Genomic DNA, 71461 nt, shown 5'->3' with positions numbered 1-71461 from the left:
TATATAGGAGTATTGTCTGGTTTTATGCGATTTGAAGAGGATCAACATGGGATTTGGGTCCCATGTGCAAATCATTTTAAAGCACTTGACAGAGATCTACTGTAAGACAATTCAATCCCCGCATACCATAGAGTTTGGATAATCTTCAACGTTTGATTGAAGGGTTTTATCCAGGAAATTAAATTAGTGTTTAATCATTTTAATCGATTGGTTTGTTAATGTTCAAGGATGCTATAGCTAGCAAATTGCATGTTGCTTGCCTTTTCATTTAGCCCAGGAGAGCAAATTAACATTGTTTAATGTCAATTATGCAAATGATTACCGTAACAAATATGCAAATCCGCTGGTTTCTGCGCAACTTGCAGTTGATTGGTTTGGTGTTGAAAGGTTTGGCAACTCGGAGCCTGCAAGTTGGAGGTCCATATAGACAGGAGGCGAGGGTACTCAAGGCTGCAACAACCAAATTTGGAGGACCCAATAGCTGCGGAGGTCCGATTTGCATGGCATGTCTTGACCTTTTCACTTAACCCAAGAGTTCATCCTTGTAAACACGTGAAATTATATAATGTATCTGAAAAGCATTTTGGTCATGGTTCATGAGATGAACTAATGCATGGTATGGGTCCCTTGGGTCATCTCTGTACATTGTTTTGATGTCGTTTTCTTGTCTTTGTTTCTTTCTTTTTTAAGTAAAAGACTGGTTTTCATTTAATCTTTAAATTAACAATAATAATAAAAATCAATCCTCGTTACTTAAAATCACTTGAACTTTTACATTCTGATACATTATAGACTAATGATATTTTAGTAATTAAACTATGCAAATATATGTTCTTAAAAATATATTAAAATAATTTTTTTTATTTTTTAATATTTATTTTTATATCAGTATATCAAAACAATTCAAAAACATACAAAAATAATAATTTAAAACTAAAAAATTTTAAAAATTTTCAAACATACAATTAAACAACAATACCAAACAATCCCTAACTCCTAAGTTATTCTCTATTTTTTTTCCCCAAACATCACATGTAAAAACAATGTATTGTTTAACAACACCATAGAAAAAAAAAACCTCTTTTTCTATACACTCCCTTTGTTCCAAAGATATAATCTTATTTATCTTTTCACATAGATTAAGAAAATGCAATTAATATCATGTCATATTATTTTATTTTCAAGTTATTTTCAAATGTTATCCTTAGTTGTTTTATAATGAAATCCATCAAAATTAATAGAATTAGCCTAGTAGTGAGGAATTTATTTATTACAACCGTTTTGAGACATATGTGGACAATATCTTCATGATGCAGGGAGTATAAATTAAATCTCAAGTTTTTTTTCATAAGATTTATATATTTATTTGTTTTTCTAAAGCTTTTAGAATTTATCTTGACACTGGTACTATCATGTAGAATATATTAGTGATTTTACTTACTGTATATAAATTAGTATTTGGCTAAAAAATCAAATTAATTTTACAAGTATTATTCTCATACACATATTCACATAACAAAGCTAATAAAATTTTGATAAACTTTAGAGATTCATATACTTTTCGAAAGCTTGGAGGATTTGTCTTGATTTTGGTGCTCCCATTTAAGATATATAAATAAAAAAAATTTAAGAGAGTATTAACTACTATAATAGGTAGATGAAAATTAAAAAAACAAAAAGTATAAGCAATTTAGAATTTTATAGAATAAAATCACCATACAAAAACTCTAATTTAAATTTTATTATTGAACAACGAGTTTACACACAAAATATATTTTCTTATTTCATCCAATTCTTTACTAAAATACAAGTTAGAGAACCTTATTTATACTATTTCTAGCTAGATCTATCTTGAAGCAAAAAAATAATTATTATTATTGATTTATTCTAGGGATTCCTAAACTAAATAAAAAGAATAAAAAGAATAATTATAAAAAAGCCTCATGTAGTTTATTAATTTTTTTGTAATTTTATTTTTTATTCTTTCAAAAATTATATTTTACATCCTAAAGTTTATAAGTTCATGACATTTTATATTTTTATTCTGACACAAAAAAAATTAAAGTAAAATGTCATATTATTTACATGATTATCAATTATCATTATATTTTAATTAATAATTAAAAGCATTTTTATTAAGTATTATATTTTTCCATTAAATTAAAAAATAATAATAACCCTCCCCCACCACCCTCACCTTTTTCTCCTTTCTCTTGAATTGCTGGAGATTTTATATGACTTCTCCCAGAATTTTCTTGCACATGGTTTAATTACGGGGAACAACCATTGAATAAACACCACCACAGCCGTACCCACTGGAAAATTACATTTATTCTCAATTTCTAAATCCCATCCTCATCCTTAAATTTCCAAATAATTTCTTTAAGAGCTAGAAGTTACAAATGATAACTTACACCTGAACGGGTTAATAGGTCTTCTTACATCTTTGTTGCCTAGTATAATAAATAAATTATTCTAAAAAAAAAAACTCTTCGAGCAAAGAGCTTTTTAGGTTTTTTGAATTTTTTATACTATAATGACTTTAATGTCCTTCAAAATTAAAATAAAAGGAATATTTTCATCATTTTTTTATGATATTTTTTTGTTATTCATGTGTAGGAACACGCGGTAGCAAGTGGATATCGCTCGTGCCTTCTAAGTGGCGTGTGTGGCGCCGTAAAATTTCTAAACGACACCTTTCGAAGCAGCGTTTGATATGTTGCATTGCCCCTATCACGGTGGTGGGGTTCATGGCACTAAAAGATTAGCGGTTGAGCTCCACCCACGTGTTTTTTTTCCCTCTCTTTCTTGTCTTCCCTCCTAGAAAAACATAATGCCCATTGCAAAAAAAAAAAAAAGTCTGGTTATTTGTTTATTGAATCAAATTAGATCCTTATTTTTTTGATTGCAATTATTTGGTATTGAATCTTTTATTGGATTATTTTTTTTTTCAATTTCATCTCTTAACATTTGATTTTTATATCAAATTTGGTTCTTCTTTTTTTTATTGTTTTTTTTTATCCTTTTCTTAATTGAAATTATTTTTCAATTTCATTCCTTATGATTTGATTTGATTTGACTTGACTTTTGGGTCAAGTTTGGTCCTCATTCTTTTGAAGTCTATATTTTTTATCCCTTTTTTAAAAAACAATTATCCCTAATTATTTTGGTTGGTTGAGAATTTGACATTATTTTTTTTTAGGTTTGCCTTTTATGCTGTAATTTGGCCTCGTGATCGGTGTTATAAGTTTTGAAGATTAGACCAGGTTGGCTTCACTTCAGTAGTTTTTATGTCCTTTTAAAAAATTTAATTTCATCTCTCATCATTGGGTTCATTGGAAATTGGTATTCATTAATTTTTTTTAGTTTTTTTTTTTATAGAGTTATCCAAATATTATGTCCTAGGTCATGGATTCAGTAAGTTCATCAAAGTTGACGCGAGCTTTTATTTCATTATTTTTTATTTTGTTTTTTTAATTTTTAATTTTTCCTTTCAATATTATATTAGTTTTAGAATTGAGCCTTGTGATTTTATTCAATCTGTTTTTTACAGGGTTATCCAAGTCTTACGACTAGGTTATAGATTTGGTTTGATTTTTGCTCAAGCCGGATGATAAAAAATTATCATGTTCAGTTCCTTCAGAAGATATATTTTTAAGAATTCATCTATGTGCTAACTTAGACAGACTCGAGTCAATTTTTTTTTTGATTTTTTTAAATTGTTTTCTTTTCAATTTCACCATTTTTCATTTTATTTGCTACGAGTCAAGATTTTTTTTTTTTCAATGCAATTATCTCATTCTCATTTAATTTTTAATTTTTTAACAAATAATATCATTGAGATATTTTAATAGTATTGTAAAGATATATTTCTATAATATTGACAAGTGTTATCTTTTTTATTAAATCGTTTTTTTTGTTTTTTTTGTTATTGATATCTTATTTTCTAATTATATTATAAAATTAAATGACCTTATTGGACCAATTCAAGTCAATGACTAGAATCTTTTTTTTTTCTTTTTTTTTAGAATGTTTATATTATCTTGGTATCTTTTTTACATTGAAAAAAAAAAGATGGTCTGGGACGTGCGTGAGCCATCTATCTAGTCACCAACTTTTATACTTCCCTTGATAATGGTCCTTTTATGTTTGATTTTTGTTCTCCTTTTTGATCCAACAGCTGGGGGTTCCAGAACAAGAACAAGAAAGTTCACATAGCAATCTGAAAGATATATTTTCCTCCAATAATTCATCTAATTTTGTTTTGTACATTTATTGTTTAGACACATAGAGACCACTTGAGGGGAGGGTGGCACAGGTGCCAATTTAGACATTTTTAATGTATGTTTATATGTTTTTGCCTTGTGGACTGCCATGTTTTCTATATATGATGAGAGGAAGAAAAGTATTTTGCAATTTGAAATAAATCTCTCCCCCTCTCAACCCCTCTCATTCTACATATGGTTAGGTATTAAGGTTTAGGCTTTTGGAGTTCGCCAAAGTAAGAAAATTTGAGTATTTGAAGATAACTTTACAAGCTATGGGACATATGAATGATCTTTTAACCCGGAGGCGCGCATCGTGATATGTTTTCAGAATTTACTGTACCTTACTTTGAAACGTAATGCTCAAGGCATTGAGTGTTCTATTTCCTTGTTTTCTTTTTGGTGATTTTGTTACTAGAATACAGATAGGAGAAAGTTGCAGAAGTTGTCAAGAGCAGCATCAACGCCAGGTAGAATAGTCATATTGACTGTCCTTGACAAGTCATGGGCAAGGCCTGGTTCTGTTCTTGATCTCTTCCTAGAGAGTTTTCAAATCGGAGAGGGGACTGAACACCTCTTGAACCACTTGGTTATTGTTGGCTTAGGTTTCCAAGCTTTTCATTACTGCCAGTTCGTTCATCCCCATTGCTTCCATCATAAAGCCACTGGGCTCAGATCATATGCTAACTTCCTATGCAATTGAGACAACTCAGGAATCCGTTTCCAATTTTGGTTGCTGAGTCTGAAATAACAATCGGATGTGATTCAAAATCAAGCAACCAAAGCAGCATTAACAAATACTCACGTGGGGGATTCTTTTTCATAAAATCAGACTTCGCATCCCTCGAGTTCCTCAAAGTGTGGAATCTGGGTAGGTTACTTTATCCCAGCATGGCAACTGCATCCGTGTGCCAGCGAATAATGGACGAGGGGTTTGTTGAAATGGTTGGATTGCGCACTACGCATATAGAACCGAGTTATTGCGGTGGATTATGTGAGCCAGGCAAAGATATGAGCGAGATATATGCCTTACATGCTACCTGCTGTTAGTGATCTGGACAGCAAGGTTCATGGCCTGAACCTTGTTCTTGATAACCTTGTTCGTGAAGAGTCAAGAAATGTTCAATGCTCTGTTGGTGAAGGACAATAGCTCGGCCTCGCAGATTTCTTCAGGAAGAGCTCAAATGAAGTGCTCGACAAGTTAGAATTTATTTCTCATCCAATCAACAAAAGTGTTTGATTAAAAAAAAATCAACTTTAGTGTTGACCATATATCTGATTACACAGGTATGTTCTTACTAAAGTGCGAACTTCTCGACTGAATGAAATGCATGAATAATAAACGTCTGTTTACCTATATCATAATTAAAATATTATGTCATCTGAGAAATAATTCAAGTCACACAAGATTAAGGGTCCTTCAATTGATTCAACGGTGGAATATCATTACATTGGATACAAAAAGCAACAAAAAGGAAACGTATGGAGTCAAACAAATAACATGATTTACTTGAGAAACCTTAATTGGAAAAATAGCCTCTTACATTCACATCTTGAAGAAATTATACAGTCAGAAGGCAGGGTGAATGCTTCAAAAAGAAGCGTCTCCTTCAGGCATTTCCCAGTTATCGTCATCATCATCATTCTTCTTGCTTGGAGATGCTTCTGGCTTGTTTTGGAATGGGCCTCTCATCTGGGGGCGCCTGTCATGGAGGTGAGACAATTTTAGCAGTAAATACCAATTGTCATGAAAGATCCAACAAAAAACATTGTTCATTCCTGCCATTCAACTAGGCGCTGATGCAAACAACACAGTTTCCAGTAAAAGGGACTAGACAACTCACAAAAATTGCAATACAACAAACAAACGACATGATAGAGAATCTATAATATGAAGGATGAAACTAAACATCACCTCCTTGAGATTCAACTACCAAACCTATCTCTAGTTCATCAGATATAGAAGCTTGTGGTGTTATGCGCTTCAATAGCAAAATAGTTATAAAAGGAATTCAGACAATAAATAGATCACTGAGAAAAACTGAAGTGCCCCTGTGTGTAAAATAAGCAGTTGTGTTTTGTCACGGAGGATAAGCAGTGAGCACAGAAAATGGCACCACAACACACAAAATGATGAAAATCTGAATTCCCATTCATTTAGAAGATGAAAAGGAACTTATAAAGTAATCCAATATAATTGCAGTGGGAAAAGAATAAAAAAAATCAAGCACAAGGAGGTGACACACTGAGAAACCCCATTGAAATCAGAGCGTGAAGCTAGATTGCTTAGAAACAAAATAAGCCCATCAGCAGTGATTAAACTTTATATTGCTTAGGTCAAGTAAAACTCTACCCCTCAAATTTGGGCTGGCCAACCAAAACAACACGAAACAAAGCATTCAAAGTTCTGCATTTCTTTCCTCAGCTTCACCTAGCACTCATAAATATTTATCTTAATTAAGATGAATTCACATGAATACCAATGCATCATAAGAAACACAGTAACTCTCGAAACTCCCATCTCTATGTTTTGAATTCCTCAATCTGTCATCATCCAAACTCTAAAGACTGGACAATTTACTCTTCACCGAACCTTATGAACTACAAAATTATGTTAATTAAAAAAAAATCTCATCCAACCCTAAATCCACTCGCCAATCAACTAAACAAACATAAAAAAGAAAAATTCACACTACAATGAGACCCATGAACAACTAATCCTCTCAAGTTAAATAAATCCTTCCATCAAAATCCCTCCTTTTCAATTTTTCTCATCAACCAAACAAAAGAAGCAATAAAAACAAAAGAATCAAATTAGTAAAGAACAACAACAAAACAGACCTTCTTCGATTACGCTTATGAGCTTCACGGACCTTACGTTTCTTCTCTTCTTGTTTGTTCTCATGAAACCTCCTTCTCTTACACTCTTGAATAACACCAGCTCTCATGACTTCTCTCCTGAACCTATTCAGCAACCTCTCTTCAGGCTCATTATCTTCCACAACGACCTGCACATTATATGCTGATTTAAAGAAAAGGGTATTTGAATAAGCAAGTGAAGGGCACACAACTGATGACAATTCAGTCGATAAAGAACCACAGTGACCACCATCATTCTCTTGGGAAAACAATAAAGACTTGTACTTTTGAGCTTGCGGCGTGGAAAAGGAGAGTTGGGGTGGTGGCACCGGGGTTTTGGGAGGTGGGTTTGAAGGTGAGAAGAAGGAGAGGAAGTTTGGGAGAGATAAAGAGGTAGCCATGGATAAAAGGACAGTGAATGACTGAGGGAGTCCTTTGGTTATGGTGTGGTTGAGTTTTGTTGGTTCTCTTTCTGGTTTGGGTGGCTCTCTTTTGGATCAGGGTGTCGGGCTGACAAGTTTGAATAGCCTTTAGTGGTAAATTGGGCCATGATTCCAAGCATTATCCTTCAAAGTATGAGCCCAACTAACAGAATTGTCGATAGGCCTGATCAACAGTATTGGTATGGTGGGCTTAACTTTGCACTGTTTTACTAAATTGGGCCATGGAATTGCTTTGAAGTTTCCAATCATAGATGTACTGTGGTGAGGAAAACTAGCTGCTTTAATTACAATAGCTTAGCCCCCGTGATAATTCATGATGAAATTTCTTTAGTCAAATGATTAAACAGTAGCAGCCCCATTAATGTGCGTGCTCGAATTCAAGTGCCAGCAGCAATGCAAGACTGAAGTTTGATGTCTCATTGCGGTTGAAAAAGAAAGAAATACTGTCTGCGTTTGTTTTTACATTTTAAAAATATATTTTTAAGAAGAACTTAATCATGGCAACACTGCATTGCATCAAATGGTTTTCTCTCTTTCAGGCAGCTGTAGCTGTGCTGTCATCAATAAGCCATGTCTGTCACATCATTTGTTGTGAAAATGGAAATGTCATGTTCCTCGCTGGCCGAAATCAGGAGCCCTAATTTTAGTTTTACACGGTTCCAGAGTTTCACAAAATTGAATGGACTTTTTCTAAATCATCTGCCAAATGTGTCTGTCAAATATTATCTTGTTTTGGGCACTTGGTCATCGGAATCTTTGTATATGATTAGGATAGGACGGTTGACCCCTTTGAAGATGAATTTTCCACCATAGATGTCGACACTTGGCTCTGCTGTATACATATGCATGTATGTCTACTGCCGCATGCACCGCCACCATCATGCCATTGGGACACTTTTCTCTTAATAAATCTTATTAATTCCCGATTAGAGGACATTAAAACACGTTCACTTGCACACAGATAAGTCATAAAGTCTTTCCATGGAACTCTCCCCCGTCCACATTAACCTCTAAACCGTCTAAAACGAAGATAGAAGGTGATGACTTAGCTTTTTTATTAAGATTTTTATAAATAAAAATAATATTAAATAAAATGGATTTCATTAATATGTTAGATTTAAAATATTTGACTTGATAGTGAACTAATTTTAAAATAATATGGATCTAATAAATATATTAGATACAAAAAACATAGTTATTATCAAGTTCCAATGTTATATATACAATTATGAACGATTTTTTACAATAAAAAAATTAAAAATATGATAAATCGGTATACATATATATTAATGTATACAAAATCTCTTTAGCGACTTATCATGTTTATTATCTTATTGATATATAAGAGATATTTATCTCATATTAATATCGTTGAAAATAAAATACTTTTCATATTCAAATTAATTAATGCATTCACCCATAAGATTTTTTTTAAAAAAAACTCTAGAACATGATATTAAGAATGTATTTATTTATCAACCAAATTACTAAAAGTCCATTATAAAAAAATATCACTATCGATCGTTGCTTTAAGTTAGATTTGATTCCACGTTAGTTGGTGAAAATGAAATAAACTTTACTAAATAAGCTGGTTAACATCTACAATCATTATATTGGCTTTGAGCAATTTTTTTTATTTAATTCAGCAGGTAGGCGATTTGGTAACTGTCAGTTGTTCATCTAGCTAGTTACTAGCTATTTCAGTAGTAAAAACGAGTATAGCAGCAGTCAAGCATAATATACATCGTAAATTAGGCCATAAGACGGTAGGAATCGGTAAACAAGAACAAAAATATAGGTCCAGTTCTATGTCGATCGATCATGCATATTGAATATTCTATTTTCATTAAGAAATTGAACAATTTGTTCAGTTAATAAATAAAAGTGGGAATACGCGAAAACAACACCTCTTATATATAGTTTTAATCTATAAAATCCAAATTAATTATATAACTTAATTAGCTGTGTATAACCTAGCAATCAGGCAACGTTAGATGGGTTCGGATAGGTTCATTTTGAGTTGTAATAACTTTTACTAAATACCTGCTCAAATCCGAGTCCATGAGCAGTCGTGTCAACAATGATAGAGGTGTGAAGGAAAGCGTCTTGTGCTTAATTTTTACTGTCCAAACAGTTTACCTAGATGCTTGATTTGACGAGAGCTCATAGCCCTGAAATGGCTTGCATCAACGAATGGCATATGCTCTAAGCACAGCAACAGCTAAATGAATATGTTCCACGTCTGAAATGACATTTGCTCAACTATTTGATGTTGATGGTTGCCTTCTCTCTCGTTATTAGCCTAGCTAGCTAGTGACTTGTCAGTACAGTAGTTGGGAAAAACAAACGAAGGTGGGCATCTGTGAAATGGTCGCATTACAAAGAAACATTCAAGAAGGTACTTAAGTATGTGCGAGGCTTGAGGGCCATTGCATTAGCATTAGGAATGATCGATCGTTAATCTATTATAGGCTTAAACCCCTTTTAAAAGCAAGGCACTTGTCCTCTTATACCCCATTTTTGAAGCATCACATGGCTCGTGAGCATCCCAAAAAGTGACTTGTTTAGGTAAACGAGTCCTTTTTAAGGATTGTTTATCTCCATGAAAAAGGATTTATACAAGTGCTGCTTCAATCTCTTGCCATCTAAAACAAGATTAGTGGGTTTCATTCTTTCTTTCTTTCTTTATGTTCTAGGGTTTTTTTTTGAATGCCTTGGCCCTTTTCCAAACCTGTGTCCTTGAGGCTGATTAGGCCTTTGTCCTCTAGCCAATCCCACCCTCAGCTCAAGAGATTACATGCACCTGTGTTGGCAAAAATGCTAAACCTATGCAATGACAGTGAAGCCTTGATCAGCTTTTGATTATAAATATATAAAGAGCAAAGGTAAATCCACCACACTAATCAGTGGAGAGCCAACACATAAACTTTCCTTAAAATATGCTTAATGTTAATAAAAGAAAGCCTCATCCAATGGACATCCACTTTCTATGCAATTGGCTGCATTAAACTAATGAATCCCACATTGTTAATTATCTCTATTATAATCTTGATTAGAACAATCTGAATAGGACAGACGTGATGCCTTATAACTAGTCCATTGTTTATTAATTTGCAAGTGTTACCATAGCAAGCTCATGCTTCTAGACCAGCTGCCACTTGTTGTGCTTTGCTTTCTTCAAAAGTTTCCCCTATATCATATCTGCATATGCTTATTAAACAACCTCTCTCTTTTTTCCCTGAAAAAGTTGATTATGGACAGCTCATGGGATGTCTCACGGACCAGATTAATTACCTTATGTTAAAAGCTTGTTCACTGAATTAATTTCCAAGGCAGATTTCAAGTTCTCGGTTCCTTTTTTGTTTCTTCTCTCCACCTTGTTTATTCAAGAATCCCATCAAACGTGATTGTCCACGCTTTATGCTTAGATTCTTGTGAGATAGCAATGCCTCAGGAGGCCTCCAGTGACCCCCTTGGCCACTTCATGAGACCGCTGCATGTAAGCTTCTGATCAAATCAGGGGGCCTCCTTCCATATTTTAGAGTTTAAAGTATTTTTGCAAGCGGGTCTAGTTAATTTCATGGGATAAAACTATCAAATCTAACAACAAATTAACAGATCTAATGGCTAAGGATCATCAGTTGTGATATTAACTAGATCATCCTCGTTAAAACTCACTTGTTATATTAATTCTTATTGACTCTAAAGAGGAGGCTGGTGTGGTGGCTGAGGGCGCTTGCTTTATTCTTTGACTTTATAGATTCAAACCCTATTGCCACTATCCAGGACCATGTATTATAAATGATTTATTTATTTCAATGAATTAAATCAATGCGAGAGGCATGTTCTTATGATCATCCAATAATAAATTTAGTTTCAATCAACTGGTCGAAGAATATCTTCACCATACAGCCGAAAAGAAAGAAAGAAAGATGAACACTTAATTAGACTTCAAATTGAATAGGTAAGCTCCAGGATTCTTAAAGCATCTAATTGTTTGACAAAAATATATATTTTTTTTTTTGGAAGAAAGAATATTAGTTTTGCCGCAAAGAAAAAACGGTAATGATCTCTTTTTATATTATGTTTTTTGGATATAAATAATCTTATGGTCTCTCTTTTTATTCTTTTATTAAATTAATTCAGTTATTCAACCTAAATCTCCCATTAATTTTTAGAAGGGTTTTATTTTTTGTAAATACACTAAATCGATGGGGAAAATATATCCATAAAATCATCTTAAAATGTTTTTTTTAAGGAAAAAAAAAAGAGCATAATTAACTTACATCGAGCGTGCATAATTGAATAAGTGATAATTGCTGTCAGGTTTCTGGGTTGCTCGTTGTCTGGTTGTTCAAAGAGGGAAAGGATAAATGAAAGAAGAAAATTCCAAATTCGTAAAGGCAAACGACAAAAGAGTCAGCTTTGCCAATTCTCTCAAATTCCAAATTGTTCACTCAGAAACTTTGATTAATTAAGGATGAACCCTCTGAAGTCCTCGTGGATTAACTCCTCCCAAGCTTCTTTTTTTCTTTTTTCTTTTTTCTTCTATTTTTAGTGCTAAGTGCTGCTAACAAGAAACATCTAAGCCAGTTCATGAAGGAAAAATCCTGGCCACAACACGCAGGAGGACTTTTATTATTATTATTATTATTATTATTTTTCTTACAAGAAAAGGACAAATTTGTCGCAATTATCAATTGAATCCTCCATCTATGATGCATTACCCACCAGTCTAGAAGTGGTGCATTATCTTAAGAAGATAAGTCCTTTTCACTTTTTTTTAAAAGTAAGAATTTTAAGATGAGAGTTAATTGGACAATGTTCAATGGATGTGGGACTCAATTGGAATTTGTTTTTTGTGGCTTTCAATTTAGTCGCAAATACAAAATTATATTTGTCTTATAAACGATCTAAAAATGAATTAAATCACTAAATTTCGTGCTGGAAACAAATTAATTATAGCTATCCACATTATTTTAGATAAATGTAAACTTGACCCTGATTTTTCTTCTTTTTTTTCTTTTTTCTTTGAATAAATGGGGTCAATTTTGAAAGTAATCGGGAATTATTATCATTATGTTTTTTGCTTAAGAATTCTCTTAATTATTAAATCAATGATTTTAATAGCTATGATGATTATAATAAATGTTCTTAATTTCCACTGAAGAGCCATGCCCTTTTTTTCTTATTTCTTTTTCTCTGAGAAACAAGAGCCTATTTTAAACTCCTTTTCTTTTCTCTTGTGTTTTGATTTGGGAAGGTGATATTCAAACAAGAGATCTCACTATTTATTTATTTATTTTAATTAAGGGCTACAAGCTCAATAATCCTCTTTCCTAATTGCTTTAATTACACGATATATATTAATTAAGAGGGAATTCTGCTGAATAATTTTGATGTAAAATTTCTACAGAACTCAAGGCATGATCAAACGTCACTGACACGTAATTTCTGCGAGAGTTTGAACTAATTACCTTAGCGTTACAGCTAAAAATCCAAACAAAAAAGGTAGGCAGTAATTGGCCTAATCGGATTATATATATTAGTCGGTACCAATCAACATTTATAAAAGTACTTGTGTCTTGATAGCCATGATTGAGCTGCTTGGATTCTTTGCTTTTCTTTTCTTTCTTCTTTTGGGTTTTCAACGAGAGGTTAAAGCTCAACTAGCTTTCGGGTATGATGGGAAGATATATATAGTTTTTTTTTTCTTTCAAATATATTTTATTTATTTATTTAGAGTTTGAATATGAAGTGTCTTGATAAAATTAAACTCAAATTCTAATTGGTAAAAGAATTATCATTTTATTTATAGCATAAAACATAAAAATAATAAAAAGTTGGACACTAAATATAATTTGTTTTCATATTTTCTTCATTGTTACTCACTTTCTATCATATATGTACCAAGAGACACCCAACACATATATACACGTTTAATATATTGAATTGACAATATATAATTAAATAAAAAAACTAATAACTTAAATAGATAAAAATAAAAATATAACAATATCTGAATAAAAAATTAGCTAAAAAAATACTCTTCACGAGGCTCATCCCAACTTCATCGATTACAATACAAAACATAACTTGTTTTGGAAAAAATTCAAGTTTATCTAGAATAAAACCCTATTTTCAGCTTGTTTTTTTTAATTTTTTTTCATTCAAATGATCTCGTTTTTTTTAATAAATATTTGACCATTCTTTTTTTTTTTATGTTTCCTTTATATGCGTGGCATTACACATGAGAACATTAAGAATGGTTCACTCAGCCCGTTTATTTTCATGTTTTAAAAGTGTTTTAAAAAAAATATAATTTTTTTTTTAAATTAATATTTTTTGGTGTTTTCAGATTATTTTAATGTACTGATGTCAAAAATAATTTTAAAAAAAATAAAAAATATATTATTTTAATACATTTTTAAATAAAAAAATATTTTAAAAAATAACCACAACCACACGTATCTCTTTAATTATGATTACCAGTCTTCTCGAAACACTGACAAATAAGTAATTTGATTAACTAAAACTAAGTGCAAGTGCTACATGAAAAAGTTTTTAATTTCTAGCATCGTTTCCACTACAAAATCAAAGGATTTGTTTAGGTCAAAATTATACAACAACGTGATTCGAATTGCTTCCGCAAAGCTCATCTTACAAGATCTGATAAAAGAAGAGGTTCAAATTAGTCGACACAACCTTTTCTTTTAGAAACAATAGTTTTGTTCCTCTCTGCATCCCAAAATACGGTCTAAATTAGTGTAATCGTGTAGGGTGCTCTTACCATAATATTTTTTTAATTAAAAATATATTAAAATAAGTTTTTTATAATTTTTTTATATTAGAACATCAAAACTATTAATAATACCTAAAAATATCAGTTTGAAAACTAAAAATGTGAAAAACATTTCATCGTGTATTAATTTAATGCATTTTCATATAAAAATAATTTAAAAAACACTTTAAAAAAGGAATTGAAGTGCATAAATGAATTCACTCTGCGACAAAAAAGACTAGAAAAAAATAAATGTGAATTCACACCCTATATTGCTTACAAAAAGACAAGTTAATTCTCTGAAAGAAAATTACAGAAATTAAGGTAAGCTGCATAAACGAATTTAGTTTACCGACAAAAAAACTACAAAAAGAAAATATGAATTCATACCCTATATTGCTTACAAAAAGACAAGCTAATTCTCATTAGATGAAAATTACATCAATGAAGGTGATTTCAAAATTCTTAATTTAATTTTTTGTAAATATATAAAAATATTTACCTATATCAATAACATAGAAAAATTAAAAATTAGAATCCAAATTAGTAACTACTCACCATCATAGTTATCAAATTTGTTCTAGCTCTATGGATAAATTTTGTGATCCCTTGATTTGAAGTTGAAGTTTAAATTGGATTAGATTTGCTTTTGACTTGTTTAAGATTTTATTTGGGAGTGTGGTTGTGGTTGTTTTTTAAAGTACTTTTCGTGCTGAAATGCATCAAAATGATGTTTTTTTTATTTTTTAAAAATTATTTTTGAGATCAGCACATCAAAACGATCCGAAACATGAAAAAAAAATTGAATTTTTGTGGAACACAATTTGCATCGCGTTCCTAAACAGTACCTTAAAATTGATTCAATCACATGTTATTTAATTTACTTGATTAAATTTGGATAAAATGTAACAACTTCAAATATACCTTTTATTATTTTGATTCAAAGTGATTTTTATTTTTATTTTTTAAAATGAATTATTTTAAAATAGATTTACGTTTAATCATCCAATCCCTAACCAAAACTTAGATGGGATGTGATAATTATGCCCATGACACCGGACTCAACGAAACAGCATAAAATCGTTTTCAAAAGCCTTGATTTCTTCCACGCTAGCTATAAGCTCACCCATCAAAATGGACTTTTGACACTTTCCTAATCAAACAAAAAACATCTCATTATGGTTCTCCTCAACATATCGTTTTTTTCTTGCTTTACACAACACAAGAAAGAGATGAGAAAAACCATGTTTTACCGAATCTTTCAAGTGTTCTTGGCCTTAAAACCAATTATATATATATATTAAATTCATTTAATAACCAAAAATCAAAATTTCAAGGACTAGGATTAAGGGATTAAGACATGTTCATCGTTTTGACCCACATGTGCTTCAAACCATTGGATGGAATTTCAAACATGCAAGGAAGTTGATTGATCAAACCATGAAAGGATATACTTTCTTAACATAATCAATTGATCAAACCATGAAAGAATATACTTTCTTAACATAATCAATTGTTTACGAGATCATTCATATACTAGACCAAGCTTTTCTTAATTCTTTTTCCTCGCGTGTAAAATATTATTTTTAGAATAATTAAAATGTTTATTTTTTTTGTTTTTATAAATATTGTGAGCCTACACTTGGTGAATGTTTATAATCAACACTTATTTCATAACTTGTTTAAGAATAATTAATCCATGAATTTTCGGTTTTGGATTTAAACTCTATGAATCATTTTTCAAATTATTGATAGTTGGAAAACAAATTCTTAAATGAATTTTTAAAAATTTAAACGATTGGAGAAATAAATTTACTTTGAATCTATCAAATCAAATAAAAAAAGAAAAACAATATTGCATAATGAATCCTCTATTCTTGAAAAGGAAATTATAAATTACCATACAAAAAGAAAAAGAAAAAGAAAAAGGATAGATAGTTAATGCTTTGTTGTGTTGTTGGAGGTGATGATGGCAGTAACAGCCAAGAACAACTGAAAATGAATAATTAAATTAATTGTATTATGATCCCACAAACAATAACTCAAGCTAAATTAATTAAGCATTTTTTATAGAAAAAAAGAAAAGAAAAGAAATCCTCTCTAACAAATGGGTTGTCTTCAAATTGAACTCTTTCACCATCATCCATACACTTATTATAAACCTCTCTCTATCTCCTCCTTGTGCTCTTCCTCTCTCTTCCCTTCTTGATTTTTAAATATTTTCTCTCATCTTTTTTCTCTTAATTCTAACCCTTAAAACCCTCGTTTCTTTGATGATTTCTTTTCTCTATCTCTCTTTATAACCGTCCCTTCATTTACTTCACTTCCTTTGACTTGACTTGACTGGGAATTACCTTAACTGGTACGCCTCCCTCTCTCTGTTTGTGTGTATATATGTTTTGTCTGAAGAACATTTCTTGGTACTTTTTTGGCCTTGCTTTGTTGGGTGTGTATCCATTTTGTGTTCTTTTGACTTTTGGATTACTTACCAATCTAATCCATGTCACTGTACTTTCTCCTTCCTTTTGGCTAATTTGGTTAAAGCTCTCATCTTGTTAAATTGTTTTTTTGTTGTTGGGGTTGATTCACTCTGTTGTTTTGATCAACTGGTGATACAGAAGTGTTCTTTGATTTCGAACTTCAATATATCGTTTGAGGTTGGTGGATATGTACACTGTTTCTTGCTTGGATTTGAATCATGTTCTTATTAATTCATTAATGGAATCTTGATCAAGTTTGATTCATGGCATAGAGCTGCTAAGTTTTCATCTGGGTTTGCTTTGTCTATGTAGTTGGTTTTCTCGTTAACCCATTTTTGGAATCTAAATCCAAGCCATGTTTCGGGGTTCATATCCTCTTTAATCTCTTGGGTCCGGAGATTTTCTTTTTGTTAGTTTTGATTAGTTTCGTGTCTCCCAAATGGTTAATTGATTTAATTTATCATCTGGGTAGAAACTGCTGCTTCTAGATCTTTAACGTATATCTAATCATTTCCTATAGTATGAAAATATTTGTTGGTGGGTTCTGACTCTCAGGGGATTAGTTTTTTAGCAAGGTGTATCCATATTCACTCATCTGTTTAGCTGTTGAAAACAAAATTGTTTGCTTTATGTTTTTCAAATATTATGAATTCTGCATATTGGTATTTTGATTGTTGATGATAATCTGGCATTTTTTTATTTGTTCTGTTCTTTCGATGACAGAGAATTTCAGGCTTTGAAAAGGTCTTTGATCCATGTCCAAAGGAAAAGAGTTGGGGAGTGAAGATGGAAGAGGGGATGTGAGCAGAAATGATCCTGATCCTAGTAAGAAAAGGATGCTGGCAGAGGACTCTGGCAATAGCTCTTGGATTGCTTCTAATAGCCCCCCGATGAAAAAGATTGGTGTTTGTGAAATTAGTAGAGGAGGATCGGGGTGTTATAATTTCTTTTGCAGCAATGGTAGAGTTGGTGATTCGTCAAATGTAAAACCTCAGGATACAGATTACTCCTATGCTCCCCAACTAAGTGATGAGTTAGAGAATCTGATTTTGGCAAGAGTTCCAAGATCAGAGTACTGGAAGTTTCCAAACGTGAACAAGCGGATACTCTCTCTTGTAAAGAGTGGTGAGCTCTTTAAGATTAGGAGGGAAATTGGTGTTAGAGAATCATCTGTTTTTATTTTTGCAACCGGGGACAAAAGTTGGTGGGCATTTGATAGACAATTCTGTTCTCGCAGGAAACTTCCAGATCTACCAGCAGACTGTTGTTTCTCTTTTGGAGATAAGGAATCCCTTTGTGCAGGGACCCATCTGATTATTTCAGGCAGGGAGATAGAGGGGGTTGTTGTTTGGAGATATGAATTGGAAACAAACAGCTGGAATAAGGGTCCTTCCATGATCAATCCTAGGTGTTTGTTTGCGTCTGCATCCTGTGGTGCCTTTGCTTTTGTAGCTGGTGGAGTGACCGGCACTGGTGTTGATGTTCTAAATTCTGCAGAGAAATATAATCCAGATACTAAATCATGGGAAGACCTTCCAAGGATGCGGCAAAGAAGAAAGCTTTGCTCTGGTTGTTTCATGGATAACAAATTTTATGTGATTGGAGGACGGAACGAGGAGGGAAATGTTCTGACTTGTGCTGAAGCCTATGATGAGGATAAAAAGGCATGGGACCTGATCCCAGACATGTTGGAGGATACACCAATCGCTACTTTCCAATCTCCACCCCTCATTGCTGTTGTGAACAATGAGCTTTACGCCCTTGAGCCTTCATCAAACCAGTTGAAGGTATACTTGAAAAGGAGCAGAACATGGAAGAAATTAGGAGCAGTGCCGGTAAGAGCAGATTCTAACAAAGGATGGGGTGTAGCCTTCAAGTCTCTGGGCAATGAACTACTTGTAATAGGTGCATCTACATCCACAGTTTCTTATTCCGGGGATGGCATGGCTATATACACCTGCAGACCTGATTCTGAAGCTGAAGAATTGCAATGGAGGCCTCTTGAGTGTGGCAAAAACAGGCTGAGTAACTTTATATTGAACTGCTCTGTTATGGTAGCTTGAATTTTGACACTCCTAGGCAGTAACTCTATAGAGTTGTTATATGAGTATCGAATAATAGCTACATTTGAAATTAGGATTTGGCACACTAGATGCTTCAATATATATTTTCAATACATCCTCAGGTATTTCGTTAGGTATCTCTCCAGATTGTGTGGTGGATGTGGGTATTTAAGAAACCTAGCTGAATTATAGCGGTCGAGTGTCTTGTATGTACTTTTATTCTCAATGACTTCGGATCTTGGCATGTTGAACTGTGTTCTGGCATTGATGTTATCTTCTGATAACACAGCTTGTCATTTTGTTTGATGTCATATTCAGATCAAGGAACATATGGCAATAATTATGACCTTGATACCAACGAGTCTAGGTTAGATTTGTTGGAACTCTTGAAAGATCGGTACAGCAAAGGAGCATTGCCTGTTACTGAATTGGGATATTTGATACTCTTAACTCTGTTTGTCAAAACATTTTTATTATTCCTTTTTCCTGTTCCATCTACTTGCTTTTTATTACCATCATGAAGTGCAGTTTATCACGTTCCAATAGGGTATTGTCACCAAAATTGTCCAGAAAAGAAGAAAAGAAGTGGGGAGCGTATAAAGCAATGCCACGCCCAAATAAGCTGAGTTGTCGCCCAAGCAAATCCCATGGAGAATTGTCATATTCCACTGCCGTCACTGATTCTTAATTTGGAGCACTCTGCTGGTTCGACTCCACAGTTAATTCGTGAAAATGAATTTTCCACTAACCACGAGAATGTAGCCTGGATAGCTTTGAAGGTTCTTGCAAAGTTGCTGCAGGAATGCAAAGTGAACATAAATTCTTCAAAATCAGCAATAAAGATTGCTTCGTAGTTGCTGACTGCTGATATAACCCTAGATACAGTCAACCATCATTTCTAAGAGCAACTATATTGTTTTGTCTTTTCAACTTTTTCTGCATTAGATTTTACGTGATAGAAGATACTGACAGATGATCTACCACCATGAGATGATATGCATTTCAAGTTTCGTAAACGCATCCCCCCACAATAGGGTTCTTGATGCAAATACATGTCTTGCAGGAAGAAAAGCTTCTGAGAAGTGAGATGAACAAAATGAAATCAAGACAAATTTGCTTCCAGGTAGGGATGGAAATGGCACGGCTTGGATTTTTTTATATCTGTTCCTCTACTCTATTCATTCATTATTTATTGAGGAAAAAATTTAGATTCTTATAAATTATCTAGAGGGTTTTGGGTATCCATTATTTACTATTATTTATTATTCAATAAAAAATAAAATAGTTAATATATATATTTGAAGTATATATATGCATATTAAATGATAAAATGATAAATAATACACACACACACACATATATTTTATGTCAATATTGAGATGTAATATATCATATTATATAGCTTGTGCTATCTTGATTTTTCTCGACGCCAGCTGAGTTTCAGGCTGCAAATCCAACAAATTATACCACAATATCTCTACCCCAATTTGTAATTTCCATAAACAAAGATGTTGAGGGAAAAATCATATAAGGGATCTTATAAAGCAAATTTCAGTCGTTTAGCATAATCTGGGAGTACAACCTTCAGCTGCATTAACAGGATCCGTCACCGCGAAGCAAGTCGTTGCTTTTCTGAGGTCCACATAGCACGTGAAGTAAAATTGAGACCATCCTTTGCATCTTCTGTTCTTTTTTCCAGTGTATGAGTGTAATGTTTCAAAGGCACCCAGATGTCAACAAGAACTTCAAGCAGTCTTTTATGTTGTACACTTAGATTGTGGTTCAATATTCCCATAGAGTTTAATTACGCAAAAAAATCCATTACCATATATTGTGGATCATACAAAGTCCACATCTGAGTTCAAATGCGGTGTAGAAACTTGACTTGATTTCTCTTGAAGCCTCTTTGCTATATAAATTCAAAATGCTATTCTAAATTACAAAGAATCTCCTTCCTGTTGTGTATCCATTGAATAAATGTTGTGCTTGCAATCATCTGAAACTTGATTGACACTGCTTTAAGATGCCACCAATGGTTTAGCAAGTTACCTCCTCCTTGATTGGTCCTCCCTTTTTGGACAAAATCGAACTCAATACGGACTTGCTATGACAAATATGCTGCAGAAGGAACAATAACATGCTGTTAGGAAAATGCACTGGGCTGTAGCTTGGAGAGGAGAAAGGAAAAGGAAAAGAAAGATCAAACTTACAGTTAATTCTGCCAAAAGCACTGTGGGCTAGTTGCCTCTGTTTCTATGCTCAAATATGAGATATGCACATAGAATCCATATCCAGACCCTTCACGGCACGTAGGTCGATCAACAAGGACTGCACATCGTTATGAATTGAAGATCATACTTAAGAGTAACCAAGTAAAAGCAAATCAAGGATAAATCTGGCAGATTTAAGAGGCCATTTGAATGCTGATTCTTTGCTTGAGCAGTTCGGCCAACACCACCACAGATTTGCATGAAGGGAGGGGCTTGTATGTAGGCCAGGACATCTTCCAAATACCTTTTAGCCTTAGATTTCCTGAATGCACAGGCAGTCTCTCTTGTTTTGAGAATCACCAAGACAAATGCAACTGTAAATAACCCATTGAAAAAATTCAAGTCAAGTGCCATCGGATCGACATATCATAGTAAACCACACAATTAATCTTAAAAAAAAACAGAAACAAATGTGATTTTCCACAGTACTTTCAAGTATATACATAGAATCACTAAGAATAGGATATCCAACCTTTTGCAATCTATAGTTACACAGATCCAACCATATAAATTCCTACAAAAAGCAAGCCCCTCTCACATAGCATGTGCAAACAAAACAATAGCAAGATTGCCATGTAGCATCATTCACTGAACCTTTAGTCATTGGCACTGCCTTTAAAGACTCACCCAAGAACAATGCAATTAGTTCCCCTGGCATTCACGAGAGACTTGTTCACATAGGCAACAAGCCCCTACATTTTTATCAGGTTTTAACATCAATGGAACACAAAATTAAGCACCCCATTACTTCATAACATTCAAATTTCAACTTTATACAATGATAAAAATCTTTGTAATATCAGGATCCGTTTATAGTAGTCATCTTATTGCCATTTCCTTTCAAGGCAACCCTAAGACAACTGAACTGACTTTCCCATGACTTTCGGGGGCAAATAGATCCATCTTACATGGTATATACAAATACAACACTAAAAACTGCTAAATAGCATAAAATGAAAAGGGATATTTCTTTTCATCTACATTTTGTGTTCGTTAAATTTTGATGTATCCTATTCCCTGAAGTTTACGAGACTTGTTCACAAGGCAACAAGCCCCTGCTTTTTTTCATCAGGTTTCAAAACAAGACAAAATCAAGCACCTCATTACTTGACAGCAGGCAAACTTCAACTTTGTAAATTCAAAATGCATCAAGTGAGTTTGTAAATGCAAAACGCATCAACCAGGACCAGGACCAGGATCAGAGGTTTTCAGTGCCACTGCCCACTTTTGCCAAATTTCATTTTAGTAAAATATAAGTAAACTTGGTCAAGCTTTAGTCCCACCAAATAAAAAAAATAAATGAGTGATAAGTAGATAATGAATAATCTTGAAAAATAATATTTTTTGTAACCATTTCAGATAGAACAGATCCTTGTCTTTGTTTTATCTAATGTGGTGCATCAAACATTAAACAACTTGTTTGGTCTTATTAATCATGTCCTGTTAAGCGTACTAAACACATGCAACAGTCATGCTACAAACACTGTCTGAAATTATAGAATATTTTGATTGACACCCTTACATTATTATTATTTTTTATTTCAACCCTTAAATATCGTAATATAATGGAAAAAATGTTTAATTTATTTGTTTGGAAATGTTTATTTTATGTTTATTTTTTTGACATAAATATAACTTTGTTAAGGATTGTTTTTTAAGTGTATCTAAAAACAAATAAAATGATTTTCTTGAAAAAAAATACATTGTTAAAGAATTTTAAAATACCTATAACTAATATATAAAAACTCTCTATTTTCTCAAAATGATAAGAAATTCTACTCTAATAACTATTGTCCAATAAAAGTGGATGTATTATATAGCATTGAAGATTAGCTATAAATCCAAAGGATTTACCTAGTGATTAAAGAGATTTTGCTCACTTCTTTGATTTCCAAGGTTTAAACTTTAACAGGCTCATTAGAATCAATTCTATATTCAATTATATTGTTTAATTTGAATTCAATTAATAAATAAGTTAAGTTTACATGTTTAAAATGTTGGGTTTCCTGAAACACATAGATGCATCGGAAATGATAAATTTAAAAATTTGAAGATCAGATTTTCTTTTCGACTTTGAATGTTTGCTTCAAGGTTAGGTTGTTGCAAACCACAAACCGTTCAATTGTTCGGTCTCTAACGATAAATCACATGAACTATTAGTGAGAAATCTCCTAAATCCTTTTAAGAATGAGAGATTGTAATGTCATAGAGTGCTAGCTATTTTCTTTTGTATTTTAGATTTTGAAGTATTATACTTTACTCACCTTTTTCATCATAGAAAATAAGAAGCATAGCATTCTATTTACAAAGAAATATAAAAATTCTATAAATAGTAAAGTATCAATTTTCCCTTTAAATAACATCATATTTATTATTTTAAGCTAATTTTAGAAGTTTTTCAATCAAGCCCTCCCTTAATTGTTTCTAAGTTTAGAATTGTAATCCCTCTATTAATTACATTTTTGTCCTTAATTTATAAAATTTATTTACAATCAAGTCATAATTGATTAATCATCCCATTTTAATTTATGATTAATGGTTCTTATGTTTTTGACCCATTAGGTTCCCTAATAAGTTGTCCCATATATAAATCACAATCCTAAATAAATAGGATTAAATTTAAATAAATTCATTTATTATCAATTCAACAATTGATTAACTTATATTTGAAGATCAAGTGCAATGTCTAGCAACATGTCATGATCTCTTAAATATTAAGAAAGTCATAAGTGATTTAACTTAATCTTTTAGTGACTAGTATATTAATGTAATTATTATCCCTTCATCAACAATGTTCCATTTAGACATTATAGCATAGAGTGTGTCTACTATATTAAATTATGTTTGTTCTTAATACCATGGTCATTGATTATTTGAATAAGACTTGAAACTCTTTTCAAATCTCATTCCACCTTGCGCAGAGATTTACAATCAATATTATTTGAGAACAAATAAAATATTTTCTTTAATTTACTTAAGATGATGAATCTTCTCTTAATTACTTAAATATCTTTATATAATTCATATTATACCCAATATTTGTCCATTTGTTACCCTTGATTAGGACAACGTGTAGCAGGATAAAAACATAACACTCTTTATGTAAGCTAACTTAGTGATCTCAAGTCTAAAGATCACTTACATAACTATCATGTGTCATCTGATAAGCACTTACATATTAGTTCTAAGTGTCCTTCATTTCTCAATTTATAAGAACAACTATTTCCTTCCATAAATAAAAGAACATAATATATATCAATGTCAACAACTCTAAGTAATGTCCAGTCTTAATTAGGGGTGAGAAAAAAAAAACAAAAAACCGATTAAACCGAGAAAACTGAAAAAAAAATAAAAAATAATCAAAAAAACCAAACCGTGAAAAAAGAACCGATTAAAATTAAAAAAACACCGACCGGTTCGGTTCGGTTTTGGTTTTATAAGCCTGAAACCGAAAAAACCAAACCGAACCCAAACCGAAAAAAACCAGAAAAAAAAACCGGAAAAACCGAGCCAAAACGAAAAAAACTGAGCCAAACCGGTTTGAACCGGTTTTTGTCCTAAAAAACCGAAACCGGTCGGTTTGAACCAGTTTCAGTTCGGTTTCAGTTTTTTTTAAGAAAAAAAATTCGTTTTGGTTATTTTTTTTTATAAAAACCAAATCGAACCGAAAATAATCACCCCTAGTCTTAATAGAGTATTGAGCATGAAATTTAGAAATAATACTTTGATGTAATAGGAATTTATAATTATAACAACTTTATAATTTTATTTGCAAAGCATTTTTGTTTTAATGACTCTATCTTCACTTTAAATTTATTAGTAAAATATTTAATGAATATTAAAGATAAATAAGTTTTTATTAATATATATATCAACAAAGTCAACATCTCGTATAACCAATTGATTGGTTACAGAATATATACGCCAACATAAAAAATCACATAATTCAATTTGTTTTATTTTTTATATTACTATCATTACTTTTATCTTATTCCATCAAAGATTTCTGGAAATAAAAAAGAGGGTAAATAAGCATTTTAAAAAGCAAATTTTAACATTAATTTCTTTTCTTGGTATTCAAAATGATTTGAAACATTACTTATACTATATCTCAGAACTAATTATAATGAAAAGGTCTATAAAAATTCATAAATCGACACAGTAAACTAAAGCTAGGGCAAAGTTTGTCATCTTTCACTCAAATAACTAGTTGAAATGTCTCCACGAAGAGATGTATTTTACCTATAATTATTTCTTGTCATCACGGATATTTAAAAAGATATCCATGACCCCATTGATTGCAATGGTTGCCTTGTGTTGCTCGAGCATGATGACTCGTCCTGATAAATTTATCAAAGCATCATTAACCATTAATCTTCTCTCGGAAGCTTCGGAATCCCTCCAATACATTACTTATACGGTATCTCACAACTAATTATAATTGTAGATTCCTTAATTACCTCCAATATCTTCCAAGCTCCTCTGCCTTGAACTCTCTCACCTTCTCTAGATGTTGCGTGGGAAAAAAAATAATGTAAAACTATTTCATCGTTTTTAATGTTATGTTAATTAAAAATTAGTTTTATAATTTATTTTAATTTATATTTTATTATCTTCATCTTATAATTTGGATTATAAATTCCGTGAATTGATCAAATTACCCTTCAAATAATATTATAATAATGAAAAAATCATTGTAAAGATATAAAAATATTTTTTGACGTTAGTTTTAAATTTTTTTTGCTTCTACAAATATTTTGATCATTTCACTAGGTAATATTAATAACTAATAAACCTAGTAAAAATATTTTAATGCTAGTTGTTATAGCTGGTCCGTTACATTACAAGATTTGGCTTTATTGAGTTAAATATAGTAATGAAATCCTACTACGAGACGAACCAAATGTATTGTCTTTTCAAATCTTGGTTTTTATTTCGTAACTGATTTTACATATTATAGTTTTCTCTTTAGTGATCTTTTCAACTTTTTTTTTTTTTTTTTTATAAAAAACACAACGTCATGACCATAATCCATAAATGAATGTAAGATTTTCACCATTTATTTCATGTAAACTTAAATCCCTCATTTCTCATCTAGAATTTTTCTGATTGGTAGGCTGGATTTAGGTTTTCGGACTTGTAATCTAAGCTTGCTTGGAAGTCTTAGGCCTTTCTATACTCATGGGGTTCAGCCCATTATCCCTTCACACGAACCTTCTCTAAAACAACTCTCTCTAAGAACGACACGTCGCTCACCCCTAAACTACAAGTCGTCCTCTACGTTAAACTCTATCTCTCACTCTCTTTTCCCTTTTCCGTACGGAAAAGAAAACAAAGGCATACAGAAAGAGAGAGAGAGAAACAAAGCGAAGCAAAGGAAAGGAAAGCCAGTCTTCTCTCTCCTCTATTTGCAAACTCTTTAGCCTTAGCTCACTAAGAAGCAGAAGAGAACAACTACCAAAAAAAACCAGAAGCAGTAGACTTTTACCTTAACGGCACTTCTGTAAGATTTCATCTCATCTGGTTTTTTCATTTGAATTCCTTTTGACAAATCCAAACTCAAAACCTTTTCTTCATGTTTTTTTTTAAGGTTCCCTTTTAGATAGATACTCATGATTTTTATTTCCTGTCTTTATCTTCCTTATCTAGAACAAAATGATTTGTGTTAAAGTGGGGTTGAATTAACATCTTTTGTGAAATTAGGGTTTTTCATTTCTGCCTCTTGAAGCTCAGTCGCTGTTCGTTCCTGCTAAATATTGGGGCTTCTCTAGGGCTTATAGCTCTTTATTTCCATTCAAGTTTGATTCTTGATTTCTAAGGGGGGAAATTTGTTTAGATTTGCATATTTTTGGTGGGTTTTTGTTTCTTTAAGGTTTTAATTATGGCAGAGTTTTAGATGCTTTGGGTGTTCGAAGCTAATTGGGGATTGGTAGTTTTAGCTTGTTTTTAGGCTAATTTAGTGGGTAATTTATATAGTGATTAGCTATGTCTATGAACAACAACAACAACAATAATAACCCGCCAAAGAGTTTGGGGCAATCTTCGTCACCATTCGGTAATTCAGGGATGGTCAATCCATCGATGGGCGCGAACCCAACATTCCCACAAGCGCAAGCGCAGATGGGTGCTGGCTTTCAGGGTGGTCAGTTCCAGCTGTCCCAAGCACAGGCTACTTTGCAAGCCCATTTGAAAGCGCAGCAGGCTCATGCTCAGGCACAAGCAGCTCACGCTGCTCAAGTTCAAGCAGCTCATGCACAATTCCAAGCGCAATTACAAGCGCAAGGGGTTTCTCTTAACCAAAATCAGAGTGCTGGAATAGGCAATTTGGGTTCATCTTCACCGTCATTCTCGACTCCTGGCAATGCTAGTGCAAAACGGCTCCCTCAGAAACCTCTGGGTAGACCTCCTGGTGTTCCCATGTCGAGCATGGTTTCACCATTGAAACCCATGGATCTTTCTTCCGCTGCACGTAGGAAGAAGCAGAAGCTACCAGAGAAGCAGCTACAAGATAGAGTAGCAGCAATTCTGCCAGAGTCTGCTCTGTACACCCAGCTTCTTGAGTTTGAAACCCGTGTTGATGCTGCTTTAGCTAGAAAGAAGGTCGACATCCAGGAGGCGCTTAAAAGCCCTCCTTGTGTTCAGAAAACCCTTCGAATTTATGTCTTCAATACATTTGCCAATCAGATAAGAACAATCCCCAAGAAGCCAAATGCTGACCCTCCGACTTGGACTCTTAAAGTTATCGGGAGAATCTTGGAAGATGGGGTAGACCCTGACCAGCCTGGAGCAGTCCAGAAATCAAACCCATTGTACCCAAAGTTCTCATCTTTTTTCAAGAGAGTGTCAATTCAGTTGGATCAGAGACTATATCCTGATAATCATATCATTATATGGGAGCATGCTCGATCACCTGCACCTCACGAGGGTTTTGAAGTCAAGAGAAAAGGGGACAAAGAGTTCTCTGTGAATATACGATTGGAAATGAATTATGTGCCTGAGAAATTTAAGCTCTCTCCAGCTTTGATGGAAGTTCTTGGTATAGAGGTTGAAACCCGTCCTAGAATAATAGCTGCAATTTGGCATTATGTGAAGGCTAGGAAACTGCAGAACCCTGAGGACCCTTCATTTTTCAATTGCGACGCACCTCTTCAGAAAGTATTTGGGGAATCAAAGATGAAGTTCACGATGGTTTCACAGAGGATATCTCAGCATTTATCTCCTCCACAGCCGATACATTTGGAGCATAAAATTAAGCTATCGGGGAATAGTCCAGCTGGAACTGTCTGCTATGATGTGGTGGTTGACGTGCCATTCCCAATACAGAGGGAGTTGTCTGCTTTGTTGGCAAATGCTGAGAAGAATAAAGAGATTGATACTTGTGATGAGGCGATATGTACTGCTATAAGGAAAATTCATGAACATCGTCGGAGACGCGCATTCTTCCTTGGATTTAGTCAATCACCTGTCGAATTTGTCAATGCTCTCATTGAATCTCAAAGCAAGGATTTGAAGCTGGTAGCTGGAGAAGCTAGTAGAAATGCCGAGAAAGAGCGCCGCTCAGATTTCTTTAACCAGCCATGGTGAGTTTAATTTTCTATCTCTCCTTGTTTGAACCTCTTTCATTTCATCTATTTGATCCGTAGATTCTATTTTAGGTCCACTGTCCATGTACACATTATATGAATGCCACGGTTGACTTGATGAATAATCTTAGAATTTGACTTGTAGATGTATATCAAATATGTTGTTGCCTGCTCAAAACAATGTCACTTGAAAGATGATAAATATGGGTTCTATTATGCAATTGCTTAACCTGCAACTTGCCAAATTGTTATTCACTTTTTTCTTTTTAGTTCTGATGTCAAGAACTGTTAATTGATCACATGATCGGGCTTGTTTTTGTTATTTAGTCACAGAATTTGCAATATCATCATGAGGATGCCTAGACAAAATTATGAAGATTAACAAGGGGAAATGTTTTGAGGATTCTAATGCTTAGTCAAAAAGAGACAAATTTGGGCATCTAATTCAATTTATGAAAGCCTGCACATGACAAAATTAAAAAGAAACATCCACTCATCTGTACTTATTTGGTCATTGAACAGGGTTGAAGATGCTGTAATTCGATATTTGAATCGCAAGCCCGCTGCCGGAAGCGATGCTCCTCGGAGCATGTGAGTTGGGAGTTTGAAGAGCTGCTGATCTGTAACCCTGTCATTTATTCTTTCACTTAGCATTTGTAGATTTTCACCTTTGTTTTGTGAAAATAGTACAGCCTATCATCGCCCTATTGCTAATGGCCCTGGGAGGAATGCTTCATGCTTGTATTAAAACAAAATAGGTTCGGTAGCTTTTTGTTGTTTTTTTGTTCTTTTTTGAACATCGTTTAGGCTTTAATTATCCTCATACTTGCTTGAATTATTATGCTAGTGAAAAAAAAGCCATCTTATCATAGAGCTTATGTTTTGTCAGTTTTGTGAATGATGCATTTACTGCTGCTTTAAACTTTGTGTTGGTTTGCATCGTGCTGTGAATGCTGCGCCTTCATTGGTAGGCTCAATGACTTGATTCTCCTTTTAGCTTTTGCTAGTTATAATGGATAACGACAAGCCACTGAGAATCTATGATAGGGATTGTTGTGGTCTTGTGGGATATTTGCTCACTGTAGAAAGGACATGACATAAGACTACTATAGATTGCATATTCACCTGGAGAGTGTTTTTTTATGATATTATGGCGTGTGCGGCGCACGTAACCAAGATAGACTGTTGACTTGTGATTGGGCATATATCATTTCGCGCCTCTCATTCTCGTATCATGGGCATTTCTTATGCCGGGTACACAACTAGTACAATCCGTAGCTTGGTGAATGAGACGCCTTTTATTCTCCACGTGTGGAGTTGGCACATATCAGAGCTTTTGTTCCTTTTTCTTAGTTCCTTTCAGGTTCATGTTCGATTGGCCTTTTTGCAAGCATTGTTGTGACGCCAAAGTTCAACTAGAGACATGAACATGAGATAGCTTTCCCCCCCAAAATGCATAATAGGAAATCACAAGCTTTTGTTCTTGATGACCCCACACTGATATCAATCTACAAGGAAACATCACAAGTATATTTGGACATTTGGGAGGAGGGGGTAAAGTTATAGAAATATTAACTTAAGGGTTTGTTTTTTAAAGAAGTATTTTGATTACACTTGAAAAAAAAATATTTTTTTACTTGAGTTTCTTACGTTTCACTTAGAAATATTTAATGGCACCCTTACTTTCATATTAGCTCCCCACACCCTATCCACTCCTGCAAACCATCCACACCAAGATGGGAACAAATACTGATTTACAGGAGCATGAAGCTAAAAAGTTGCTAGGAACATTAACATATTGGGAAATGACTTGCATTCCACTATAGCAATGAACAATGAAATATCAAGGTTTTTTTCATTTTGATCCTCAAAATTTTTAAGGATTTTTTTTTTAATTCCAAACTTAGTTTTTTGTTTTATTTCATTATTCAACACTAGGTTTACACTTTACCGGGTATTGGAATTATAGTTTATTTCAAATTTTCTTAGATGGAGTTATCTCGATCCTTAAAATTTCGAGGAATTTTTTGTTTTAATTTCAAATTTAGTTTATTTTTCAATTACATCCTCCTACATTGGGTTTACTAGGTATTGAACTTTATAATTTATTTCAAATTGCTTCTATAGAGTTATCCCTGTAACGGCCTGGCTCAACATGCTGTATATTGTCCGCTTTGGGCCTTCCAGTCCACCCATTTCTAGGGCTTCTACCCAGGCCCCCCTCACGGTTTTGTTCTTGGCAGCCACGCATGGTCCCAAAACGCGTACAACATGTTAGCAACCAACACCACTAATAAGGCCCTGGCTCTGGACGCTCACTTCCGATGTGGGATATCACAATCCCCCCACCTTAAGACGAGCCGTCCTCGCTCTGATACCAAATGTAACGACCTGGCCCAACATGCTGTATATTGTCCGCTTTGGGCCTCCCAGTCCACCCATTTTCAGGGCTTCTACCCAGGTCCCCCTCACGGTTTTGTTCTTGGCAGCCACGCATGGCCCCAAAACGCGTACAACATGTTAGCAACCAACACCACTAATAAGGCCCTGGCTCTGGACGCTCGCTTCCGATGTGGGATATCACAATCCCCCCACCTTAAGACGAGCCGTCCTCGGCTCTGATACCAAATGTAACGGCCTGGCCCAACATGCTGTATATTGTCCGCTTTGGGCTTCCCAGTCCACCCATTTCCAAGGCTTCTACCTAGGTCCCCCTTACGATTTTGTTCTTGGCAGCCACGCATGACCCCAAAATACATACAACATGTTAGCAACCAGCACCACTAATAAGACCATGGCTCTGGACGCTCGCTTTCGATGTGGGATATCACAATCTCGGTCTTATATCTCGGGTTATTTTTTGTCTTTATTTAATTAATATTTTTCTCAACTCCATCTTTCAACATCGAGTTGATTGGGAGTTGGGTTTCATAATTGTTTCTAGATTTTTTTTTTACAGGGTTATCACAATCTCATTACCCGAGTTGTGAGTTTTATGGGTTATTTAGGTTCACTCGGGTTTTTTTGTCCTTTTTTTTAATTGAATTTTTTTTCCAATTTCATCCTTCAATATTGGGTTGATTGAGAATTGTACTTTATAATTTGTTTAATTTTTTTATAAAGTTATCTTGATCTCCTAACCTAGTTTGGGCAGGTTAATATGAGTTGACTCGGGGTTTTTTTTTGTTTTTTTATTATTTTTTTAATATAATCCTTCAACATTGGGTTGATTGGGCTTTATAATGTATTTTTTTATTTGCTTTCTATGGTTTTATCATGTTCTTATGACCCAGGTTGCGGGTTAGGCTAGTTGACTCCGTTTTTTTTCCTTTTCTAGTTGTTTTTTTTTGTATTTCATCCTTCAATATTGAGTTGATTGGGAATTGGTTTTCATAATTTATTTTGGTTTGGGTTCTTTTGGGTTATATTAGTCTCATGACTCGGGTCACAGGTTTAATCGGTTGACTCAGGTGGCTTTTATGTTATTTTCTAATTGATTTTTTTTTTATCATCCCTCAACATTTGATTGATTGAGAGTCGAGCTTCATAATTTATTTCAATTTGATTTTTATGGGGTTATCCTAGTCTTATAACCTAGGTTTGACAGGTTAACCCGAGTTTACTGGCTCATCTTTTTAGTTGAGTTTTTTTTTTAATTTTATCCTTCAATATTGGGTTGATTGAGAATTGAGTTTGGTAATTCAATTTACTTTCTATAGAGTTATCAGAGTCTCATGACTTGGATAGCGAATTTAGCAAATTAACCCGAGTTTATCCTAATTGACCTAATATATTGTTATTTTAATTTTAAAAAAAGATGTCATCTTGATTTGTTATAGTCAAATTACATTTTTATCGATCATCTAGGTTGTCTTTGGACCTACCAAGTCGACCAAGTCATATGAGATCATTCCCCATATAGTTTAAAAAATTATTTTGCTAAAAAAAACATGTTAACAACACCTGAATATTTTATTTATATCAAAAAAATTGATTTAACCCACAGCGTAGCTCGAAAAATGATCTAGTGTGATCCTAACCTATTTAATCCCTTTTATGAGGAATTAATATCTCATTTACATTTCTTGTCATCAATTAAAAATAAAAGAACTTTTTTTATAAGCGATCTCATTATCGAATAATTTCTTCATATTGATTTTATTTTAACTATTACATATTTAATCCATTTTAACCCTAATTCCGACACATTTTTATAAGCTAGTTCTATTATTTGGAGCACAGAATATATGAAATAAATTACAAAGTATTAGATGTAAACCCCGGTTAAAGACCTTTAGAAAAAAAAACAATAAATTTAATCCACTTGTAAAATGGATTAATAAGGAAAATGGAATAATCTAAAATAAATTCCATATGCTAAAATTTCTAGGTGTGACTAGAATTTTAAAACAAGTCAAGAAGGAATAATTAGAAGAAAATATTAGGCTAATGTAGTATTTAAGAGAAACTAGGGGTTGATTTGTAATTAGAAGAAAATAGTCATATAAATATAAGTTTGGCTTCCAAAGGAAGCTAAGCATTGTCGTGAGTTTCATAAGCAAGAGAGGAGAGAGGTTTCATCTTTTCTAATAGAAATTCTTCCATTTAAAACATAAAAAGGAGTTGCTAAAGAGATTAAAAGGGGGTTAGTGGGGGAATAAAGCTAGGAGAATTGAGTTTTCTTGGGGTTTTAGTGAGCCTAAAGTGGTTTACTTCAAATCTTGTTTTGAATTAGAAGGAGAAGAAAACTTGTTTTCAACATCTTTTTTACTTCAAATTACTTGTTTTTAAGAGGTGAGAAACTTTGATTCAAGTTTGGTTGAGTATCTTGTGAAATAATACATTTTGATTGAAATATGCATTATGAAATTTAGGTTTGATTGAATAATTATTTAAATTGATGATATTGTGTTTGAATGATATTTATAAGCATAAAATATGATTGAGTAATGATTCAATTGGAAGAATTGAAAAGACAATTAATCCCCACCATTGTTAGGGCTTCGACATAGGTGTAAGAAATTAGAATTGAGATTGATTGATTCAATTATCATGTAAGATGTGTAAAATAGTGAGTGTGGTGTATTAAATCAGTAAGTAAGTTGTAAATTTATTCAATTGGAGAGAGGGATTCAACCTTAAGACTATTTTTAGGGAATGAATGGAATTGATTAATTGATGTTGTGGTATGTTAATACATGTGAAAAAGGGATGGGTGATGTAAAAATGATATGTTTTTTTTTTAAATAAATCCTCCTATATTATAGAACAATTGGAAAAGAGAGTAGAAAGAGAAATCGAGTTCATTTGATTTAAATGTCTTGAATTACGAGTAGAATTGAGTAAAATTGGGTGTGATAAGAATGGATAATGAAGAAAACTGAAAGAAATTTCCATTCCCCTTCAAATCATTAGGTTCAACCAAAAAAAAATTTTAGGGGGGGTTAATTTAAGTTATGTGTGGAATTGTGTTAGAAATGTATTATTATATCTATTTATGATTATTTGGTGTAGACTTTTGAAGAAGAAATGAAAAAAATTCATCATGGGTAACATAATAAGGCTATTTGGCCAAAAATTAGTTTGATGAAGGAAAATGAAATTGGCTTCATTGGGTGAGTAAATGTGTTGATGTAGTGTTATTAACCTTAACTGTGAAGGTTGAATTGATAAAAAAAATTAAATAAATAAAAATATGGCAAGATAATATTAATCTTAAGATTTGGCCTAAACTAAAGATTATGGAGGAATGACTATGTGTGATAATTGGGAAGAATTGTATCAATAAATGGGTTTTAATGTATAGATAAGAATTCAATTGCATGAAAATAAGAAGAAGAATGAGAGATTTCGAGATTTCCTTTTGTTATTGAATTAAAACTTGAAATTGGTATAAGTTTTGTAATGAAGTTTTGAGGATAATTGAATGGAGTGTGATATTGTGTACCTACTGAATACAAGAGAGGTTGCAGGACCTGTATAGTAATAGGGGGTTATAGTGCGTGCACAAGCGTCAAGAAGATGTTTTGTACCACAATCATTTATTATGCTTAAATTTATTAATGTCGAATAACTGTAATTTCTTTAAATATGTTATGCAATTATATTAATTGTGACATGAGCATTGAAAAGATGGCAATTAACTAAGTACCCTGAATAAGACTAGAGGCGACAACTTGTCTGACGACTAAGATTGATATTTAACTAGTTACCCTAAATAGAACTAGTGGTGTTAGATTGTCTAACGAACGAGATTGGTATTTGAATAGTTACCATAAATAGGACTAGTGGCATCAATATGTCTGACGACCAGGAATTCAATTGATTGGTTACCCTGGGTGGTGTTAGTGGCTTCAGTATGACTGATGATGAGGATACCTAATTTGATGAAATGTTTTAGAGGAGCCATAAGATTGGTTTGAAAGAATAATTTATAATCGTGTTTAGTTGTTGAAAATGTATTGTTGAACTTAATAAAAATAATAAGCTATATGAATTACATGAATTAATTATTTGGTTTATTATAACAAAAGTTAAATGGCGTGGGGAAATCACTGTAGATTAAGAAACATTTCACTATGGATTGTAATAGTAGTTTCACTTTCACTTTCTCATTTTATTTTTTTGCGAGATGTTTCTTTGGTTGTTTGCGTTTTTTCTTTCTTTTCTCTCTCCTGACAACTAAAGTGCACAATTATCATCTGTTTGTTTGTTGTTTTCTTGGGTCAGGCAAAAATTGTTAGACCCAAGACTCTTGGGTCTAGCATTGCCTCCTGAACCAAGTCTCTGGGGTTTGACGGTCATGCCAGACCCAAGGCTTTTGGGTTTAACATTGTTATTGTTGTTGTTGTTGTTTTTAGTATTATTAGCATGATTGTTGTTGGCATATAAGTCAATTTTGTCCCTAATTCTTAATGAAAAGCAATTATAAATTATATTATGTGTTTCAAAAATTAAATAAATCAATTGTTATTTGATAAAACAAAAGGTTAATCTGTTGGGTATGGCATGGCCGCCGGCCCGCTAGACACAAGGATCTTAGGTCTCACTTGGGTCTGGCATGACTGTCAGATCTAAAAGGTTTAAAATATTTTCTATACTCTTAATATTTCGTTGACATTTGAAAAAATAATAATTTTGACCCGCTACAAAGCGCGAGTCAGCATACTAGTTTATACTATATGTTATATTAATTTCAGGTACATCACAATCTCATGCAGAATAGTAGATGTTATTAGTATATCTTTCGTTTAAGAAATGAAGATTAGTATATCTTTTATTTAAGAAATGAAGATGTAATCTTGAATTGTTAATTTATTTTGCAATGTAATTTTCGGATTAATCTTGATATGTAAACAATGTTAGAATTAATGATACATGTAATATTGCTATTAGGATTTACTCATTAGACTTTTAGAAATATATATATATATATATGATTTAATAATGCATGAATTTATTTTATAATGATCTCTACAAATTTATTTATTTGATTTCATTATTATCTTGTTAAGATTGTCATATAAAATGTGAAGTGGTTGAATTGTGGGATTAGATGTATTATAATCTGGTGATATGATGAGATGAAAAAAGTCCAAGATGATTTGACTTTATGAATATAATAATTACAATGACTTATTGGTTGTGTTGTAAATAACTTGGTACTAATATTTTAGTGGAAATTCATGGATATAATGCTTATAATGACTTATTAGTTGTGTTGTCGATAACTTGGTACTGATATTTTAGTGGAAATTCTGCGAGAATTACAAAATAATAATAATAATAATAATAATAATAATAAATACCCCTAGTTTTTCATCTAATTGTAATGTTAATTATATTGAAATTGTGTTTTAAAATTTGGGATTTTATGATTTATACTTAATTTAATATGCAAAGGAAATCCAAAAAATCTTAAAGAGTTAGAAACTCTACATCACTTTTAATTTATGATTATAAACGAATAACAAACTCTATATTACTTTTATTTCATGATTATAAACAAATAACAAAAAAGTTAAAACGAAAAGCAAATTCGTGACTCAAATTATTATTCATTACTACAATGTAATTATTATTTTGCCTTTTTCTAAAAAAATCAATGATCTTGATATTGAGAGTAATTTAGTCTTTTTCAATGATCCTCATTATGCAATTGACTAGGGACAATTCATTTTTTTTTTGCTTTTTTTAACATAATAAAATTACTAAAGTACCTTTAAAAAGAAAAAAATAATGAACTTCTCAATTGTTACTTTCATCTTTTCATTTTGATTAGAGCAATTAAATGATGCAAATACCCTTAAAAATAAAAAAAAATAATGAGCTATTAGGTCGGAGCTATTTCATCTTTTCACATTGAGTTTTTTCTTATATTCATGTTGACTAAGAGACAATTTAGTCTTTTAATAAATATAAAATATTAATAAAAAAAAGTGGTTGGAGCGTGCTTAGCAAGTGTCAATGCATCAAGTGCTCCACTACCTTCTAGTTAGTTATGCATGTGATGGCTTCCAGCGGTAAACGACGAGTTTCTTTGATATCGTTAGATTTATCTCGGCGTCCTTTTCCTTCCAAGACAACGTGTGTGGCGTTATAACCTTTAGTTTGACTCCAACAAGCCTTTCTCTTTTCTCCCCCCCTTTCTTTTCTCTCTTAACCTCAGTTTCCACCTGTGGTACTTAAAAATTTCAAATTAGCCCTTCAATTTTTTTTCTTTCAAATCTGATCCCTTTTTTTTTTTATTTGAATTGGTTTATAAAATTGAAATTTCTTTTTTTCAATTTCATTCTCCTTTTAGTTTTTCATATCTTAGATCTGATCTCATTCTTTTAATTGTTATTTATCTTTTTAATCTTTTTCTTAATTAAATTTATTTTTCAATTTCATCCCTCGACATTTAATTTAATTTTATTCTTATGTCAAATTTTGTCCTTTTTATTTTGATTGGTATTTGTTTACCTTGACAAGGTTTTTACATTTAATTATTTCTTTCAGTTTAATCCTTCAACATTGAATTAATTTTTTTTTCCGATTTTATATCCTTCAACTTTTGATTGATTCGGACTTGGGCTTTGTGCTTTTTCTAAATAGGATGCTTATAGTTTAATGACATGGGTCACAAGTTTGAAAAGTTAAAACAAGTTGACATCTTTTTTTTTCTTCTGATTTTATCATTTGACATTGATTTTTTAAAAGATATTGGCTTTGTGGGTTTTTTTTTCTATCGGGTTATCCATATCTCATTACCTGAGCCGCGTTTTATTTCGTCTTTCCATGTTTAATTGTCTGAGAATTTAACTGCATCATTTTTCTCCTTTAAAAAAAAAAAATTTTTCCTGGTTTATCGTGATTATTTTTCTAAAATATTTATTTAATCAATTTGTTGTTGTTGTCTATTTTTTATTACTTAATTAAAATAAAATCATTTTCTTTGACCCAGTTAGATCTATAACTCGAATTATAATTTTTTTTCTCATGAAAAACATATAATCTGACCTGCAACGTAACGCGGCTTATATCCCGTAATAATTCTACATTTAATGCATGCTAACCGTTCTAAGCGCGAACTCATATCTCCTTAAAGAAACACAACTTTTATTAGGGAGCTCTACATGTTTATATGATCTCCAATTATCATAATTTTTTTTTCTTGTTGTTTTTTTTATTAACGTGGATGTCAGGGCCGGCTTGCGCGCACCTCGACTAATCCCATGGACCCTGAAATTAACGACCATGTAAGCCTCCAGTGGCCCTGAGGTTTGTGAGACTCGAACTGACTACCTCTAGAAAACAAACTTAAAACCTGACTAGTTGAGCTACACCCATTAAGATTATGTCGTCGTCTTCTTCTTCTTCTTCTACAATTAAACGCACATACATATTAAGGGGAGGGTATGAGAGACCTGTAGTGTAAACTAACGTTAATTTATCTGTCAGCAACAGTGTAAACTAACGCTCGTTCCTCTTGTTTAATTTTTTCCTAGTTATAAATGGGAATCTTATTTTTCATTGGTACAGTTATGAGCATCAGATTGTTTTTAGCTCCAAGACAAACTCCTCTTTATTAGTGAGCTCCATATGTAGCTCGTAGAAACGATTCGTCTGTCCAATATAAATGCTTGATGCATGGATATAAATGCTCAGTAATTTTACATCTGTGACACACAGTTTTAGGTGAAAACGTCTTTTGTCTGGGCTAGTAATTCTTTATTTCGTCCTCGTGGTTTTTAGTTTTTATATTTGGATTCTAAAACTTCATTTTTCTTACATTTCAGTCCCTAAATATCAAGAGAAAAGTCAGAGAGTTGTCAGAAAAAAAAAGGAGGAGAAAAATATCTCGACTAAACATAAAAAAAAAAAACATACTTTGGTGCTAATTGATTTGTTTTATAGAATAGAGTTGGATGAGGGTTGTTTAAATATTTAACATGCCGGGAAAGTAGATAAAGCCTACAAAGTTTATTTACATTTGATTTAATTTTGAAATTCTAGATTGATTAGAGGGTGTTTTGACATTAGAAATAGGGTTATATCAAGGATTTTTTTAATGAATTTTTTTAGATGAAAAAGAGGTTAAATCTTGAGTTTTGGGGTAAAAAAAAATATGTTTGGGCATGCTTTTTGTCAACGATATTTCCATCCAAACAAAAAAGAAATACATGAATAAGAATTGAAAGTTTTGGTTAAAGAATTATATTTTTTTCTTCCTAATTTAAACCATTCAAATTCCTATGAATATTTATTTTAATTGTCTTAAATTATAATTCAAAGGACCATATTGCTAATAAAAAAACATTTTCTCTAAAAAGAAAAGGAAATATATGAATAAGAAAGAGGAGATTTGATCAAAGAAATACATTTTTTTTCTTAAAAGTTTATATCGTTTAATTCATTTTATTTTAATTGTTAAATAATTTAATATCAAAAAATAAAAATAAAAAAAACATCACATAACGATAACGCGCGAGCAAACTGGCTAGTATCATCTAAATAACTTTTGTTACAGGGGCAATTAAAAAATGGACAAATGGCAGTAATATTAACATAAATATTTTTCTATAAAAGCCCTCGAGCAGAACTATACCACATTCACTTAGCAAGAGGTTCTGGTAATTGCCCTCTCGCCCTGAAAAAGGAAAAGAAAGAGAGAGTGTTCTAGCGCAGTATTTGGATGGGTGATAAAAACATTGAAAATATTCAAAATGAGGGTGGGAGTAAAAACCTCTCTCCTGCTCAGAATAAAAGTCAGAGCTCGAATAAGCGAAGAAGGTTAGTACGTACATGCTTTGTTTTTTGTTTCAAGTTTCAATTTATTTGCTTGAATTGTAGCATGCATGTTTTCACTGTGATTTGAAGATTTGGAGAATAGGTTTTTTTTTATATATGGTTTAAAATTCTAGATGATTTTTATGATTTAATTAGTTTTTTATGAATAAATTAATTCTAGATGATTATTGTTTAATATTAGTTACATTTCCTTTTAGTTTTGGTAATATTAAAGGAGCATAAAATTTATTCTATTTTTTTTTATAGATCTACTAGTAATATTGCTGCTATTATTTATAACTTTACGTTTTTTTCTTTATGACTTCTTGTTTTGCCGGAAACCATCATCATCCATTGTTAACGGCGAGTTATTACTGGTCACCTAATTGATTCATGAAAAAACATGTTGATGCATGAACAAATATTAATTATATGTATCTACTAAACCTTAACTCTTTTTTTATTTATAAAAATCTAGAATTATTATTCTTTTTATTTTTGTAGACTTCTTGTTTTGCCTGAAACCATCATCGTCCATTATTATCGGAGAGTGATAAACGGTTACAAAATCTATCCACGAGCAAATATTAATTAATTGTATCTAATAAACCTTAACCTCTTTTTTTCAAGAATCTAAAATTATTATTATTTTTATTTTTATTTTTGTAAACTTCTTGTTTTGCCTGAAACCATCATCATCCATTGTTAACGGCGAGTTATTACCGGTCACATAATTGATTCATGAAAAAACATGTTGATGCATGAACAAATATTAATTATATGTATCTACTAAACCTTAACCCTTTTTTTATTTATAAAAATCTAGAATTATTTTTATTTTTATTTTTGTAGATTTCTTGTTTTGCCTGAAACCATCATCGTCCATTATTATCGGTGAGTGATAAATGGTTACAAAATCTATCCACGAGCAAATATTAATTAATTGTATCTAATAAACCTTGACCCTTTTTTTTCAAGAATCTAAAATTATTATTATTATTATTATTGTAAACTTCTTGTTTTGCCTGAAACCATCATCATCCATTGTTAACGGTGAGTTATTACTGGTCACATAATTGATTGAAAAAACATGTTGATGCATGAACAAATATTAATTATATGTGTTTACTAAACCTTAACCCTTTTTTTATTTATAAAATTTAGAATTATTTTTATTTTTATTTTTGTAGACTTCTTATTTTGCTTGAAACCATCATCATCCGTCCATTATTATCGGCGAGTGATAAACGGTTACAAAATCTATCCACAAGCAAATATTAATTATTTGTATCTAATAAGCCTTTATTTTTTTTTTTATAAAAATCTAAAATTATTATTATTATTATTATTATTGTAAACTTCTTGTACTATCATAATCTATTATTATCAGCTAGTGATAACCGGTAAAAAGAATCGATTCGCCAACAAATATGTTCATCCACAGATAAATATTAATTATCTATATCTACTAAACCTTAATTAAAAAAAAATCTAAAATTATTATTATTATTATCGATAACTTCTTATTATGTCTTTCACCATCATCGCACATTATTACTGGTGAACTACAATTGCTCATTTACCGGTTAGAGTAATTCCTATTAACTTCCTTTAGGAATTAAAGATTCTTACAGCTAATGGAGATTGGTAATTGATTATATACTGTGGCATACTACAAATAGCGGTGACAGAAGAATTAATAAATTGTTTTTCGTTTATTTTTTGCCTCAAATTGAACATTTTTGAAACTTCAGGATGTTAATTGACAAAAACCAAAGCTTAGGAGGGTAGTTGGAATGACCCGAAACCTCAAGGCTCAGACAGGATAAATACTTTTTTCCTCAAATCTTTATTGATGCTTAAGAAGTCAAACATTCACCCTTTTTTGCATTATGTTGCATGATTATCATGTCCGGTGCGGTCCGCCCAATTATCTTGATGACTCTTAGACTTAGTGCCTAACCTGATTAAAGTTTGACTTTAAGCCGATGTTTGTTTTCTGGAAAGTAGTTTTCGAGAAATTATTTTCTAAACTTTCCTGTGTTTGTTTGCCATTAGAAAAGTTGGTCAACGAAAAACACTTTTCAGTCAAAGAAAAATTTGGTTTGGTTTCCAGGAAAGTGTTTTCTCTTTTGGCTGTGTTTGTTTTCCGGAAAGTGGTTTCCGGGAAATCACTTTCCAAACTTTCATGTGTTTGTTTGCCATTAGAAAAATTGGTCAACGGAAAACACTTTCCAGTCAAAGGAAAAATTGGCTTGGTTTTGAGTAAAGTGTTTTCCTGGAAAATTTGGGCCGAAAACACTTTCCAGAAATTGTGAAAAATTTAGAAATGTCATTATTTGCTGATTATATCAAATTTGATCCTCAAACTTTTGATTGCTATATATAATTTGTTTTGAATATTTATTTTTCAATTTCATCTCTTAAAATTTAATTTTTATATTAACTTTTGTCCTTATTTTTATAATTGCTATTTGCTTTTTCCTTATCATTTTTTTATTGAAATTTTTTATCTATCAAATTTGATCCTCATTCTTTTGATTGTTACTTATTTTATTTGAAATAATTTATGAAATGTTAATTATTATTATTTTAATTTCTTCATCTTTTATTTTTTTTAATTTTTTAGATCTGATCTCTATTATTTTGATTATTATTTATTTTATTTGAGATAATTTATGAAATTATATTTTTTTTCAATATTTTCATTTTCATTCAACTTTTTAATTTGTAAGATTTGATCCTCGTTATTTTAATAAACTTGAGAAAAATAAAACATTAATAAGTTATTTTCCAGCTCATTTTCCATGACATAACCAAATATTAAAAAGTGTTTTCCAACTTATTTTCTATTACACTACCAAATATCGAAAAATACTTTCTCGGAATTCACTTTTCCCGAAATTCATTTTCCAAATAAAAACTACTTTCCAGTAAACAAACAGGGCTAAATAATTTGAAGAATTGACTAAGTTAAACCTAAGTCAACTGATCGTTCATTCCATTTGCATGGCGATCCAACAAGTTTGCCCGCTATCATGATGGTTCCGTCCAAATCTGAATGAGACCCAATCAATGTTTTTTATTTTACAATAATGATGTTTAAGTTTTTCTTTAGATTTTTTTTATCCAATTACTTTTCATTTAAAAGTTAATAAATTTAAGTTAATCTACATTAACCCACCTAACTCATTACCGATGCCTCGGACTACTCTTATAACTATGTTATGTTGTCGTCGTCATGTCACAATGGTGGTTTTTGGTTTCTAATCTGTCTTCAGGCAAGAGTCTAATCAGCAGGCACTGGAAGCTATACAGAATGAAGCAAGCAGTCTTTTGAACGCTTATCAAAATTTTTGCAAGCAGCTTCTTTCAATAATCAGCTGCTTGCACGAACAGAATGCACATCTACAGAAGCAGCAGAATACAGGACGGATTCCTCTTCTTCCGAGCATTCCTCTATTTCCGGGTGTTCCTCATCATCATCATCAGCAGCAGCAGCCTTCAGGAAGTAGTTTCCCTCGACAACCACGAGTACCTGGAAGTTCCGGATCTCAACAACAAAGCATTACACACCTGCCGCGACCAGGAAGCAGTTTCTCGTCCAAAGAGGTCGCGAACGCACTCGCATTGCCAGAAACAAATGGATGGCTGTTTCCTAACCACGAAGAGCCGCAGGGTACTCAATTGAACAATAGGTGGCAAGAAACTCCCATGCATCCATCGGCAGCCCAGTTCTACAAGTATCTTGCACGACCAAACTTTCCTCCGAATCCGTACATATTGTCGCCAGTAAATGGATCGGTATTCAAAATCTCACTCTTTGCCTTTTATGATCAGTTGATAGCTTGATAATTTGTTGGTAGTCTTTTTTTATTTTCAATTTGTTTTGAATATATCTTCTTATTGTTTAAAATAATGACCTCATTTTGGTTTTTTTTCCTTTTCTTTTCCATCCTTAATTTTGCGTTATCTACATCATTTAGCTTCCTTTTCTTTTTTGATAATTGATTCTCTACTGTCATAGGCCCTAAATGCTCAATTGCGACTCAAAGCACCGGCCTCTCCTCCAGGTCAAAACAATCCCCTAAGTTTGCAGATACCTCATTTTACAGAAATGGGCAGTAGCTCAACAGATGGGACGAGAAAGAAAAGGTTAGTTTTCACTTAAGCTGTAGAGTCTGAATTAAATGTTGAGAAATATAATCAATGGCCAGTTTTAGTCTTTGAAGAAAGATTGTCACTTGGCCATCTAATTCAATCGTGTACTTTTCTGATTCTAGTTTGGAGATGTTGAGAGGTCCTGATGACCAGCTACCTGAAAAATTACGACATTTGGAACCTCATCTGCTTGAACGAATTATATATGAGATCATGGATACGGATCTTAATGTTTGCTGGGATGATATTGGTAACATAATTAGATGTATAAAAAACTCGTACATTCTTCATTGGTAGACTTATTTAAGTCCTTCAGCATTTCTAATTAACCATTCTTTTTACCTTGACATTGTTGTAGCTGGTCTTGAGCATGCCAAAAAAAGTGTCACTCAGATGGTGGTATGGCCTTTAATGCGTCCTGACATATTTAAGGGTTGTCGTGATCTTGGGAGTGGCCTTCTTCTATTTGGTCCACCGGTGAGTACTGAGCTACGTAGTTTCTGATCATAGGCGTAGATGTTACTGATTTACATAGCATATTTAGTGCTTCTGGTGTTTTAGGGAACATGTAAAACTATGATGGCGAAAACTATAGCTGGAGAGATGAAAGCAGCCTTTTTCCATTTATCTGCCAGAACATTAGCTACCAAATGGGTAAGATTTTTTATATTTTCTCATTTACTTCATGGATATCTAGAATGATTGGCAAATATTTCGTTACACGGCATCCGTTATTAACTTCAGGCAACTTCAAATGTACTTGAGTGCTGCTCTTTCAAATTATTTAGGAAACTGATGTTGAATTTGAGTTGTGCTTCTTTTCAAGCTATTCGTTCTTCTGGTTTAATCGGTGGCTGTAGGTTGCCGATTCTGAAAAGGTGGTGAGGACACTTTTTGGAATAGCCCGTTGTATGCAGCCAGCAGTCATTTTCTGTGATGAGATTGATTTAATACTAAATAAGGTAACTCTACTCAAGTATCCATGCCTGGTGCCTGTTATCATCAAGTCCAATGGCATCTTACAACATCAAGTCCAATGGCATCTTACAAATCTGTATCTCTAAATAATACTGCGAAGAAGATGCTTTCTTTTGAATTTTTATATGGTTAATGCAGAGTACAACGTATGCACACCAATACAGCAGGCGTCTCAAGATGCAGTTCCTAACTGAGATGGAAAGCATGGACAACAAGACTGCTCGGATTTTGCTTATAGGTACTCGATAGTTTTCAATGTCCATGCATACAAGGAGGATATAGAACGAAAGTCTTTGACTAACAGTATTTTGTATCAAAAGCCTGGTTAATTCTTACTTTGCAGCAACTCACTCTTCGCATTCAAGATTATCTTGTTTCTATTCTCTTTCTGAACCATACATGCTTTCATATTTCTACTATCAAACATAACTTGGGCTGCACCATCAGAATTGGATTTGATACATCAATACATCATGCAGGTGCGACAAGTAGACCTCATGATCTCGATGATGTTGCCCTAAAACACCTAACCAGAAGACTGCATATGCCCTTGCCTTCACCAGGTGCAGCTTAAGCTGTCATATAATTTCTGAACCAGCAGTTTTAACGCTGGAAGTATGTGGACTAATTACCTTGTGGTGTTTACTCTATATGTAGAAGCAAGATCATATATCATTAGCAATCTATTGAAGAAGGATGGATTATTTTCCTTATCTGAAAAAGACTTGAACACTATTTGCTGCTTAACTGAAGGTATTTACTCTTCAAGACTATGATATATCCCCTGACATTTGTCTAAAACTATGAATTTATTTATTTTTTCAGGGTATTCAGGTTCTGATATGGCAATCTTAGTGAAAACCGCTGCCATGGGTCCGCTAAGAGATGCTATGAAAGACGGTCTTAAGGATATAGAAAACTTGGAAGCAGAGAAGCTGAGAGCAGTGACCCTTGAGGTAAGAACCAATTGCGTTTTGTGTGTATGCTAATTACTCACTGGTTAATTTCCTTAAATTCATTTTAATCGCAAGAGGAACCTAAAGGCTGGTTTTGGTCATTTTATTCAGGACTTCTGGACTTCAATGCAAGCAGTAAGGCCTTCAGTTTCACCAAATGAAACTGGTGCACATGCTCATTGGAACCTGCAGTTTGGCAGCATGTCACTGTAGAAATGGGCGAAAAAACATGTATCTGTTTAAATTTTCTTCAAGTAAACTGTTTAATTGGATGATAAATCTGTATCGATGACTGGAAACTTTGTCAGCATGGTAGTTAATGATTTGGTGAAGCTTATCTTGATACAAACATGTTTAAAAATCTTGTTTTGTTGATAATGTTCAGTTGAATTTTGAACCTCCTATTTAGAGAAATGTTATTTTGTGCAAAAAACATAGAGGAGGGCTGGTTTATAATGTGCAATCCTCTCATGTGCTACTATCAAGTAGAATAGCTAAAATGCATAGGCATGCTAGGTCTAAACTATGTTCATGTGAAACTAAATACTTTGGCTTGCCATTGTCTATGAAGCAGCTCTCCAAGGTCATTTCTGATCCAAGTGGCTGTTTATGGAATCGGGTAAGGAAGGTTTTAAAAGTCAGAATGTTGGGTTTGGGATGATATGTTGCAAGTCGACCCTGTTTGTTTTTGTGTTTTAAAAGCGTTTTTGAAAAAATTAATTTTTTTATTTTTTTTCTTTGCTTTAAATTAATATTTTTTTGGTGTTTTCAAATCATTTTGATGTGATGATGTCAAAAATGATTTTTAAAAAATAAAAAATATTATTTTGATACATTTCTGAATGAAAAATACTTTGAAAAGCAACCGCAACAACATTCCCAATATTAATTAGTGATGGAGGCGGAAGCTATTAGGACAACAATATATAAAACATAGAAGATTTGATGATAAAAAAAAATTCAATTATGAAACCTAAATTTATAATTTTATTCTATAAAAATAAGATTAACAATGTCTATATTTTTATAAAAATTTTAAAATTTTTAAATAGATTAGAAAATCTTATTTTTACGGGGAAACAATATGAAAGCATAAAGAAATTAATACAATCCAAAATAAAATAATAAATCTAAAAAAATCTAGAAAAAAATAATAAAATTAGCCTAAACAGAAACTTCTAGATCTGATTTTAGGAGATCCAACAGCTGAATAAATAATAAAACAATTCTTCATAAGAAAACTTCATGTTAAATTACCTGAAAAAATTTGAGTTTGGTTCAAAAATCAAATCTTCTATTATTATCTTTTTAATTCATTATTCTAGTATGATATAACTAAATATTTTCTCATGTATAGATACATCTCATTAGTTTATAAAACATTATAATCCATGTAATTTATTTATGGCATATTCTCATCCAACTATAACAAATTATCACCCATATGCTTAAAAACTTTAGTTTTCACAAACTCGGTTGCATAAATTAGTTTTCAATGGTGAAAGGATTTATCTATGATGAGACCACCGGTTCTTGGCCCACTTGCTAAATTTTATGGCAACGAGACCACCGGTTCTTGGCCCTCTTGCTAAATTCTTTGGCAACGAGATCATGTGTGGTAAGCTCTTAATGGTGAAGATTGCCTGCTGCTAGGTCAAAAAACCATATGGAGGCTATAATTATTATACCCTATATTAAAAATAGATCATTATTTTATTGTGAATTTTTACTATGAAATGTTAATTTTATCTTTTGATGGGCAAATTAATAAAGCACGGTTAGACGGTGTTTAGAGATAGAAAAGTCTTTTTTAAGGGACACATTGATCATTTTTAGAATGGAAGGAGTTAGACGAAATTTTTACATTTTCTTTGCATAATATGATTACTTAATTGCCCTTGAAAGAAAAAAAATAACTTGGTCTACATGCTTTTTAGTCTTTGACTTAATTTTTAAATAAATAAGTTATTTCATTGCCCTTAAAATTAAAAAATTATCTTTGAATTAGGATTTTTTTGTCATTTAGATGTGATGATTTGACAATTATTGAATGTCATTAGAGGCAGTAGAGTAATTTAAAAAATAAAAAATTATAAAAAAATCAGAAACATGTTAACAATGTCCACTGTTTTTGGATAGCACATGTTACGCCGTCCAGCGGCCAAAGCTAATATTTTTTTATAATTGTATTTTTATTACCTTGAAAGATTTTTTAGATTGATTTTTTATTATTATATCCTCCAACATTTAATTAACTGAGTGTTTAGATTTTTAGTTGAGTTCGGGCCTAGAATTTAATAATTTACAGGTTTAAGAGATTAACTCTGATTTACGAAATTGACACGGGTTTCCTTGTTTTTTTTTCTTTTTTTAAGCTCTTTTTTTTCCATCCTCCAGCATTTTGTTATTTTTAATTCACTTTCTATGGTATTTTTTAGTTATTTTGAAATAACATGGGTTACCTTGGTTTTTGTTTTTTGTCTTTGTTAAAATTAGCTTTTCTAAATGAATTTTTTTAAAACAATTGAATTAAATTAATTAATTTCATCCTCTAATATTTAATTTTTTAGATGTTGAGCCCGGATTTACAAGGTTCACTCGGGCTTGCTTGGTTTTTTTTCTTTTTTTAAGATCTATTTTTTTTCTTCAGATTTCATCCTTTAACATTTTTTTTATTCTCTTTCTATGAGATTTATCTTTATTTTTTAAATAACAAGGGTTGCCTCAGTTTTTTTTTCCTAGCCTTTGTTAAATTTAGCTTCTTTAAAAGAAATTTTGTTTTTTAATTAAAGTAAATTTATTGATTTCATCCTCTAGCATTTAATTTGACATGTGTAAAGTTATTTAGTTTAGCCAAGATCTATAATTTAATGGGTTACGAGTTTTAGAGATTAACTTGGGTTTACAAAGTTCACCTAGACTTGCTTGGTTTTTTCTTTTTTTTTTTAAGTTTTTTTTTTAATTTCATCCACCAACATTTTATTATTTCTTTATTCGTTTTCTATGGGATTTTTCGGTGGTTTTGAAAGCGACATGGGTTAACTCAGATTTTTGTTTCTACCATTGTTGAATCTAGCTTTTTTAAAATGAATTTTATTTTTTGATTAAATTAATTAATTGCATGAAAGTAAGCATGAGATGCTCGATTCATGATGTTTTTTTTTTGTTTGCTTTTTAGATCACTATTCTGACAACACATGTGATTTCTTTTAATTACTAATTTCTTAGATTTTTTTTATTTTTTTTAAAATGTTGATATTATATAAATATTTTTTTATATTCATAAAAAAATAATTAACTCGCAGTGTAGTGCATGTCATTTACCAGTAAAAGTTTTATTTGTGGTCACACTCATCCATATCCATTTTGGTGAAAGATAGTCGCTTGTATTGTGTTCAGGCCGAGACAAGGAATAGAGTCTTGATAGTGAGCTTTAAGTTTTTTTTTCTGCGTGTTTGGTTTCATGTTATGTTAGAAACATGACCATCATATTCGTTAATATATATCATTAAATTCAAGTTGAATAAACATAATTTAGTACATTACTAGTTTATTGACTTACATTATTATGTTGTGTCGGATTTTTTTTAAATCTTAAAAAATTATAAAAATGTTAGGAAGTAAAAAATCTAATACATACCGATCATAACATATTTAAAATGCTTAAATGATGATATATTTTATTTTAAAAAAAATATTAAGATGATGGTGACTCATTGAATCAATTTGGTCCAATTATAGTTAACCTGTGAAACTCATAATATAAGGTGTGAGATCGTGATAAAACTATAAAATTCATACCGAAATAAAATAGGAAATTCAATTATAACGAACGAAATATTGAAGGCCAAAACAAAAGGAAATTAAAAAAAGAACCTAAAAACAATTGCCAACAACGTTTTTATTTAATCATTATTGAAATTAATTAAAAAACCAAGTCATCCCTGAGACTAAATGATTATAGCAATAAAAACAAATATGAGATTGTGAATAACCACTAAAGTCAAGATTTACATTTTTTTTATTTTAAAGGCAATAAATAATTATATCATGCTTTTAAAAGTAATTTTTTTTATATAAAAAAACCTAGAATCAAGTTAAGTGTTGTTTTGCTTATAAAGGCATTCTAGTAATTTAACCGTGTGAAAAAAAAAATGTAAAAGGATAGTAGTAACTTTAATCAATTCAAAAACGTTTAATTCATAGTAATTGAAGGTGAGTAAGTGTGAAGTTTTTTGAAGGACAAAACGGAAAATTTACAGTTTCAATCTATAGTAATTGACCCAAGTGAATATTTTAAACATGGATTAATCTTTCAAATTCACAACCTGTGAAATCGTAGACATGTGTTCAACTGATAAGCTTAATTCTTAATCAATTTAATATTGAATGATGAAATCAGAAATAAATTCTCGTTTTAAAAAATTTATCAAAGTAAAAAAAATAGCAATAAAAAAAATGAACATCAAATCTGATAGAAAAATAAATGAAGGAGAGTGAGACTGAAAAAATATCAAATTAAAAAACTATATCAAGTAAAAAAAACAACAATAAAAAGAATGGAGATCAAATCTGACAATCTAGAAAATTGAAGGAGGATCAATTGAAAACAAGTCCAATTTTAGAAATTAATTGAAATAGAACAAATAGGAATAACAAAAGGAGGGACTAAATTAAAAGAAAAAAACTTAAAAGGCTGATATGCAAATCTAGATGGTTAGGCATGAATTTCTATAAGGAGAGATAAAATAAATAATGAACAGGTTGTTGGCACTGAACGGAAGGTCTGTTAAGCCTCCTTAAAAGAAAGATGACATCGGGACGAATTGAATGATGCAGCAAAATAGAGGTTTCGACCATTAAAGTCAGTCGTACGCACCGTCATAAAGTAGTAGAGCAACTGAGACGTACAACGCACACACCAATAACTTTTTTGTTTTTATTATTTATCAAAATACCACATTACCCCCAGGACCAAATAATTATTATAAGAAAACCATTATGAAATTATGAATAAGTCTACGTATTCAAGCTTTGAGAATTTTGATTTTAAGGGCATTAGACTCATTACATTGTGTTTGAAAAGGTGAAATATTAAAAAAAAACCTTCAGAACATTGTTAAGTGTTTTTTTAAGGCAATCAAGTAATTTTGATGTGTAAAAAAAGTATGAAAAGACCAAGATACTCCTAAATAATTATAGAATGACAAATGAACACAGTACAAAGACTATTTCACCATTAAAAGCTAGTCCTTTGTGATTTTTTTGAACAAAAAAACTGTGAATTCACTTTTACAATCCACGGTAATTCACGACTTATGCACATAGTTGTCTCATAGGGTTTAGATTATGATATAAATGCTAACAACTTAACTCATTATTTTACTTCTTCTATCACTAGATCTAGATAAATACTAGTATATTGGTTAGCGCTCCGCGGCGGGTTAATATCATTTTTTTTAAATGTAAAAAACATATTGAGTATAAAGAATGTTTTAACCTTAAGTCTGACGCCATGTCAGACCCGTGCCTGGGTCTAACACCAAACATGGCTGCTAAATTCAAAGCTCTTGGGCTTGACATTATTGCAAGACCTAAGGACTTTGGGTTTAGTGTGGTACCCAGACCTAAGCAAACAACAAATAAATAGAGGAAAATTATGCACTTTAGTTGTCAAGAGAGAGAAAAGAAAGAAAAAACGCAAACAATCGATCATTGGTGTCAATCAAACCATGATATGTCTACACGCACCTCCTTAATGGCACGAACGCCACCCACTCGTTGAGGCGTGTGGAACACGCGCCAGCAGCTTTTCGAATAAAAAATAGAAAAGACAACATGAAAAATACTAAAATACCCTCCATGATCCTCTTAATTACACACTACATCCATTTTACTATCGCAATCAACAATAATCTATGTCTAGAGTTACGGTGAAAACCCCACACCATGTAACTTCTTTATAATATTCAAAATTAGTGGTTGGATTTAAAATATGATCCATGATATTCAAATCTTGTTTAGATTGAGATTCATTCCTATGGATTAATTGTTTTTTTAATAAAATGAACAATTAATTATATTTTTATTTTTTTTCTTGATAAAGGTCATTCACTTCTGGATTGATCATTATACAAGTAGAATTTGAGTCAAATAATCAACATGGTGTGTTGAACTAAGAAGAAAATGCCTCATCATTACCAATTTCTTTTGGAAACCTCCATAAATACAACTTCCTTTTCTTTTTCTGAAATTGACATCACATTACGTAAATGTATTAATTAGCTTGTAACTCAGTATACATACAAGAAAAAGGAAAATTCCATCATCAATTCTAACATAATTTTGGATAAACTATTAGTTTTGCTTTTATAGATTTATCAGTGTTCCATTTCTATCTCACAATTTAAATTTTTTCAATGTTATCCCTCTAATTTTTCTAAAACTTTCAATTTTTCTCTCTTTACTAAACAACAAGTGAAAAAATTACTTTTGTTCATCTTTTTATATTGTTTTTCTTATTTTTCTCTCAAATATTCATAAATGTTATAATATCTCATAAAATCACTTAAAAACCTTAGATAAACCTAAACAATAAGAAAAAAAAATGTAAGCTATTTAATGTTTAGGGTATCATTGAAACGTTTTGAAATCTAGAGGTGTAAAACTTGGAAATCTTAAACTATAAGGGTATAGATGGAACATTAATAAAATCTCTAGGGGCAAAAATGAAGTTTTCACCCCATAATTTTGACTTTGTGTGGGGAGGGGGTGGCCATTTCGTAGTTTACTCTAAAAAACAGTCCCATTTGGCACTACTTCAACTATAAACACCCTCACTCGAAATATTTCATTTTGCGAGCCAAACAATCAACAGCCTTTCTCAATTTAAACCCCAAACAAATGGCGGGAAAAGAAGAGCCAGTTCCATTTTCTTCTCTTCTGAAACCGAAAGTGGAAGATCCTCCAGACTCTCAGATTTGTTGGAGAAAACAAGTCGACGAGAACCTGAAGAGGCTCCACTCGCTCCAATTCGGCGCCGATTTAGCTCTCGAGAAGCGCGATTTCTCGGCGGCTCATTTGCTCTCTCTTCGCCTTCTCGGCTTCCTCGACTCACATTCTCTTTCTGATGCCGATGAGGCTCTCACTCGGACTATACGCCGTGACGCCGTATCCAAGCTCGACTCGGCTCGCCGATCCCTCGCTCTTGAATCTGATCGGTAGTGTATTTAGTTAAATTTAGTCTCCATGTTTTTGCTCTTGATTGATTGCTTGTATGTGATTGTTAGGGTTTCCTGGTTTTAAATTAGCTGTATTTAGATGTGGCATGGTTTATCTTTAAGCTTATTTTGGATATATTGAATACGGATTTAATCATGGTGATTAGTATAGGTAAACATGATTATTTTTTTCAGGAAAATAGAAATGAAGATGGTTATAAACCGAATTTTCTAGGTTTCTAATTTTTTCTTCTTTTTTATTGATTTGTTTGAATTGTTCAATTTTCAATTAAGATGAATTGAATGCTGATTTGTACTTGAAAATTGGTAACTGGGAACCTAAAGTGAAGGTATGGATTTAATTGTTGAAGTTTTGATTTAAATTAATTGAAAGCTAATTTAATTATAAAACTAAAATTAGAAACCAAGAAGTGATAGGACTGACGGAGTGCGATAATGCAATTGAATTCTGAAAAAAGATACTTTTGAAGAGGAATGTTCACTGTTTATCTCCGGACTCAAGTTTCGGCACCAAACGAGGCAATTGGATTTTAACTATATACATGAACTTCAGTATCTTTGCTAGGAGCTAAAATTCATGTCTTGGATGTTTTTTTTTTAACATCATAAATATTTTGTGGTTCTATGATTGTAATGACTTGTGATCCTTGCATGGTCAGTCGAGCATTTGAGCAAGCAGGTAGAGGTCTTGGCCAGGTTTTTAGCAGAAAAGGAGATATTGACATTGAGAAGATCAAGCAGTCAAAGTACTTTCGTGCTCTTCTTCAGAAGTATAATATAAAGCTTTCAAATAAATTGGTATGTAATATAAATCCATAAATTGGCTTTCATGACTTCAATTCCTATCTTTCCAACTGCCAAGAGGCAGTTATAACTTCAAAGAGCTGGACTTGTTATTTTTTTTTTAAAATTTTCCTTCTAGTTTTCTCATTTTTCTTCATATGGTTAACTGTTTTTTTTTAAATCATAATGTCCAAGACTGTGATCCGCAGTCCTCTTCTAATTAAGCTCTTTATATTCTGTTCTAAAATTCAAATAAGGTGTGAAACTGTCAAATTATTGGGTCCTTGACCAAAATTACTATGTTCTTTTCAGGATGACAGAAAGGATAGGCAGGAAAAATTGAGCTGCAGTACATCAAAGGTTATGCCACAAGCAAATTTGGCATCCCTGTATGGAAACAACACCTCCAAAGCGAATAATGGCTTCCATAAGAGTATGTTGAACCCCAAAAGTAATATCTCTGAGGATCACATGATTATAGAAAAGCCCCACTCACATAACAACCATCCTAAAGGATACAGTCTTTCTAGTTTTATAAAACTTCAAGAGGAAGAAAGAGGTTATGGAAATGCTGTGGGGTCAAAACGTTCACATGTGGAAATCAGCAGCCCTAGAAATGACAGCGCAAATTCACCAACAAACAATGAAGAAAATAATACTGATGGTTCTGGCAATGGATTTGTTACTGCAAGAGCTAAACTGGTATCCATTCACTTCTAACTACCCGTCCTCACCTTTTCTGTCATTTCCATACTAATACTTGAACTAGAATTCTTGGATGCATTCATTTTATGCCTGCAACATGCACATGATCTAACATCTATATACTGAAACCTATCCAGAAAATACCAAGTCAGAATCACTGGCACAATTAGGTGGCTCATCCATTTACCATTACAAGTATTATGCTTTGAATCATAACCCTTATTGCAGTCTTATTATTTTCTGTCTTCTTTCCTGTGTAGCAGTATTTTCTGGTCCAGCATCGTGTATAAATCATTGGCTTCAACGTACCACATCTTTAAGCAATCAACATGAGCATAATGGAATTTATATATTTTGTATGAAGAAAAAACGCAATTCTTATCATTTTGCCTTTAATATCTCTTTGTCTCAAACTCCTACATTAAACATGTAGAAAAATTTGTTTGACACCAAACGATGGGTTATGAAATCTGAAAAAGAAAAATCAACCTAAAATATAGGTAAGCATCTTTTCTGCCATAGATTCTGTAAGTTAGAATTCTTAATATAGAGAACTACTTGCTAAAGTAGAAACATCTCAATATGCCAACTAAATTTCATACCTGTCACAAGGTTTGTTTAAAGAGAACTCAAATGTCAGTTAGAGTTGGGAGTACTTGAAAAAAATGATCTTGTGCTGGAAATAAATTCGGTCCAGTGCTTTAAAAGTTTAGCATCGTTTTCCTTTCTTATCATGACGTGTGGGCCAATTGTAATCACCGTCTCTGCTCTTGTATAGGAAATGGATGCAAAGCAAAAACATGGCCTGGCAGGATCACCAAGTACATCTGTCTCCCCACAAAGTGATAGCACAAACAGAGGATATGGTGCGAGATCATATGGGTTTTCACGCCGTGGTGTTCGAGGTAATTTTATTCCACCCATAAAATCTAATGGGGGCAATACTGGAAATGTGACTACAAGAGTTGCTGGAAAGAGCGATGATGCATCGGATGACTCGGCAAAGAGATGGTGAGTTATGTGGTTATAATTTCATGGCATCAGAAGTGAGTTAAAATTACTCATCAGTTCTTAACGCTGTAAATTGACAATTGCTAATTTATTAAAGTCTTTATAAGATGGTTTAACCATCTGAATGTGTCCTCTGGAGCAGTTAAAACTTGGAGGTTTCTATTGCAAAAAATACTCTTACTGAACCTCATTTGGAAGTCACAGGACAATCTAATAATGCCTTTTCAGACTAATTGTATGTGATATCCTTTCACCTGTCATAAACTTATAATGCACTCCCATTTTGATTTAACAGAACAATTTCACTTTTCTCTGCTCAGTGGGCAGAAGTAATGTTTGATATTGTATGGTCTGGTTTATAATGCCAGCCTGTGTCTCTAGTCTGTCCCCCTTTTTTCAGTATAGATGTTGACTGGTAATCAGAGTGAGGCATACATGCACTAAGTTTAAAGTTGCTGTTTTGTTTTAGTTTGGAAATGCTATGCGGTCCTGATGGTGAACTTCCTGAAAAGTTGAGGAATTTGGAACCTCGTCTCATTGAGCATATTAGTAATGAGATTATGGATCGAGATCCTAATGTTCGGTGGGATGATATAGGTACAATATACTACCTCACACTTCTTACCTCAGTCAACAACCTGTTTTAGTTCCCATCTATTCCAATTTGATTTCAACTGCATTCCTGGCAACGTTGCAGCTGGCCTGGATCATGCGAAAAAATGTGTGACTGAGATGGTTATATGGCCTTTGTTACGTCCTGATATATTTAAAGGGTGTCGTTCTCCTGGAAGAGGTCTGCTTCTCTTTGGTCCACCGGTAGGTACTGAATCCAAGTAATATCAAGGGAGATACTCTCTACTTTATAAATTTAATGTTTTTCATGTTTCAGGGAACAGGAAAAACAATGATAGGGAAAGCAATAGCTGGGGAGGCTAAAGCAACCTTTTTCTACATTTCTGCCAGTTCATTAACTAGCAAGTGGGTATGTGTTCATCTTACTTCTTCAGTGTTTCCCTAACTGAATCTTCTGTTCATACAAGAAAATTTCTGATGATTGGTCACATTTAAAACAATTGGGATAGGTTACAAGGGCTATATATTAGATTATACTCTTGAACATCTTGCTATTTTTTCCGAACTATTCATTAATGTGCTCAAGAAAACAAAAGAGAGGAACTTTTTACTTTCTTACTATTGAATTGATGCCTAGACATTGTTGGACATACTGTTTAACTTTTGAAAATTGACTCGTGACTGTAGATTGGGGAGGGTGAAAAGTTAGTGAGGGCGTTATTTGGTGTTGCCAGTTGTCGTCAGCCTGCTGTAATTTTTGTTGATGAAATAGACTCCCTTCTGTCTCAGGTATAGTATTTTCTGACCCTCGCTGCTACACTAGGTTCCTGACTATTTATTACCTATCAAGCAGGTAAATGACACTGATTGTTTGCATTTTTTTTACTATGAAATACCTTTTTCTTGATCCTTCACAGAGTGCTTCCCATCTACATGCAGGGTTACTTCGTGCAAACATGCAATAACCCCCTTTAATATCTCTTTATATCAATTAGATGGTATTCATTTCAAATAAGATGTTGCACTTAAAACTTTCACATCGATTGCAGCGAAAGTCAGAAGGTGAACATGAATCAAGTAGACGACTGAAAACACAGTTCCTCATTGAAATGGAAGGCTTTGACAGTGGTAGTGAGCAAATTCTACTTATAGGTAAATTTTTAGAGCTGAATATCAGATTCTATTGCAATATATGCCCAAAGTTTTGAGACTTTCAGGTCTGCCTGCATTCTCTTTCCCCTCCTCATGCCTTTTTCTCCCCTAAAGTTTTGAGCTCCTTAGGAAAGAAACTGATTGAGGAAACAAGATTCTCATGCTTTGACACTAGTTCTGCGTTAGGATTTTCCTAGTAGTGAATAGAGAATCTGTGCAGTGCAAATCCTTGTCATGTTCCATATAATGGAAAAGCAAGCCCCTTTTGCACCCACAACTTCCTATTCCACCACATCTTATTTTCAACCAAGCAATCCTTATGCCTGTCCATACCATGTGCCGGGTAAGTGTACTTCCTGGTCAGCATGCCACAGCAATAACATAACAATAGTCTTACTCTTACTCATTGAAACAAACATTTTCCCCTTTTACGAAGGAATTTGCTCCTCAAAATCCGACATTAGCCTTACTTCTCTTCACCAACACGATTAGTATTTGGTAAATATATGTGTTTTTCAGGAGCGACAAATCGACCCCAAGAACTGGATGAAGCAGCACGTAGACGCCTTACTAAAAGGCTTTACATCCCCTTACCATCGTTAGGTGCAATCCAAATTCTTGTATGTCTTTCAAGTTTGTGAATGAATAAATAAATGAAGTGACTAACCTATTGCTTATTGGGAATCAAGAAGCAAGAGCCTGGATTGTACGTAATCTCTTAGAGAAGGATGGACTATTCAAGCTTTCCAAGGATGAAATTAATACCATATGTAGTTTGACTGAAGGTACTTAGTTCAAGCATTTTGGATTCAAAACTCCTATACTTCCTCTGTTATGTTTTGATTGGTAATCTGAAGGGGGTTAGTGTCTGAAATTTTTCCTGCCTTGCGTGTTTTTTTTTCTCTCAGGATATTCAGGATCAGACATGAAAAACTTAGTGAAGGATGCATCCATGGGTCCGCTAAGAGAAGCTCTCAAACAGGGCATAGAAATTACCAAGCTGAAAAAGGAGGATATGCGATCAGTTACTCTTCAGGTAAAAAAGCGTACATTCATAAAATTACATGCTCTCCTAGTAAATTTGGTGGTTTTTATCAGTTGTTTACGTTGAATTGAATATTATCTTTTTTGGCAAAAAGGATTTTGAAGATGCATTGCAAGAAGTGAGGCCCTCCGTTTCTTCGAATGAACTCGGTACGTATGATGAATGGAACAAACAATTTGGAAGTTTATCTCTCTAGGGATCAATTTGATCAACGTAGGAAGAAAAAAACGGAAAGTAAATCACTAGTAGCTGAAGACGTGCGTTATTTGCCGTGTGCAATCCTTCACATCCTAAATGTGAATGGAATTTTGATGTGATGGCGCTATGGATGATAGCACACAACTTTAACGACCAATATAATCAACACCTCCATCCGCTAACGTGTTCTTGAGTCATGTCACATAAAATTTCCAGCAAATAATTTCCCATTACAATAAGTAACTATCTGTTTTATCTATCTTTTTGCACGACGACGGGTAAGCGGTGGTTGGTAGGTTGCTTGATGTTTCCCCTTTTCTTTTCTTTTTGTAAATTTATAGTATGGTAGTTACTGGGAAAAGCCAAGTGCTCAAAGTACAATTAACTAACGAAAAGGATAGGGAGAGAGACCGTAGAGGTGGCAGTTTCTTATTTGCTGAGAATTGTGTATTGGGGCCCGTTTGATGACGTGGAACCTGGTAAGTTGATCGACACCTCCGCGGTCTCCGCAATAATGACACCTATTCATTAACTAATCGTGCACCTATTTCTAATTAGAATATCTATTCCATGTGAAATAATCGTTCTAATCACGCATGTACTTTCTGACCAAAACTTAAAGATGAGGCGTGCTTGTGTCTTATTTGTCGGGCACATAGCTAAATTTATAACTTGATCTAACATCCATGATTGATGACGTTGATTCTTATAATTAGGGGTACAGATCAGTGTATGTGCACATGTTATCTGTACATATAATCATGTAGTATTTATATATACAGATTAACAATTGAGAGGGAAAAAAAAAGAAGCTCGAAATTATGACTAATTTAATTGCTTGTTTATGCTCGTCGTCTGAGTCCTCTTTTGGACCAAAACTTCTAGTCCGCCGGCCATGTGAGCGGTCAAGAGGGGGACAAAGACTGGGCTAGCTGAACTTAGGGGTTTAATCTTGAACCGGTCAAGAATTGAAGCCATCACGTACTTCATCTGAATGAAGGCCATTTCTTTCCCAAGACACACCCTGGGACCAGCTTGAAAGATTGGGAATTTGCAAGGACATACCTCCTGGAGTTCTCTCCTGTCATTTGCCTCAACAAACCACCGGTCTGGTTTGAACTTGAAACAGTCCTCGCCCCATAGCGCTTCCATTCTTCCCATCCCGTAGGGGAAGTAGGTCACCCTGTCTCCTGCCCGGACGGGAGTGTTGTCTGGCAACAAGTCACTGACTACGGCATGCTTCGAGTCCCAGGCTATGGGTGGGTAGAGCCTCATTGACTCGCATAGGCATGCCTTCAACAGATTTAACTCCTTCAATGAGTCATAATCTAACATTCTTTCCATTAGAAGTCTCGTCTCTTTCACCACTTCCTTCTCTATATCTGGATGACAAGAGAGCAACCAGAATAGCCATGTCATTGCAGCTGAGGTTGTATCCCTGCCTGCCATGATGAAGCTTATCACCATGTCTCTTATGACCTCCTCCTCATGGCCGGCCAGTATAAGCCGAGAGAGGAGGTCTTCACTGCGACTCTCTCCCTCTTCAATCATCCTTTTCTTGTTGATGATTATCTCAGAAACATATCGATGAACCTCTTCAACCGCGCTCTTAAGCTGTCGCTCAGATCCAATCCCGAGCCATTTCTTCATCTTCCAAACTATGAAGAGGGGAGCAGCTCCTCGTTTTGCGCATATCTCCGATGCCTCGTCGAAAGCTCTTGTAAGAGGTGGAACTGGTTGAGAAGGATCTAAACAGCATCGATCAATCCCTAGTGAAACCTTAAGTACCATGTTGAACGCAAACCGTCTTAGCAACTCCTGCAAATCCACCACCTCTGCTGTCACCGCCAATGATTCCAAAATTGGTAGCAGCCCCTTCTCTACTTCTTCCTCCAATGTGATCATGAAGAACTCTCGTAAGGATTTCGCGGAAAACTCATGGCTGGCGAACTTGCGTTGTGCGCGCCAAAGCTCCCCGTCCACGTTGAATATACCATAACCAAGAAAGTCCCCAAGAATTTCAGTGAAGGGCTGCCCTTTGGGGAAGTTGTTAAAGTTGGTTTTGAGCATATACTCGACATTTTTGGGGTTAGCTGTCACGATGGTTCTTCGTGCACCAAGGCGGTGCACTACAATTGTGTTGGTAGCTGATTCTGCAAGCAGTTCAGTATACCAATCCAACAAACGACCCCGGTTCTTGTAGAATGAGATCAAACATCCTATTATAGGATACGTCGGAGGCTTGTGGCCGGAGAACTCTTGAACACGCCGAAATCTGCTCAGAATTACGTTGAAAAGGTAGAGAAGCAATATATACAACAACAAGAATGATACGACCTGCAGGACGAAGAGAGACATGGGGTTTGCCATCTGAGCATGCAGGGAAAATGAAAATGGTGGATGATGACTTTATAACCTTGTTTGGAGATAATTTTTTGCAAACGTGTTATATAAGCCCACATGGCCATATATTTGCATCGATACGCTTCCCTACCATTATAATTAATATATTAATATTATTACTATTATTTTCTTGGTGAGGTTATGTAGCAGTAGATAGTAGCCGGTGTTATTCCTCAATCATGTAGGAACATGTTGCGGTCATATCTGTGCCTTGGTTCTTATTGAATTAATTAATTCTTTAATTAGTGAACTTGCAGTTGATTAAAAAAACGCACACGTTTCAAGAATCACGACCGTTGTTTAAAGCACTATACGACGGACAACTAGAAGGGCACTTGATTCCTTGTTTGTCCCAAGGGGTTCCCTTCCAAAGTCTACGTTGACCCCATTAAGATACTTCTTTTGCCGAGAAAAAGTTGTACAAGCCTCTTCTTTTTTTTAAAAATTACTTTTGAAAATTTTTGAACGTTTGTTTAACATTAAAAAAATTAATTAATCTGAACCCATGAAATGGAAGCATGAAAAAAAATTTAAAAGTTAATTTCTAATAAATCAAATGAGAGTATGATAACTTTATAAAAAATAAAATGAATAAAAGAAAAACTAAAACTCAATTTTTAACAAATAAAATGTTGAATGATGAGAATTAAAAAAAAAATTAAAAAAAGGTTAAAAAAATTCAATATGAGACTACCTCAATAAAGATGTAAAATATCTTATCTAATCGTCATATCAGGGTAACCATATTTGAAAGCAAACTGAATAAAATCATAAAACTTAATTATTGAACAACCTAATATTGAACGATGCAAATGAAATTTTTTTTTACAAAAAGCTAAAAAAAAAATCAACCCGGGTTAAACCACTAACCTGATGATTATGAGCACAATATTGAGATAATCAAATAAAAAGAAAAGGAAAAAACAAGCATGAAGATCATTCTCCAATACATTAAATTTTGAATGATAAAATTGAAATAAATAAATTAAAAAAAGAATCTAAAATAACAAAAAGACCACTTGTGTTAATCTTTGAAACTCTAAAAAACAGATGAAAAAAAGAAATTACCTTTAAGAAAGGAAAAAAAACAAGCAAATCTGGGCACACCTCCTAAACATAATTTAATCTCTAAAACTTGCAACTTGCGAAATCTTGGATCCGGGTTCAATAAAAAAGCTTAATTCCCAACTAATTTAATTTTAAATGATGAAATTGTGAAAAAAAATATCAATTTAAAAAACTTGCTAGCTGAAAAAAAAATATGGCAATAAAAAAAATGATGATCAAATTTGATAAAACAAAACTCATGAAGGATGAAATTGTGAAAAAAAAAACAATCTAAAAAATGATCCCAAACAAAATAAATGACAATAAAAAAAATATGGACTATATTTGAAAGATTAAAAAATGAAAGGGGATGAAATTGAAAAACATTTATAATTTTATAGATTATTTAAAAAAAAATAGTAATAAAAATGACATGGACCAAATATGAAAGAAAAAGAAATTGAAGGGGTTGGTTTGAAATTTGAAAGGGGTTGGTACTGGATTTGAGGAGAAGAGAGAGAGAAGAAGAAGAAAAAATTGGTCACTGGTGCCAAACCAATGATACGCTTGGAGCACGCGTTACCCCATTGCATAGGAGGTGTTGAGATCTTATAAACACCAATCTAGAAAGCCGGGTTTGGTGATCGGATGACCTCTCAAGTGTTGCCTAAAAGACATGAAAGTCGTTCACTCGCTGGCGTGTGGTACATACATGCCAATATGTTTTTCTAATGATATTTCATACATGATCAATTACAATAATGGCCCTAGATAACCTTCAGATTAACAATAAAACTAATGTAAAAGGACAAAAAAAACCCCTGAGAGAGTTATGTTGATTTTGTCTTGAAGGTTATCAAAGTAATTTAACTATCTCAAAAACAAAATGAAAAGACCATAACACCCCTAACTGAAAGACATCGTATTTTTTTTAAATTATTATAATGGTATATCAATAGTTTTGATTTGTCTAGAAAATAAAATTACCAACTTAACCCTGCACAAATTGTTAAAGACAACTGTATCATGATGAAAATATTACCTTGCCCCCAATACTTAGATCAAAAGTTTTATGGTTCAAGGGAAATATTGTCATTATACTAGTACAATGAATGATGCTCTGAGTCTTAGTGAATAATAATTTCCTTATGATATTTAGTTTTTTTTTTTTTTTAATACTCCTTTATAATTGAAGCTTTGTTTTCCATGTCAATCAATTTATTAAACATATAATAATTAACAAATGAGAGTCCAAATATGCCTACCCAATATTGAACACTACTTTCCAATCATGATAAAAATTTCATTAAATCCTCTCCTACTCAAACAATCAAAACAATATTATTATTTTTATTATAGTTATCATTAGGACTTGTGATCAATGCCTATAATTAAAAACATACAATATAATTTAACACGACTTGACAAATTACCTACACAACTATTGATTTTGTTTATAAAAGAATACATAAAATTATATCTATGGAGCAAAGATTCTATACTTAATTCACATTTCTTATGTAACTTTAACCTCAATTCTTTCTATTACTCAATATATCTTATTATGTGTCTAGTGCTCTTACAAACCATTCTATTAATACTTGAAATAAGGAAACACACTTTCCTTTTGATTTGGTGGACAAACCCAAAATCTCTTCTTTAAAATTCATCAATTTTCTTCATTGAAAATCATCAATTCTTTTTCAGCTTGATTTGCAACTAGTATTAAGCCTCATTTATCTCCGTTCATAAAAATGTCTCATTTAGAGAAAAATAACTCCAATTTTATCTTGTATCCTTGATGACCTATTAAAGTTTTGCACAACTTCAATTTGCCAAGTGTAACAATCTTAGTTAACATTTATGTTGGGTTATTACTTTCATAAATCTTTTTTAGTATTAATCGATCAACATCAAACATATATTGGATAAAGTGATATCCAATCTAAGTATGCTTAATCATGGAATGAAATGCTGGATTTTTAGCAAGAAAGATTACACTCTGACTATTACTATAGAAAGTATCATTTTTATTCTTCTTGCCTAATTCTTCAAGAAACTCTATAACCATACCATCTTCTTTGTAGTTTTAGTTACAACTACGTATTCAACTTCTGTGATAGATTGAGTAATAATATTTTATAGTTTTAAAGCCCAACACATATTTGTATTGCCTAAAATATATATGAACATAATAGTATTTTTATTGTTATCAACCTCACCAGTTAAATCAACATCTACATAACTTTGAATCTTTAAGTCCAAACTTCTAAAACAAAGTGACATATCTGAATAACCATTTAGATATCTCAAAATCCACTTGACCACTTCCCAATGTTTTTTTTATCCTGCATGTAATTTAGTTAGCTCTCATGTCTGATTTCTTATTAAGGAATCAATCTCATCTTTCATAACCAACTCCCACTTACCTAATTCTTTATCTTGCAAGGTTTTATCAAAACTTTTTGGCTCACTATTGAATATCATCAAAATATAATTCGGTAATGGTGAGAAATGTTATCGAGGTCTGATAATCTTGTAAGATCTTCTAATAGTTATTGCTAGTATATTTGGCTTTACTTATGGATACATATTTTCTTTTTATCATGATCATTTTTATGCACAATGCTCTCTGCAATACCATCCACATTAACTATGTTGATTGTCTTTGTTTTTTATACAAATATACCATAATCTACTGTATCAATATCCTTGTATATCACTTTCTCATCGAATATGATATTTTTATTCCTAATTTTTTTTTTTATCTTTCTCATCCCAAAATCAATATCTAAACTCATCGGTGTTATATCCAATATATGTACATTTTATAGATTTCAGATCAAGCTTGCTTCTAGCTTTAGAGTCTAGATAAACATAAACAATACAATCAAGTACTTTTAATTATAAAAGATTTACCTCCTTTCCTATTTAGACCTCTTTTCAAATTCAAAGAATAAAAGGTTATTAGTTCATTAAATACATTATGATGTTAATTACTTTAGACTATAATGTTGGAGATAACCTAGAATGCAATCTTGTGCTTCTAGGTCATTCATTGATGGTTCTATTATGGTGTGTTTAAAATGTTTTTCTCCATTCAGATATTATTTAGTAGAATAGTTCTCCTTAAAGCCTTCATCAATATATTTACATTTATTGTCTGGCCTCATACACTTTAGATTTAATCCTATTTCTTAAAAGTATTAAATACATTGGATTTATTTTTCAGAAAATAAACCCACGTCTTTTTTCTTGAATAATTAATGGTTATCAAGTTGTCCTATAGAGATCAAGTTATTTTTTAGTTTAGAAACATGCCTCACCTGCTTCAAATTTCATATAAAATCAATTAATAATTTGATTTCACATCTCTTATGCCCACAACATTTAATATTTCTCTATTAGCCAAGTAAACCATAACATAATCATCGACAACATAATTCTATAAAATTTATTGGTGTGAAATAGTATGAAATGAAGTGTCTAGGTCAAGTACCTAATTATCTAGTGGACTATGAGCAAAAAGAATCAAAGCTTTATATACCTTTTCAATAGTAGATTTTACAGAATTAGCCTTGGTTTTTCTTGGATTTGTCCAATTCCTCATTAGATGACCATATTTTTTATAATTCTAACAAACACCTTGCTTTCTAAGCTTTAACTTTCTTCTACTTCTAAATCTAGATTTTAACCTATCTTTATTCGAGTTTCTATAAGATCTTTTATCTTTTATATCAAGGTTTATGGCAACAATAAAAGTTGAATTTTTGCCTGTATATTTTATTTATGAACTTTGTTTTTTCAAGAATCAAGGCGTAGATGTCGTCATATTTCAACTTGGATTTCATAGTAGAGTTGCTTATAATTGTTCTCATGGCCTCCTAACTTTTTTAGAGTGAAACCAATAAGATCAATGCCTATATCTCATCATAAAACTTAATTTTAATAGATGATAATTGATTTATAATGATGCTGAAATTATTAAGGTGTTGGGTGATGAGCATTCCTTTTGTCATCTTCATATTGAGCAATTTTTTAATTAAATACACCTTGTTGTTTGCCAAAGGCTTTTCATACATTATCTGGTTGTCATTAGATTCATAATATATAGTTTTTTCTTTGATGACATTATAGTCTTCCTTTTCTATTAGGGTTAATCTGATCATACCTAAAATATATCTATCAAAAAGGGTTCATTCTTCCTCCTTCATCTTTTCTGGCCTTTTCCCCAGAAGAGGGAGATGGAGTTTATTTTCATAGAGATAGTCTTCAATATGAATTCTTCAATAGACAAAATCTATACCATGAAATTTCTCAATTCCATCGAGCTTTATTTCTCTCTAAACAATATTGCTTCATTTCGCACTAACTTCGAGCATGAATCTAGATAATCAAACTCCGTGATTTGTATCCAAAATAAAGAATTAGTTGAAAACAAGTCTGAAATCTTCCGGATCGGATTTCAGATAGCTTAGATCTGGTCAAAAGAAAAATCTAACTTGATTAATGTTCGTATTAAGCATTAACATTATGAGTTACACGTACACCTGAGTGCACTGGAGTACCACCCAAAGTAGAGATGATATGGCAGACATGTGAAAGCTGACTGGACCACTAAATGCTCTAATCTCATTTTTGAATGTGGTTTTCACTGTTATACTTGTCGTCATGTCTTCTTCACAGTAGAATCTTAAGAACACATTGTTTTCCTCACATTTTGAATATGATCAATGCCCAAAACTAAGAGCACAGTTTAGCATAGTTCAGAAGATTGCCTACCATGCCCATAGAACTACTGATTTTTCCTATCACTCGGTGTTTTTTACTGTGTCTACTGCTCGTAGAAACACACCATGACCTCCCCCCTTTAATTCAGTTGACAAGCCCCTAAATTTCTTCCATTAAAATCTTCCATTCCTTTTTGCACCGGAGGATCGAACCGCGACACCTCCCTGCAATTTATAACGGCAAGAGGATGAAGAAATGAGGGGGCCAGTCTTTCTCCTTCGAACAGGCTTTTTGGGTATCTTCCAAAAATCATTAAGTTTCTCTTCTCTGTCTTCTGTGGCCATACCATGCTTCTCCGTTTCCTTCCACGTCCATAAAAAAATAAAATAAATGCATACTAAAAAAGGGCTGCAACTCCATAATGGGAAAACAACGTGTCCCATCAATTTTTGATCAACCAATCCAATGGCTGGGGTTACAGGAAAACCAGTGGGGCTGTGATTTTACGATATGAGCCATCAAAAGAGACAAAGGTTACAGATGAAGAATAAACAATTAATTAACTTATGTACCTTTATATATTCATATTTTTTTTTATGTTTCTCGAGACTTCTTTTACTTCATATATTAATATTTTCTCTCGTATATTGTTTTACCAATAATAGCCTTCAGATACAATTCAAAGAAACTTGAAGACTCTAAAAAGTAATTTTCTCTTATAAAAAAGTAATTTTTAGAAAAATAAAAAACATTAGAAAACCTAATATGATATGATACGAATTTCAAGTGTAAATTGTAATACAATTTTTTTTATTTTCTTTTTGAAATCAATTTAATTTAAATAAGATTGTTGCTTTTTTATACCGTGGTTGAGTCACCATGCAGTAAGTCAAAAATTTAAAATTATTTTTGTTTGAGATTATTTTTTATATTTTTAAATTATTTTAATCCATTAATATAAAAGATAAATTCTTTAAAAATAATAATAAAATATTATTTTTATATATTTTTAAATAAAAAATACTTTAACAAATCAACTATTATTATTCGCAGAACAAAACAAAAACAAGCTGAGAGGAGTCACCGACAGAAAATGGGCTCTGCACGTATACAAACGTGCCTAAAATTACATCCAGTGCCATAGAATCCAACGAACTCGTCCCTCTGCGTGTATTAAATGTATGGGTCGCTAGACTAATAATTCAATTAAAAATATGTTTTTGTCTTCAAGCATGAATTATTGAGTACTGCTAGTAGTTGAATGAATTTTGGTTCATTAATAAATAAATAAATAAATAATCACCTCCAAGACAAAAAAAAAAAAAAAAACAGAGAGAGAGAGAGAGAGTAATAAATAAATAAATAAAATAGAACAGAACATTTGAGGCAGACAAACCTGAAACCCCTCTTGAAGATTTTTCTTTTTCCCTCTGCGGTTGTTGGAGATAACAAGATAAATATTAAATTAAAATCCATAACCTTTTAATATCTTCTTCGTTTTTTAAGCGTGGCTTGAATTGTTTGCATTACGTTCGACTATCTCTTAGAATAGAAAAAGAAATATATAAAGATAAAAATATATTTAATTATAAAATATAGAGACAAATAAAAATATAAAATTGAAATAAATCTTTATAATCTTACAATACAAACAACAAAATGACATTTTTTTTTAACCTGTTCTATTTTATTTGAAGACACTAATTAAACTAAGATCAAGATGTTATTTTTCAAGAGTATATTTGTTTTTGTATTTTAAAAGTATTTTTTTAAAAAATTATATTATATTATATTTTACTTCAAATTAATTTATTTTTAATATTTTTATATTTTTTTAATGTGTTGATATTAAAAATAATTTAAAAAAATAAAAAAATATTATTTTAATATATTTTTAAATAAAACTATTTTACAAAATAACTACTACCATAATATTCCATTCCATTGAAATGACTAATGCCAAGGCAAAAGCAGACAAACATAGAGGCGTGCTGTAATGGCGACAAGAGTTGTTTGATCAATACAGGTCTCGTTAAGGATTATTAATAAAACATACAATCTTTCAACCACCTCACAGGCTCACACACACCAGAAACTTCCTTCTAACCCTAAAGGCAGAAGATCAGCTTAATTTATATAAACTCTTCTCGGTTGCAACGTCACTCTTTTTGTTTTTTGAAAGCCTAAATGATATAATTTCCTCCTTGTTTTTTTTTTTTCTTCCCTTTTTTGGTAAAGCATAATTCCATTTCTTCTTCTGTTTTTTTATTTTTTTAAAATGTGAGTAAGATACCCTTTTTAATATAAAAGTAGACTCGGCCCATTATATATATCCTGTTTTTGCATTAATTTGTTTTTTGATAATTATGAATTATGTAATGAGAAAGAGTAAACAAATTCTTGATTTAAAAAAATATATTAAATGAAGTGAAATCCAAAAAAGGGGTTTCTCATTGATGAAATTTACTACAGAAGAGAGGACTTCGATGATGAGGTGGTGAGAAGAAGAGGTGAAAGTGATGGCTTTAGCCATTAAAGAAAGACCTTCAAGAACTATTAACAGAAGATATGGCTATGAAAACATCAATCAATCCCTCTGCAGATGACACAAAAATGCTTTCATCCCATGTCACTTTTATCTTGAAAGAAAGAAACCGATTGATGTTTACGTACAGCCATAAACAGCCACTCGCAAGCTTGGTTTTTTTATGTGATAGACGTGCTTCGATGCGGGCAGGCATCATTCGTACATCTGCTTTTTCTGTTCTTTCTCTTTCCATCTTTCTTGACATGAATAAACAAAGACAACATGTTTAGGGTTGCGTTCGTAGCAATATAGCGTTGCTTTCGCGCCTGGAGTTTGCAGACAATATTGCAGTTGCTTGGCAATGGAGAGGCCCTGCAGATTGGGTTCGCAACCCTCCTCTAGATTACTGGAAACCTAATCAGATTTTACTATATTAATGTTTTCTGCAGTTTAACTCTGTACAAGTCACGTTTTGGATCCCGGAGTTTTCAAGTCAATCCTTGCTGTTCCAGCTAGACTACGAAAAAACTTCCAAAAACCACCGCCCCCTCCCCAGCTATATGTCTCACAATATATGGACATAGCTCGCAATATCCGCTAAATACTGTGCATCCAGTGAAGTGATAGCATGCTTGTTAAATCAGTTTCATTAGTTCGGTCAATTCAGATTAACTTAATTTTTTTAAAAATATATATATTTAAAATTTTAATATTATACATGAAAAAATTAATAAATATTTAATGTGAATATAAACTATATTTATAGTTATTTAATATGTAAAAATTAAAAAACATTTCACGTCCATGGAGTGTATATATATATATATATATCTCATAAAAAAATAAAAAATAATCCATGTGAATGAAGATTATATATATATATATATATAGTTATTCTATATGAAAAAATTAAAAAATATTTCATGTGAATTGAGACTATATATATAGCTATCTCACATGAAAAGATTAAGAATCATTTTATATAGATGTATGTTATAAATATAGCTATCACAAATGAAAAAATTAAGAAACATTTCATACAAATGTAGATTATAAATATAGTTATCCCACAAGGAAAAGTTAAAGAAACATTTCATGAAGATGTAGGTTATATAAAAAATGTGTGAAGCCAAGTATTTATAAATTAACTTTATATTTTTTGGGTTCACTAAAAAAATATATAAAAAAAGGTTGGGTCTCACTTGGGTTATGTCGAATCACCCGGGTTTTGAGTTGACCCGGCTGGTCAACTGGGTTTTACTAGGCTAATTGCAAGCCCGAGTTTAGACCATTTAAAATCCAACCAAAACCCCAGATCCCGGGTCAACCTGCCGGGCTAGGCCAATCCGGGTTTTATATCTAAGAGCGATAACATGTAAACTTGAAAGGTTATAAATAAACCTCACCTAACTTCAAATCAAAATAATCAAATACCATATCAAGACTTTCCACTTTCAAAAAAGGATTTTGACACATGCTTTTTCAACATGAAATTTACCAAAGATGAAAATGATTTATTTGATATTATGGATGACTGGTTACGGAAGGATCGTTTCGTTTTTGTGGGTTGGTCCGGTCTATTGCTCTTTCCTTATGCCTATTTTGCCTTAGGGGGTTGGTTCACAGTTATAACCTTTGTAACCTCATGGTATACCCATGGATTGGCCAGTTCCTATTTGGAAGGTTGCAACTTCTTAACCGCTGTAGTTTATACTCCTACTAATAGTTTAGCCCATTCTTTGTTTTTGTAGTTAAAAAATTCAAAGTGAAAATAACAAATTTCATGCATGCATGTAATTAAATAAATCGATAACTATGTGTGTTAATAAATAAATAAAAGTCGTAAACGATAACTAAAATAAAACTGCAAAAATCAAGAGACAAGTGTAGATCAAGATATTTAAGGAGGTGTTTGGGAGTGTAGTAGCGACTGCT

The 71461-nt window shown here is 32.4% G+C and overlaps 6 protein-coding genes and 2 non-coding genes across 11 annotated transcripts; 4 read left to right on the top strand and 4 right to left on the bottom strand.

The window, feature by feature from the left end:
• Positions 1-5658: 5658 nt before the first annotated feature.
• Positions 5659-7574, bottom strand: LOC7456227 (30S ribosomal protein S21, chloroplastic). Its single transcript, XM_002300066.4, has 2 exons — positions 7107-7574; positions 5659-5968 (listed from the first exon to the last, which is right to left on the bottom strand). The coding sequence occupies exons 1-2, from the start codon at positions 7523-7525 to the stop codon at positions 5857-5859; spliced, it is 531 nt and encodes a 176-aa protein (XP_002300102.1). The 5' UTR covers positions 7526-7574; the 3' UTR covers positions 5659-5856.
• An 8854-nt stretch (positions 7575-16428) lies between these two features.
• On the top strand, positions 16429-19367 carry LOC7456228 (F-box/kelch-repeat protein At3g27150). Of its 2 annotated transcripts, none has more exons than XM_024585217.2 (2): positions 16429-16710; positions 17552-19367. In XM_024585217.2, exon 2 carries the CDS (start codon positions 17584-17586, stop codon positions 18889-18891), a length of 1308 nt encoding a protein of 435 aa, XP_024440985.2. In that variant the 5' UTR covers positions 16429-16710; positions 17552-17583; the 3' UTR covers positions 18892-19367. The 2 variants fall into 2 exon arrangements, with proteins under 2 accessions (XP_024440985.2, XP_002298618.4); XM_002298582.4 differs by lacking the exon at positions 16429-16710 and adding an exon at positions 16731-17005.
• A 2365-nt stretch (positions 19368-21732) lies between these two features.
• On the bottom strand, positions 21733-21863 carry LOC112326359 (small nucleolar RNA snoR74). The gene has a single exon (XR_002979995.1). It is a non-coding gene; the product is annotated as a small nucleolar RNA snoR74 (small nucleolar RNA).
• Positions 21864-22156: 293 nt separating this feature from the next.
• LOC112326360 (small nucleolar RNA snoR74) lies at positions 22157-22226 on the bottom strand. The gene has a single exon (XR_002979996.1). It is a non-coding gene; the product is annotated as a small nucleolar RNA snoR74 (small nucleolar RNA).
• A 4247-nt stretch (positions 22227-26473) lies between these two features.
• LOC7495776 (SWI/SNF complex component SNF12 homolog) lies at positions 26474-29615 on the top strand. 2 transcript variants are annotated; one of them, XM_024587720.2, is made up of 3 exons: positions 26474-26664; positions 26865-28741; positions 29267-29615. In XM_024587720.2, exons 2-3 carry the CDS (start codon positions 27147-27149, stop codon positions 29337-29339), a joined length of 1668 nt encoding a protein of 555 aa, XP_024443488.1. In that variant the 5' UTR covers positions 26474-26664; positions 26865-27146; the 3' UTR covers positions 29340-29615. The 2 variants fall into 2 exon arrangements, with proteins under 2 accessions (XP_024443488.1, XP_002298619.1); XM_002298583.3 differs by having other exon boundaries at positions 26474-28741.
• A 13602-nt stretch (positions 29616-43217) lies between these two features.
• On the top strand, positions 43218-46514 carry LOC7495777 (ATPase family AAA domain-containing protein FIGL1). The gene is made up of 11 exons (XM_002298584.4): positions 43218-43819; positions 44043-44170; positions 44299-44426; positions 44535-44653; positions 44738-44830; positions 45037-45138; positions 45293-45392; positions 45634-45717; positions 45812-45907; positions 45980-46110; positions 46222-46514. The coding sequence occupies exons 1-11, from the start codon at positions 43730-43732 to the stop codon at positions 46321-46323; spliced, it is 1173 nt and encodes a 390-aa protein (XP_002298620.3). The 5' UTR covers positions 43218-43729; the 3' UTR covers positions 46324-46514.
• A 6461-nt stretch (positions 46515-52975) lies between these two features.
• LOC7495778 (ATPase family AAA domain-containing protein FIGL1) lies at positions 52976-59077 on the top strand. Of its 2 annotated transcripts, none has more exons than XM_024602315.2 (13): positions 52976-53330; positions 54011-54149; positions 54447-54836; positions 55618-55850; positions 56320-56447; positions 56548-56666; positions 56740-56832; positions 57111-57212; positions 57473-57575; positions 58095-58178; positions 58268-58360; positions 58484-58611; positions 58715-59077. In XM_024602315.2, exons 1-13 carry the CDS (start codon positions 53014-53016, stop codon positions 58814-58816), a joined length of 2031 nt encoding a protein of 676 aa, XP_024458083.1. In that variant the 5' UTR covers positions 52976-53013; the 3' UTR covers positions 58817-59077. The 2 variants fall into 2 exon arrangements, with proteins under 2 accessions (XP_024458083.1, XP_024458075.1); XM_024602307.2 differs by having other exon boundaries at positions 58265-58360.
• Positions 59078-59490: 413 nt separating this feature from the next.
• LOC7495780 (cytochrome P450 94B3) lies at positions 59491-61263 on the bottom strand. The gene has a single exon (XM_002300067.3). The coding sequence runs from the start codon at positions 61186-61188 to the stop codon at positions 59644-59646; it is 1545 nt and encodes a 514-aa protein (XP_002300103.3). The 5' UTR covers positions 61189-61263; the 3' UTR covers positions 59491-59643.
• Between the last annotated feature and the right edge of the window lie 10198 nt (positions 61264-71461).

Source organism: Populus trichocarpa, chromosome 1 (assembly GCF_000002775.5).
Source record: "Populus trichocarpa isolate Nisqually-1 chromosome 1, P.trichocarpa_v4.1, whole genome shotgun sequence".
Lineage (NCBI taxonomy): Eukaryota > Viridiplantae > Streptophyta > Magnoliopsida > Malpighiales > Salicaceae > Populus > Populus trichocarpa.
This window is presented reverse-complemented; position numbering and strand designations above follow the sequence as displayed.

Coding starts and splice junctions, on each gene's coding strand:
- LOC7456227 (XM_002300066.4), bottom strand. CDS start 7,525: ATGGCTACCTCTTTATCTCTCCCAAACTTCCTCTCCTTCTTCTCACCT. Junction 5,969..7,106: donor CATAAGCGTAATCGAAGAAG/GTCTGTTTTGTT, acceptor CCTCCATGACAG/GCGCCCCCAGATGAGAGGCC.
- LOC7456228 (XM_024585217.2), top strand. CDS start 17,584: ATGTCCAAAGGAAAAGAGTTGGGGAGTGAAGATGGAAGAGGGGATGTG.
- LOC7495776 (XM_024587720.2), top strand. CDS start 27,147: ATGTCTATGAACAACAACAACAACAATAATAACCCGCCAAAGAGTTTG. Junction 28,742..29,266: donor GATTTCTTTAACCAGCCATG/GTGAGTTTAATT, acceptor GTCATTGAACAG/GGTTGAAGATGCTGTAATTC.
- LOC7495777 (XM_002298584.4), top strand. CDS start 43,730: ATGCATCCATCGGCAGCCCAGTTCTACAAGTATCTTGCACGACCAAAC. Junction 44,427..44,534: donor TGTTTGCTGGGATGATATTG/GTAACATAATTA, acceptor ACATTGTTGTAG/CTGGTCTTGAGCATGCCAAA. Junction 44,654..44,737: donor TTCTTCTATTTGGTCCACCG/GTGAGTACTGAG, acceptor CTGGTGTTTTAG/GGAACATGTAAAACTATGAT.
- LOC7495778 (XM_024602307.2), top strand. CDS start 53,014: ATGGCGGGAAAAGAAGAGCCAGTTCCATTTTCTTCTCTTCTGAAACCG. Junction 54,150..54,446: donor TAAAGCTTTCAAATAAATTG/GTATGTAATATA, acceptor TGTTCTTTTCAG/GATGACAGAAAGGATAGGCA. Junction 56,448..56,547: donor TGTTCGGTGGGATGATATAG/GTACAATATACT, acceptor GCAACGTTGCAG/CTGGCCTGGATCATGCGAAA.
- LOC7495780 (XM_002300067.3), bottom strand. CDS start 61,188: ATGGCAAACCCCATGTCTCTCTTCGTCCTGCAGGTCGTATCATTCTTG.